Below are 72,089 nucleotides of genomic sequence, written 5' to 3'. Positions count from 1 at the left end.
TTTTGAGAACCAAGGTATCAATCCAGTAGGAGGCTCCTCACAAGTCCCACACGGCTTGATACGTCTCCGTCGTATCAATAATTTTTGATTGTTCCATGCCAATATTCTACAACTTTCGTATACTTTTGGCAACTTTTTATATCATTTTTGGGACTAACATATTGATCCAGTGCCCAGTGCCAGTTCCTATTTGTTGCATGTTTTATGTTTCGCAGAAACCCCATATCAAACGAGTCCAAACGGGGTAAAAATGGAAGGAGATTTTTATTGGAATATTTATGATTTTTGGGTAGAAGAATCAACGCGAGACGGTGCCCGAGGGTGTCATGAGGCAGGGGGCGCGCCCCAGGGGGGCAGGTGCGCTCATGACCCTCGTGACCACCCCGTAAGGTGGTTGGTTCCCTTCTTTCGCCATAGGAAAGCTAATATCCAGATAGCAATCGTGTCCAAAGGGCAACCCAATCGGAGTCACGGATCTCCGGGAATATAAAAAATGGTGAAAGGGTAGAATCTGAAACGCCGAAACAGAGAGAGATAGAGAGACAGATCCAATCTTTGGGGGGCTCTCACCCTTCCCACGCCAGGGAGACCATGGAGCAGAGGGGAAACTCTTCTCCCATCTAGGGAGAAGGTCAAGGAAGAAGAAGAAGAAGAAGGGGGGCTCTCTCCCCCTTGCTTCCGGTGGCGCCGGAGCGCTGTTGGGGGCCGTCATCATCACCGCGATCTACACCAACAACTTCACCGCCCTCATCACAAACTCTCCCCCCTCGTTACAGCAGTGTAACCTCTCTTTTACCCGCTGTAATCTCTACTTAAACATGGTGCTACCAAAGATGTATGGCTATCCTTTGATGTTTGAGTAGATCCATTTTGTCCTATGGGTTAATTGATGATTGTGATTGGTTTGAGTTGCATGTTTTATTATTGGTGTTGTCCTATTGTGCCCTCCATGTCGCGCAAGCGTGAGTGATTCCCGCTGTAGGGTATTGCAATATGTTCGTGATTCGCTTATAGTGGGTTGCTTGAGTGACAGAAGCATAAACCCGAGTAAGGGGGTTGTGGCGTATGGGACAAAAGGGACTTGATGCTTTAATGCTATGGTTGGGTTTTACCTTGATGATCTTTAGTAGTTGCGGATTCTTGCTAGAGTTCCAATCATAAGTGCATATGATCCAAGAAGAGAAAGTATGTTAGCTTATGCCTCTCCCTGAAATAAAATTCCAATAGTGATTACCGGTCTAGTTATTGATTGCCTAGGGACAAATAACTTTCTCGTGACAAAAAGCTCTCTACTAAAACTAAATTAGTTGTGTCTTCATCTAAACAGCCCCTACTTTATATTTAAGTGCTCTTTATGATCTTGCAAACCTATCCAACAACACCTACAAAGTACTTCTAGATTCATACGTGTTCTAGGTAAAGCGAACGTCAAGCGTTCGTAGAGTTGTATTGATGGTCGATAGAACTTGAGGGAATATTTGTTCTACCTTTAGCTCCTCGTTGGGTTCGACACTCTTACTTATCGAAAGAGGCTGCAATTGATCCACTATACTTGTGGGTTATCAAGACCTTTTTCTGGCGCCGTTGCCGGGGAGTCATAGCGTGGGGTGAATATTCTCGTGTGTGCTTGTTTGCTTTATCACTAAGTAGATTTTATTTGCTGTTCTAAGTTGTTCTTTATCTTTAGTTATGGATATGGAACAAGAAATACCAAAACAATTAGGTGTATTTGCTACTCATGGAGATGGGGAACCTCCTAACACCCTCGATGCTCGTTATGTGAAAGAAATTGTGTACTACTTTGATAATTTTGAGAAAACCCCATTCAATTATGTTATGGGAGACACGTTGGATCAACATGAATACTTTAGGGATTATCGCTTGACACAAAAAGGGAAACTATTATGGGATCAAATTTATATGTTGTATTGGTATGCTCGGGATCTATGCTTGAGACATGATTATACTTGTTGCTCTAGGATGAAGTCTCCACACCTTCCCTTTTCATGCAAATTTAATGGTAATGAAACCTTAGCTTCTTATGCTAATGGTATATATGATTACTATGATGTGGAACAAATAGAAGAATTTGTTGCTTTTATGGGTGCTTATGAAATTCAATCTATGTTTAAAGAGTTTGGAGATTTTGATGATTCAGTTTATAGACTTGAAAATTTAGCTATCCTCAAATATTGCTATGAGAATTATAAATTCAATTGCGATATTGATGCATTTATTGAGAAAGTCTCCGATTTCCAAGAAGAGACTAATATTTTGCAGGAGTCTATGGAACAAGAAATTGATGAAACTGTGAGCTCATTGGAATAAAAAGATGATGAAGAGAGCGGAGAACAAAAGGAGGAAGAGCGGATTAGCTACCCGTGCCCACCTTCCAATGAGAGTAACTCTTCAACTCATACATTGTTTAATTCCCCTTCGTGCTTACCGAAGGATGATTGCTATGATGATTGCTATGATCCCTTTAATTCGTTTGAAATATCCCTTTTTGATGATGCTTGCTATGCTTGTGGCCAAGATACCAATATGAATTATGCTTATGGAGATGAACTTGCTATAGTTCCTTATGTTAAACATGAAATTGTTGCTATTGCACCCACGCATGATAGTCCTATTATCCCTTTGAATTCTCCCAACTACACTTTATCGGAGAAGTTTGTGCTTATTAAGGATTATATTGATGGGATGCGTTTTACTACTACACATGATGATATTGATAGATATAATATGCATGTGCTTGCTGCTGCTATTTGCAATTTTTATGAGGGAGGAACTATATCTCCACCCCTCTATGTTTCCAATATGATAAAATTGCAAGAAAATGTTTATACTATGCATTGGCCTTTACTTGGTGTGCATGAATTGTTCTTTTATGACATGCCGATGCATAGGAAGGGAGTTAGACTTTTTTGTTTCATGATATATGTTACTTTGTGCTCACTACTAAATTACAAATCATTGTTAATTAAAATTGGCTTTAATATACCTTGGGATCCGGGTGGATCCATTACTTGATCACTTTATGCCTAGCTTAATGTCTTTAAAGAAAGCGTTGCCAGGGAGACAACCCGGATGTTTTAGAGAGTCATTTATTTATTTTGAGTGCTTTTATATAGTCTAAAAAAGAGAGGGGAACCCAAAACTTTTCAAAAAGGAAAGTGAAAGTGAGAAAGACGAGCATTGTTAAAGTGGGAGCTAGCCTTGAACTTTGTTCATGCTCATGAAAACTTTGTGAATCTTGATTACAGAAACTTTTCATCAAAAATAATTATCCCCTTGTACAATTCCATTGTATTATAAAAACAATGTGCCAAGGTTTGACTTTAGGATGTTTACAATGCTTGTTGGTTTGTACGGTGCAGGACAGAAACTTTGGCTGTAGTCCACAATTTTACATTTTTTTACAGGAACGACAAATGGTTCTGATTTTTTTGCACTGTCTTTCTATACAAATTTTTTATTTTTCGTAATGTTGGTAGAATTTTTGGGGAAGCAGAAGTATGGTGAATGTTCATATTTCTACAGATTGTTCTGTTTTTGGCAGATTCTGTTTTTGATGCATAGTTTACTTGTTTTGATGAAACTATCAATTTCTATCAGTGGATTAAGCCATGGAAAAGCTATATTACAGTAGACACAATGCAAAAACAAATTATGAATTGGTTTGCAACAGTATTAGAGTAGTGATTTGCTTTATTATACTAATGTATCTTACTGAATTTTCAGTTGAAGTTTTGTGCGGATGAAGTGTTCGATCGAGAAGGTCTCGATATGAGGAAAAGGAGGAGATGCAAGAGCTCAAGCTTGGGGATACCCAAGGCACCCCAAGTAAATATTTGATGAGACTCAAGATTCTAAGCTTGGGGATGCCCCGGAAGGCATCCCCTCTTTCTTCAACAAGTATCGGTATGTTTTCAGATTCGTTTCATTCATGCGATATGGGCATGTCTTGGAGCGTCTTTTGCATTTAGTTTTCATTTTATTTTATGCACCATGCTGGTATGATATAGTCCTTTGTTGATTCATGGAATGATCATTGCACTTCACTTAAATATTTTGAGTATGGCTTTATAGAATGCTTCATGTACTTCACTTATATCTTTTGAAGTTTGGATTGCCTGTTTCTCTTCACATAGAAAACCGCCATTTGTAGAATGCTCTTTTGCTTCACTTATATTTGTTAGAGTGTGGGCATATATTTTTTAGAAAGAACTAAACTCTCTTGCTTCACATATATCTTTTTAGAGAGATGACAGGAATTGGTCATTCACATGGTTAGTCATAAAATCCTACATAAACTTGTAGATCGATGAATATGATATGTTTGATTCCTTGCAATAGTTTTGCCATATAAAGATGGTGATATTAGAGTCATGCTAGTGGGTAGCTGTGGATTGTAGAAATACTTGTGTTGAAGTTTGTGATTCCCTTAGCATGCACGTATGGTGAACCGTTATGTGATGAAGTCGGAGCATGATTTATTTATTGATTATCTTCCATATGAGTGGCGGTCGGGGACGAGCGATGGTATTTTTCCTAACAATCTATCCCCCTAGGAGCATGCGCATAGTACTTTGTTTTGAAGGCTAATATTTTTTTGCAATAAGTATGTAAGTTCTTTATGACTAATGTTGAGTCCATGGATTATACGCACTCTCACCCTTCCATCATTGCTAGCCTCTTCGGTACCGTGCATTGCCCTTTCTCACCTCGAGAGTTGGTGCAAACTTCGCCGGTGCATCCAAACTCCGTGATATGATACGCTCTATCACACATAAGCCTCCTTATATCTTCTTCAAAACAGCCACCATACCTACCTATCATGGCATTTCCATAGCCATTCTGAGATATATTGCCATGCAACTTCCATCATCATCATATACATGACTTGAGCATTCATTGTCATATTGCTTTGCATGATCGTAAGATAGCTAGCATGATGTTTTCATGGCTTGTCCATTTTTTGATGTCATTGCTACGCTAGATCATTGCACATCCCAGTACACTGCCGGATGCATTCATATAGAGTCATATCTTTGTTCTAGTATCGAGTTGTAATATTGAGTTGTAAGTATATAAAAGTGTGATCATCATCATTATTAGAGCATTGCCCTAGTGAGGAAAGGATGATGGAGACTATGATTCCCCCACAAGTCGGGATGATACTCCGGACTTAAAAAAGAGAGGCAAAAGAAGCCTAAATAAAAAAAGGGGAGGCCAAAGAAGCCTATTCAAAAAGAAGAGAAAATAAAAAAATGAGAGAAAAAGAGAGAAGGGGCAATGTTACTATCCTTTTACCACACTTGTGCTTCAGAGTAGCACTATGTTCTTCATATAGAGAGTCTCTTGAGTTATCACTTTCATATACTAGTGGGAATTTTCATTATAGAACTTGGCTTGTATATTCCGATGACGGGCTTCCTCAAATGCCCGAGGTCTTCATAACAAGCAAGTTGGATGGACACCCACTTAGTTTCAGTTTGAGCTTTCATAGACTTATAGCTCTTAGTGCATCCGTTGCATGGCAATCCCTACTCCTCGCATTGACATCAATTGATGGGCATCTCCATAGCCCATTAATTAGCCATGTCGATGTGAGACTTTCTCCTTTTTGCCTTCTCCACATAAACCTCCACCATCATACTGTATTCCACCTATATCCATTGTTCACGCTCATGTATTGCGTGAAAGTTGAAAAGGTTTGAGAATGTCAAAAGTATGAAACAATTGCTTGGCATGTCATCGGGGTTGTGTATGATTTCAATATTTTGTGTTATGAAGATGGAGCATAGCCAGACTATATGATTTTGTAGGGATAACTTTCTTTGGCCATGTTGTTTTGAAAAGACATGATTTCTTTATTAGTACGCTCGAAGTATTATTGTTCTCATGTCAAATGATAGACTATTGCTTTGAATCACTTGTGCCTTAATATTCATGCCATGATTAGACATATGATCAAGATTATGCTAGGTAGCATTCCACATCAAAAATTATCTTTTTTATCATTTATCTACTCGAGGACGTGCAGGAATTAAGCTTGGGGATGCAGATACGTCTCCGTCATATCTATAATTTTTGATTGTTCCATGCCAATATTCTACAACTTTCATATACTTTTCGCAACTTTTTATTTTATTTTTGGGACTAACATATTGATCCAGTGCCCATTGCCAGTTCTTGTTTGTTGCATGTTTTATGTTTCGCAGAAACTCCATATCAACCGGAGTCCAAACGGGATAAAAACGGGTGTAGATTTTTTTTGGAGTATTTATGATTTTTGGGAAGAAGAATCAACACGAGACGGTGCCCGAGGGTGTCATGAGGCAGGGGGGCGCGCCCCTGCCCTCGTGACCACCCCATAAGGCGGTTGGTGCCCTTCTTTCGCCGCAAGAAAGCTAATATCCGGATAGAAATCGTGTCCAAAGGGCAACCCAGTCGGAGTTACGGATCTCCGGGAATATAAAAAACCATGAAAGGGTAGAATCTGAAACGCAGAAACAGAGAGAGACAGAGAGACAGATCCAATCTCGGAGGGGCTCTCGCCCCTCCCACGCCATGGAGACCATGGACCAGAGGGGAAACCCTTCTCCCATCTAGGTAGAAGGTCAAGGAAGAAGAAGAATAAGGGGGGCTCTCCCCCCTTGCTTCCGGTGGCACCGGAGCGCTGCCGGGGGCCATCATCATCACCGCGATCTACACCAACAACTTCAACACCCTCATCACCAACGCTTCCCCCCTCTATATAGCAGTGTAACCTCTCTTTTACCTGTTGTAATCTCTAATTAAACATGGTGCTCAATGCTATATATTATTTACCAATGATGTATGGCTATCCTATGATGTTTGAGTAGATCTGTTTTGTCCTACAGATTAATTGATGATCGTGACTGGGTTGAGTTGCATGTTTTATCATTTGTGCTATCCTATTGTGCCCTCCGTGTCACGCAAGCGTGAGGGATTCCCACTGTAGGGTGTTGCAATATGTTCATGATTCGCTTATAGTGGGTTGCTTGTGTGACAGGAGCATAAACCCGAGTAAGGGGGTTGTGGCGTATGGGATAAAGGGGACTTGAGGCTTTAATGCTATGGTTGGTTTTACGTTAATGATCTTTAGTAGTTGCGTAAGGTTGCTATAGTTCCAATCATAAGTGCATATGATCCCAGAAGATAAAGTATGTTAGATTATGCCTCTCCCTCAAATAAAATTCCAATAGTGATTACCGGTCTAGTTATCGATTGCCTAGGGACAAATAACTTTCTCGTGACAAAAAGCTCTCTACTAAAACTAAATTAGTTGTGTCTTCATCAAAACAGCCCCTAATTTATATTTATGTGCTCTTTATTATCTTGCAAACCTATCCAACAACACCTACAAAGTACTTCTAGTTTCATACTTGTTCTAGGTAAAGCGAACGTCAAGCGTGCATATAGTTGTATCGGTGGTCAATAGAACTTGAGGGAATATTTGTTATACCTTTAGCTCCTCGTTGGGTTCGACACTCTTACTTATCGAAAGAGGCTACAATTGATCCCCTATACTTGTGGGTTATCACACCTACACAAACAAACAAGAACCTCGCAACCAACGTGATAAAGGGATTGTCAATCTCTTGACGGAAACTCGCAAAAGTGAGATCTGATAGAGATAATATGATAAGATAAATATTTTTGGTATTTTTATGATATAGGATTGGAAGATAAAAGATGCAAATAAAAGTAGATGGAAAACTTATATGATAAAAGATAGACCCGGGTGCCATAGGTTTCACTAGTGGCTTTTCTCAAGATAGCATAAGTATTATGGTGGGTGAACAAATTACTGTTGAGCAATTGATAGAAAAGTGCATAGTTATAAGAATATCTAGGCATGACCATGTATATAGGCATCACGTCCGCAATCAAAATGATTCTGCATCTACAACTATTAATCCGCACATCGCCCGACTCTTGCCTACATCTAGAGTATTAAGTTCATACGAATAGAGTGACGCATTAAGCAAGATGACATGATATAGAGGGATAAACTCATGCAATATGATATAAACCCCATCTTTTTATCCTCGATGGCAACAATACAATATGTGCCTTGCTGCCCCTGCTATCACTGGGAAAGGACACCGCAAGATTGAACCCAAAGCTAAGCACTTCTCCCATGGAAATAAAGATCAATCTAGTAGGCCAAACCAAACTGATAATTCGAAGAGACTTGCAAAGATAACCAATCATACATAAAAGAATTTAGAGAAGATTCAAATATTTCACATAGATAAACTTGATCATAAACCCACAATTCATCGGATCTCGACAAACACTCTGCAAAAGGAGTTATATTGAATAGATCTCCAAGAAGAGGAAGCAGAACTTTGTATTGAGATTCAAAGAGAGAGAAGAAGCCATCTAGCTAATAACTATGGACCCGAAGGTTTGTGGTAAACTACTCACAACTCATCGGAGAGGCCTTGGTGGTGATGGAGAGGCCCTCCATGGTCAATTCCCCCTCGGGCGGAGCACCGGCGAAGGCTCCAAGATGGGATCTTGCGAATACAAAAGATTGCGGTGGTGGAAATAGTTTTTCATGGTGCTCCTGGATGTTTTCGGGGTACGTAGATATATATAGGCGAAGGAAGTCAGTCAGGGGAGCCATGAGGGGCCCACAAGGCAGGGGGCACGCCCACCCTTACTGGGCGTGCCGACCACCCTCGTGGCATCCTCGGCTGCTTCTTGATGTCCACTCCAAGTCTCCTGGATTGCGTTTGTTCCAAAAAGATCGCTCCCAAAGGTTTCATTCCATTTGGACTCCGTTTGATATTCCTTTCCTTCAATATACTAAAATAGGCAAGAAAAGAGCAATTCGGGCTGGGCCTCCGGTTAGTAGGTTAGTCCCAAAAAATGATATAAAAGTGTAGAGTAAAGCCCATAAACATCCATAATAGGTAATATAAAAGCATGGAACAATCAAAAATTATAGATACGTTGTAGACGTATCAAGGTCCTCCTCCTGGGAGTTGAGCTTTGCCTGGTGCTGGCGCCGGGCGGCCTCGTCCTCGGCACCCTGGGCCCGTGCCACCTCTTGTGCATTCTCAATGTCGGTCTGCTTCAAGATGAGATCTTGGTTATGATCGGCCAGCTGATCCAGGGCGGCCTTTAGCTCTTTATGGGCCTGGCAGAACCAGGCTTTCGCGTCAGTGACGCGTTCCTAGAGGTCTGCCTCAGCCTTGTTCGCCACCGCTTCCTTAGACTTCGCTTTGTCCAGACGGGCATGGTGGAGTGCCTAAAACTTGTTGAAGCTGACACTCATGGCTTGGAGGAGCCGCTCCTCTTGGGTACCGCCGCCACCAGTGCTCGGCTCATCAACAAACTCAAGCCCGGCGGCGGCGAACACCTCGTCATCGAACACTTCCCCCTCGGTGGGTGCTCCGATGCTCGCTGTCCCTAGAGGGTGGACGAACAGGTTGTCGCCCACCTTGAAGTACCTGCCCGAGCTAGAGGCAGCAGAGGAGGAGGGTTGATCGTCGACCATCCCCTCCTCGGTAGCAGCCTTACCGGCCTCCTCGGCAGCGCCTTTGCCGGCCTCCTCGGCAGCACCCTTGACGGCCTCCTTGGCGGAGGCCTCGCAGGTCCCTTCGACGGGCCCCTCGGCAGCATCCTCAGCGGCGGTCTCGGCGGCCTCCTCGGTGGCGATCTTGGTGGCCTCAACCTCGGCGTCCTTGGCGACCTCCTCGATGATGGTGTCAGTTTTCTCCTAATCCGCCAGGGGAGCGCGTAGATGCCAAGGAGGAGGGTAAGGCAGAGCCGAACCAAAAAAAGGGGGGAGAGAATGTCACATCCCTAGTTCTGGAATGACCTAGGCATGTGTGCATCATGTTTAAATTTCTTTTTAATTTGAATTGAGGATTCGTGAAACCCTCAGAAATCATTTCTGGAAATGACCTAGATAAAAATTGCTCCAAAAGGGTCCAAGAAAATGTTCATGTTGCTCTCTGAAAATATTGGTCAGAGTTAAAATTCAAACCAATATTTTTAGGAGCTCATAGATATCTATTTTGGGCATTTGGAATTAATGCAGTAATTATTTGCTTTGGAAATATATTGTTATACATATAAAATATTGTCCAAAAATTATGCTAGTTGATGAGGAGCTCTGGAATAATACCACTAGCTCTTACAAAAATTGGCATAATAAAATAAATTAGTTTGGTATGTTTATTAAATAAAACAAATGTCAGAGAAATAGAAAAGGAAACAAAGGGAAAACATACATGTGCTCACCTGCAGCCCATCTGGTGCCTCAGCTGGCCCAGCACTGTGCGGCCCAGCTGGGCCAGCCCACCAGCACCGGCGTCCTCCTGGTGCCAGTCGGCCAGGAGTGTGGCTGGCGCGCGCGCACGCCCATGCCGCCACGCCACCTGCCTGCCTAGCCCGCCATCATCGCCTGGATGCCCCGCGCGATGCCACGCGCCGTCCCGCACCTCTCGCACTCTCTCTCATTCTCCCTACTTCCCTGGATCCCTCTCTCTCGACCCGGCCGAGCGCCACCATCGCCGCCGCTCGCCGTTGCCGCGCCCACCGCCACGGCTTCGCCTCACCGACAAGCTCAGAAGCTCTACCACGTCGCCGGCTACCTCTCCGCCAAGCCACGCGCCTCGGGAGGCCCTGGAGCACCTCCATCACCGTCGCCTTCATCTGCGGCTGCCGGAGATCGTCTTCGCTGCCCCGCCGTCTCTAGTGCGTCCCCGACCTCGCTGACGATGCTGTCAAGATCGCTGTGAGCTTTTGCTCCATTCCCCTCTCTCCGTTTAGCCGTTTGCGCGTCGTAGCTCCATCCCCCTCCATGGCCGTAGTTCCTCTCCGCCGTCCATCTCACCGTCATCACCCTGGCCACCGCAACCTACAACCGCGCACGTCACCATGCTCCTGCTGACGCTAGGAGGTCGTATAGCCTCTCCGCTCGCTTCCCCGTGCACCGCATCCCTCACCCACACTTTCCCATGCTCTAGCCGCCGCCTAGAGCTCGTTTCCGGCGAGCTCCGGCACCCTCGCGCCCTCCGATGGCTAAACACCAGCGGGTTTGTCCGCTTTGACCTCACCGGCCCGTCAGGTAGGCCCCATTATTAGGTGATTAGCTTAGTGCTAATCACCACCTAACCTAACCCCCTGACACTGACCAGTGGGCCATAGCTCCACTAATCTTGTAATTAGGATAAGTTAAACCCCCTGTTTAACCTGTGACACTGACATGTGGACCCCACATGTCAGGTTTGACCTGATTAGCGCCATTGACCTACTGACGTAGGCATGACGCAGTTATTCTTTTCTGGATTTAAAATAAATAAGTAAATTCCAGAAAATGATATACACATCAAAAATTCATAGAAATTCAACCCTAACTCAGATTGAAATGATTTATATATGAAAAATTATTAGAAAATTTCAATCTATCCATCTGTACTAGTCTATACCTACTGTATAAGTGAAAATATTGGGTTCAAATAGACTTCAACCAAATGAGTACTATTTGCATTAGCTCAAACATCACATCTTCATGCCATGATCATTCATCATACTATTGCATATGTTTGTGTATTGATTGTCAACACTCTTCCCTCTTGATAGGTCCTGCTCCAGAGAGTGCTCGAGAGTACCTGTCTGAGGAGCAGTGCCCCCTGCTAATCTACCAAGCAAGCAAACCCCCTTGTTCATTCTGATACAATCCTACTCTCTCACTGATGACCCGCAAGTATACGGGATAGTTGTAGCCTCTTTCGATAAGTAAGAGTGTCGAACCCAATGAGGAGCTAAAGGTAGAACAAATACTCTCTCAAGTCCTATCTGCCACTAATACGACTCTGCGCACGCTTGACGTTCGCTTTACCTAGAACAAGTATGAAACTAGAAGGACTTTGCAATGTTGTTGGATAGGTTTGCAAGATAATAAAGAACACGTAAATAAAAGCTAGGGGCTGTTTAGATAAAGAAGCAATAAAGTAAATATAGTGAGTGTGGAAAAGTGGTGGTAGGAGTTGTGAAATTGTCCCTAAGCAATTGACTATGTTACTAGACCGGTAATCACTATTGCAATTCTATTTGAGGGAGAGGCATAAGCTAACATACTTTCTCTACTTGGATCATATGCACTTATGATTGGAACTCTAGCAAGCATCCGCAACTACTAAAGATTCATTAAGGTAAAACCCAACCATAGCATTAAATTGTCAAGTCCCCTTTATCCCATACGCAAACAACCTACTTACTCGGGTATGTGCTTCTGTCACTCACGCCACCCACCATAAGCAAATCATAAACATATTGCGAACCCTACAGCGGGAATCCCACACGCTTGCACGACACGGAGGTCACAATAGGACAGAACCAATAATAAAACATGAAACTCAAACCAATCATTGCAATTCATCAATCACCGATAGGACAACGAAAATCTACTCAGATATCATAGGATGGCAACACATCATTGGATAAAAATATGAAGCATAAAGCACCATGTTCAAATAGAGGGTACAACAGGTTGCGGGAGAGTGGACCGCTGAATATAGATGGGGGAAGGTGATGGAGATGTTGGTGAAGATGATGGAGGTGTTGGTGAAGATCGCGGTGATGATGATGGCCCCCGGAGGCATTCCTGCGCCACCAGAAGCTAGCGGGAGAGAGCCCCCCTTCTTCTTCTTCTTCCTTGACCTCCTCCCTAGATGGGAGAAGGGTTTCCCCTCTGGTTCTTGGCTCCCATGGTGTAGGAGGGGCGAGAGCCCCTCCGAGATTGGATCTGTCTGTCTGTCTCTCTCTGTTTCTGCGTTCTCAGATTCTGCCCCTTCACCGTTTCTTTTATATCCGGAGATCCGTCACTCCGATTGGGGTGAATGTTTCGCCCAGATTTTTCTCGTAAAATTAGCTTTCTTGCGGCAAAAGAAGAGCGTCAACCGCCTTACGGGTGGCCCAGGAGAGTGCCAGGCGTGCCCAGGGGGGGTGGGCGCGCCCCCCTATCTCCTGGCAACCTCGGACACCGTTTCGCGTTGATTCTTCCTCCGAAAAATCCAAATATTCCAAAACAATTCTCCGTCTGTTTTTATCCCGTTTGGATTCCGTTTGATATTGGGTTTCTGTGAAACATAAAACATGAAACAGACAGGAACTGGCACTGGGCAATGGATCAATATGTTAGTCCCAAGAATAGTATAAAAAGTTGCCAAAAGTATATGAAAGTTGAATAATATTGGCATGGAACAATCAAAAATTATAGATACGACGGAGACGTATCACTCGCTCCTGCTCTTTGCTATTGCATTAGGACAACAACGATTCAATTGCTACTTTGTGTTGCGGTAGTTGAACCCATTCCTCTGCATGTCCTGTCATTGCCACAGTAAATAGTTGAAACCCACTAGCATGTGTAGGAGTTGATTGAAGCCATTGTTGTGTGTTCCTACCATGCCATGCATGCTATTGCTTAGAGTGTGTCAGGTCTGATTCATTGGGAATGAATTGGAGTGCAGTGCTTTATGTTCTGATGCTGAGAGTTAAGTGTGTGAACACGATTTGGTAAAGGTAGCGGTGAGAGGCCATGTAGGAGTACATTGTGGGCTGTCTCACTGCAACCGTCTTTAAGCACTAAGTTCTGTGTATGTTGTCCAATGACTAGTTACTACCACACATTGGGCTCCGGGCGCTCCAAGCCCTCTCAACTTATTAACCAACCTGATCTCTGTCCAGGAGTCGCAACTAGTTTCTAGTGTTTGTAGGTAGTGTTATTTTTCTACCAAGTGGCACCTGGCAGGGTGGGCTTGGGACAGACTAGGCACACGTTAATTGGTGTACCGAGTGGCACCTAGATGGTGGGCTCGGGAACCCTGCACACATCGTTTGGGACCGTGATGGAATCCTCGGCCGGACTCCGTTGCGGATAAGACCCGAATAGGCGATCAACCTGGACTAGAGTCTTGTATGGTTAGTCACGTCGTGGCCGACACCCTCGCCAAGCTTCCGCTTGAAGGTTGCCGAGATACATGACATGTACATGGCGGTAAGTCGCGAGAGCATGTGTGAATAAGTACACCCCTGCAGGGTTAACATGATCTATTCGAATAGTCGGGTCCGTGGTTATGGACTTCTTGGATACTTACGTGGTACATAGACAACTTGAAGTGGATACTCTAAAATGCTCAAGACAAGTGTGAGTGCTATGGATGGCCTTCTCGTAGGAAGACGAGGATGAATCCATAGTGGTGTATTGTGTGGTGATTAGTGGACTCGTGTGCGCTGCCTCACCTCAAAGAAGTTGCTCGTAGTCATTGAACAGGATAGCCACTGAGTCAAAGCTGGCTTGTTGCAACTAAACCCCACATTACATTCTTGATACAAATGCATGTATGATAGGATCTGATGTAAGTCTTGCTGAGTACCTTTGTACTCACGTTTTTTTTTGTTTTTGCAGCAGAGACTTCGGTCTTACTAGTTTACATGGACTTCGACAAGTAGCTTATAGCTCAGCTACGATCTTGATCGGATTTTGTAGATAGTCAGGCTCCCCAGCCTTTTTCATTTGTATATGTCTGTACTCAGACATGTAATGCTTCCTCTTGTTGCTATGCTCTGAATGTTGTGTCATGTGCCCCTTGCTTGTAATAAATGCTATGATGGCTCTTCTGAGCCTTATTCTATATGAGTTGTTGAGTTATGTTATGATGCCATGTTGTACAACACATATTTGCTTGTTATGCGTATGTGTAATGTGTATTGCTATGTGTGGGATCCGACAACCTAGTTGTTTATTCTTGGTAGCCTCTCTTACCGGGAAATGTCTCCTAGTTCTTCCACTGATCCATGGTAGCTTGCTGCTGCTCCAGAACACTTAGGCTGTCCGGCATGTGTCCTTCGTTCCTGTGTCTGTCTCTTCGGGAAAATCTCACGCGGTGTCTACCGGAGTCCTGTTAGTCTGCTACGGCCCGGATTCTCCGAAGTCCTGTTACCCCAGCTGCTACAGCCCGGATTCACTTGTTGATGACCGACACGTTCGTTGCTGGGTCATGTATGCCCGTTCCTGTAAGTTTGTCCCACTTTGAGTTTATGACTAGTCATGTCAGCATGGGTTCTCTGTCATATGGATGCTAGTGACACAAACATATACATGAGCCAAAAGGCGCAAACGGTCCGGGCCAGGTAAGGTGGCACTCGTGGGAATACCGTGCGTCAGGCCGCTGTGTTACATGCTAGATCGGTGTGACTTAGGATCGGGGTCCCGACAGCTTTGGTATCAGAGCCTGACTGCCTGTAGGATTACCAAGCCAAACTGGTCGAAGTCGAGTCTAGAAATTCTTTTGTTATGTAAGGGAATTGATTGTGGGAAGGAACGTAAGGCTCTTTTTACTCCTTATATACCTCATGGCCTTCTGATATGAGTCATCCTATCTCTCCTACGGGGTTAAGGAACTAGGCTTTCTATTCCGTTTATCAGGATCACGTGTTACTATTCCATAATCCCATATGATTGGTTGATCAGAGTCCTGACCCATTTTTCAAGTACTGCTAGTGTAGTCTGTTTAGTATTACCTCAGAACCTGGAGTGGTGATGTTGAGATGTTGTTGTACTACCCCCTTTTAGCAGGATGTCTCATTCTGAGCATTTTACTGTCATGATGCTGCGAAAATTTCCCTAGGAGTTCGAGAGATACTAATTTCCTTGTCCTACGTTCTATAGTCTATAGTTGATGTTGATTTCGTCCTTCGTTTCGTTTCTCAGGATGTCATCAGTTAACTGAAGTTCTGTTGCTCGTAGCCAAAACCACGGAGATGGTAGGGATGAGGATTGATGACCCACAAGTGTAGGGGATCGCAACAGCTTTCGAGGGTGAAGTACAACCCAAATTTATTGATTCAACACAAGGGGAGCCAAAGAATATTCTTCAGTATTAGCAGTTGAGTTGTCAATTCAACCACACCTGGATAACTTAGTATGTGCAGCAAAGTATTTAGTAGAAAAGTAGTATGATAATAATGGTAACAGTAGCAAAAGTAAAGATAAATGTTTTTGGGTTTTTTGTAGTAGTTGTAACAGTAGCAACGGAAAAGTAAATAAGCGGAGAACAATATATGAAAAGCTTGTAGGCAACGGATCAGTGGTGGATAATTATGCCGGATGCGATTCCTCATGTAATAGCTATAACATAGGGTGACACAGAACTAGCTCCAATTCATCAATGTAATGTAGGCATGTATTCCGCAAATAGTGATACGTGCCTATGGAAAAGAACTTGCATGACATGTTTTTTCCTACCCTCCCGTGGCAGCGGGGTCCTAGTGGAAACTAAGGGATATTGAGGCCTCCTTTTAATAGAGAATCGGACAAAAGCATTTACACATAGTGAATACATGAACTCCTCAAACTACGGTCATCATCGAGAAGTATCCCGATTAATGTCACTTCGGGGTTGTCAGATCATAACACATAATAGGTGACTATAGACTTGCAAGATAGGATCAAGAACACACATATATTCATGAAAACATAATAGGTTCAAATCTGAAATCATGGCACTCGGTCCCTAGTGACAAGCATTAAGCATAGCAAAGTCATAGCAACATCAATCTCAGAACATAGTGGATACTAGGGATCAAACCCTAACAAAACTAACTTGATTACATGGTAAATCTCATCCAACCCATCACCGTCCAGCAAGCCTATGATGGAATTACGCACTCACGGCGGTGAGCATCATGAAATTGGTGATGGAGGATGGTTGATGATGATGACGGCAACGAATCCCCCTCTCCGGAGCCCCGAACGGACTCCAGATCAGCCCTCCCGAGAGAGATTAGGGCTTGGCGGCGGCTCCGTGTCATAAAACGCGATGAAACTTTCTCTCTGATTTTTTTCTCCCTGAGATGGAAGATATAGAGTTGGAGTTGAGGTCGGTGGAAGTCCAGGGGGCCCACGAGATAGGGGGGCGCGCCCTACAGGGGGGGTGCGCCCCCCTGTCTCGTGGACAGGCTGTGGTCCCCCTCGTGTATTTCTTTCGCCCAGAAATTCTTATTAATTCCAAAAAGTTCCTCCGTGGATTTGCAGGTCGTTCCGAGAACTTTTCTTTTCTACACATAAAACAACATCATGGCAGTTTTGTTGAAAACAGCGTCAGTCCGGGTTAGTTTCATTCAAATCATGCAAGTTAGAGTCCAAAACAAGGGCAAAAGTGTTTGGAAAAGTAGATACGTTGGAGACGTATCAACTCCCCCAAGCTTAAACCTTTGCTTGTCCTCAAGCAATTTAGTTGATAAACTAAAAGTGAAAAAGAAAAACTTTTACAAACTCTATTTGCTCTTGTTGTTGTAAACATGAAAAGCCTGCATTTAAGTTTTAGCAAATATTATGAACTAACCATACTCACAATAACACTTGGGTCTCACAATTACTCATATCAATAGCATAATCAGCTAGCGAGGCATAATAATAAAACTCGGATGACAACACTTTCTCAAAACAATCATAACATGATATAACAAAATGGTAGTATCTCGCTAGCCCTTTCTGAGACCGCAAAACATAAATGCAGAGCACCTTTAAGGATCAAGGACTGACTAAACATTGTAATTCATGGTAAAAGAGATCCAGTCAAGTCATACTCAATATAAATCAATAATAATGAACGCAAATGACAGTGTGCTCTCCAGCGGGTGCTTTTTAATAAGAAGGTGATGACTCAACATAAAAATAAATAGATAGGCCCTTCACAGAGGGAAGCAGGGATTTATAGAGGTGCCAGAGCTCGATTTTTTTTAAATAGAGATTGAATAACATTTTGAGCGGCATACTTTTGTTGTTAACGCAACAACTATGAGATGGTTGTATATTCCATACTAAATGCATTATAGGAAGTTCCCACGCAGAATTGTAAAAGTTTATACTCCCCCAACCACCAACAAGCATCAATCCATGGCTTGCTCGAAACGACGAGTGCCTCCAACTAACAACAGCCCTGGGGGAGTTTTGTTTAATTATTTTGATTTGCTTTGATCTTTTTGGATCATGGGACTGGGCATCCCAGTTACCGACCCTTTCTCATGAATGAGGAGCGGAGTCCACTCCTCTGAGAATTACCCACCTAGCATGGAAGATATAGGCAGCCCTAGTGGAAACATGAGCGGCTAGAGCATACAAAACAGAATTTCATTTGAAGGCTTAGAGTTTGGCACATACAAATTTACTTGGAACAGCAGGTAAATACCGCATATAGGAAGGTATAGTGGACTCATATGGAACAACTTTGGGGTTTTAAGGAATTTGGATGCACAAGGAGTATTCCTGCTTAGTACAGGTGAAGGCTAGCAAAAGACTGGGAAGCGACCAACTGAGAGAGCGACAACATTCATAAACATGCATTAAAACTAATTCACACCGAGTACAAACATGAGTAGGATATAATCCACCATGAACATAAATATCGTGAAGGCTATGTTGATTTTGTTTCAACTACATGTGTGAACATGTGCCAAGTCGAGTCACTCAATTCATTCAAAGGAGGATACCATCCCATCATACCACATCATAATCATTCTAATAGCATGTTGGCACGCAAGGTAAACCATTATAACTCAAATCTAATCAAGCATGGCAGAAACAACTATAATCTCTAAATGTTATTGCAAATATGTTTACTTCATAATAAGCTGACTCAGGAACAATGAACTCATCATATTTACAAAAACAAGAGAGGTCAAGTTCATACCAGCTTTTCTCATATCAATAAGTCCATCATATATCGTCATTATTGCCTTTCACTTAAACAACCGAACGATGTGTATAATCATAAGAGTGTACGTGCATTGGACTAAGCTGGAATCTGCAAGCATTCAACTCAAAAGAGAAGACAAATAATATGGGCTCTAAGTTAAATAAACAATCATGCATATGAGAGCCACTAAGCATTTTCAATAATGTCTTCTTGACCCCCAAAGGAAAGAATAGAAAATAAAACTATTTACACGGGAAAGCTCCCAACAAGTAAAAGAAGAACGAGAAATCTTTTTGGGTTTTTTCATTTTAATTCTACTACAAGCATGGAAATTAAGCTAACTAATTTTTTGGTTTTTTCTCAAGGTTTATCAAACACACAAGAAGAAAACTAGAAAAAGGAATTTAAACTAGCATCGATAATACAATGAAAGAGTATGAGCACCGACGACTAGTGTGTGAACATGAATGTAAAGTCGGTGAGAAATACGTACTCCCCCAATATTAGGCTTTTGGCCTAAGTTGGTCTAATACCAAGAACCGCCGCTACTCTCCCCGGTGTAATGAGAGGTGTAATCAGGATACCACTGGCTAGTCATCTCCGGATCCCACTGGGCAGATGATGCACGATAAGGGTCCAGTTCAGGTTCCGGCTCAGGTTCAGGTTCTGGAGTAAAGGCTTGGGCTCGATGATTGTTCACCGCTTCCGGTGTGACAGGAAAATTTTCTGCAAGCAAATCAAACAACAGAGGCAGGCAAAATAATAATCTCAATATGTTTCTTATTGAATCTAAGTTTATACAAGAGCATCCTATCTTTGTTGTCAACAATAAACTTGTGTGCTACCATGCTCTTGTAATCTAAAATGTGAGGAGGCAATATTGTCTCCTTTTCCTCATGGTGCCTAATGGGTATCTGAAAATTCCTAGCAAGACGTGCAGCATAGATACCTCCAAATATGGGGCCTTTTGTACGATTTAGGGCTAGCCGTTTAACAACGATGAAACCCATACTAAAAGTATTGTCTCCAAGCAGAGCATGTTGAAGAATGATAATATCGGGAACGCTCAAGTTTCCACTATTTCCACGACCAATCAAGCATCTACTAGCAAATATGGCAAAGTAGCATAAAATAGGAAAGTGTATGCTAAAGACTTTTGCCTTGGAACCCATCTTTGGCTCCTCTGCAGCGATAGTATTAACAAAGCCATCCACATCGTTACGATGGGGTTCCTCTAATTCTCCCACATAAGGTATCCTACATACCGCGCAAAAATGACGCAAAGACATTTCTTTGAACTCATCATATAAATGAAATGATACTGCAGGCGGTGACTTCTTAGGATAAAAATAAAATTTTTGCACGAAAGTATTGGTGAGTAAGAGATACTGATCGATTCGGTCGTTGATGAAACTGGTGAGGCCTACAGTCTCAATTAAAGCATAAAAGTCTTCATGAATTCCAGCCTCTTTCAAGAAATCCTCGCATGGCCATTCACACGACCGTACTTCCGCTAAGCACGGAAGATTATACTTGGCTTTTTCCTTCTCTTTGGCTTGTTTTTCCTGGGAGCTTTGGCTAGAAGCGCCCCTCAAAAGTTTCCTTAACATTTTCTGGAAATTTCTGAAATTTTAGTAACTTCAAAATAAAAGTTCATAGAACTAAATAAGAATGGTAGCAACTACTCCTACAAGTGCCTAGAGCCTACATCATGCAATAGAATTACTTGGAACCTCATAAATTTAACATGCAAGCTCAAGAATAGGGTCACCAAGGAAGCAAGGATTTGCAATGAATAAAGCACTAGAACAAAAACTAATTGGACCAATGGAGGAGTCACATACCAAGCAACAATCTCCCAAAGCAGTTTTGTGAATGGAGCTTTGAGGAAGGAGATCAAAAATCACAGCAAAATGAGCTAGAACTCGTGCTTGAGTTGGATGGGGATTTTTTTGGGTAGAAGATGAAGTGTGTGGATGCTGGCATAAGTGGAGGGGAGCCACGAGGGGCCCACGAGACAGGGGCGCGCCCTATAGGGGGGGGCGCCCTCCACTCCCGTGGGCCCCTGGTGGCTCCCCTCCACTTACGCCAGCACCAGGGGCGCGCCCTCCACTCTCGTGGCCTGGTGCTTGCCCCTCTTGCGGTGTTTTCAGTGCCTAAAATCCTCAAATATTCCAGAAAAAATCATACTAAATTTGCAAGGCATTTGGAGCACTTTTATTTTCAGACTATTTTTTAATGCACGGATAATTCAGAAAACAGACGGATAATACTATTGTTGCTTTATTTATTATAAATAACAAAAAGTAAAAAAGACGGTACAGAAGGTTGTGCCTTCTAGTTTCATCCATCTCATGATCATCAAAATGAACCCACTAACAAGGTTGATCAAGTCTTGTTAACAAACTCATTCCGAATAGCACGGAACCGGAGAGATTTCGAATAACACTAAGTTACCTCAACGGGGATATGAGAATCCCCAACAATAAGAATATCATACTTTTTCTTGACAGTAGGGAGAGGAAATTCAAAACCTCCAATAATAATTGATGGAATTTTCTCAATAGTATTTATGCTATGAACTTGGATTTGCTTCCTCGAAAAATGTACCGTATGCTCATTTCCATTAACATGAAATGTGACATTGCCTTTGTTGCAATCAATAATAGCTACTGTAGTGTTTAAAAAGGGTCTACCAAGAATAATAGACATACTATCATCCTCGGGAATATCAAGAATGACGAAGTCTGTTAAGATAGTAACATTCGCAACAACAACAGGCACATCCTCACAAATGCCTACATGTATAGCAGTTGATTTGTCAGCCATTTGCAAAGATATCTCGGTAGGTGTCAACTTACTTAATTCAAGTCTACAGTACAAGGAAAGAGGCATAACACTAACACCGGCTCCTAAATCACATAAAGCAGTTTTAACATAATTTCTTTTAATAGAGCAAGGTATAGTGGGTACTCCGGGATCACCAAGTTTCTTAGGTATTCCACCCTTAAAGGTATAGTTGGCAAGCATGGTGGAATTCTCAGTTTCAGGTATTTTCCTCTTATTAGTGATGATATCTTTCATAAATTTAGCATAAGGGTTTGTTTTAAGCATATCAGTTAAGCGCATGCGTAAGAAAATAGGTCTAATCATTTCAGCAAAATGCTCAAAGTCCTCATCATCCTTTGTCTTGGATGGTTTAGGAGGAAAGGGCATGGGTTTCTGAACCCATGGTTCTCTTTCTGTACCATGCTTTGTAGCAACAAAATCTCTCTTATCATAACGTTGGTTTCTTGATTGTGGGTTATCAAGACCAACTGCAGGTTCAATTTCTATATCATTGTTATTACTAGGTTGAGCATCTACATGAACATCATTATTAGCATTATCATCAGGTTCATGTTCATCCCGGATTGTGTTTTAGCATCAGAGATAGAAGTATTATTAGGATTCTCAGGTATTTCTATATTAGGTTCACTAGAAGTTTGCAAAGTCCTGTCATTCTTATTTTTATTCTTCCTAGAAGAACTAGGAGCATCTAGATTATTATTAGGGTGGCCTTCAGGATACAAACGTTCCTGAGTCATTCTACCAGTTCTAGTAGCCACTCTAACAACAAATTCACTTTTTTAATTAATTCAGCAAGCAATTCATTCTGAGCCTTAAGTACTTGTTCAGCTTGAATAGCAATCATGGAAGCATGTTTACTAGTGAGTTTAAGTTCACTTTTAACTCTAGCTACATAATCATTCAAGCGTACTATTGTATAAGAATTATTCTTCAATTGTCTACCATCATAATCATTGAAATTTGCTTGTCTATTCATGAAATCATCAAATTCATCTAAGCAAGGGCTATGGAATTTAGTAGATGGGATTTCATCTTTATCATATCTATAGAGAGAATTTACCTTTACTACCTATGTCGGGTTATCAAGACAATGTGTTTCTTCAACAGGCGGTATATTAAGACCATGTATTTCTTTAATAGGAGGTAAATTCTTAACGTCTTCAGCTTTAATACCTTTTTCTTTCATTGATTTCTTTGCCTCTTACATATCTTCAGGACTGAGAAATAGAACACCTCTCTTCTTTGGAGTGGGTTTAGGAATAAGCTCAGGAGTTGGCTCAATTGGTTCAGGAATTGTCTCAGGGAGAGTCCAATTATTTTCATTAGTCAACATATTATTCAGTAATTTTTTAGCTTCGTCGACTATTCTTTCCCTGAAAACGCAACCAGCACAACTATCCAAGTAGTCCTTGGAAGCATCGGTTAGTCCATTATAAAAGATATCAAGTATTTCATTTTTCTTAAGAGGATGATCAGGCAAAGCATTAAGTAACCGGAGAAGCCTCCCCCAAGCTTGTGGGAGACTCTCTTCTTTGATTTGCACAAAATTATATATTTCCCGCAAGGCACCTTGTTTCTTATGAGCAGGGAAATATTTAGCAAAGAAGTAATAAATCATACCCTGGGGACTACACACACAACCAGGAGCAAGAGAATTATACCAAGTTTCTTATGAGAACGGAAATATCTTAAGGATATAAAAATAGCGAGACTTCTCATCATGAGTAAACAGGGTAGCTATATCATTCAACTTGGTAAGATGTGCCACAACAGTTTCAGATTCAATGCCATAAAAAGGATCAGATTCAACTAAAGTAATAATTTCAGGATCAACAGAGAATTCATAATCCTTATCAGTAACAGAGATAGGTGAAGTAGCAAAAGCAGGGTCAGGTTTCATTCTAGCATGAAGACATTGCTGCTTCCATTTAGCTAATAGTTTCTTAACATCATATCTATCTTTGCAGGCAAAAATAGCTTCAGCAGCTTCTTTATTCTAACATAACCCTAAGGAACAACAGGCAATACATAATCATTGGGAGAATTTTCATCATCACTATCATCAATAATAGCATCTTCAATATTTTCATTCCCCCTAACTCTAGCAAGTTGTTCATCAAGAAATTCACCTAATGGCACAGTAGTATCACGCACAGAAATAGTTTCATCATAAGTGTCATGCAAAGCAGAAGTGGCATCATCGACAACATGCGACATATCAGAATTCATAGAAGTAGCAGGTTTAGGAGTCGCAAACTTATTCATACAGAAGGAGAATCTAGTGCAGAGCTAGATGGCAGTTCCTTACCTCCCCTCGTAGTTGAGGGATAGATCTTGGTTTTAGCGTCTTTCAACTTCTCCATAGTGATCAACAGATATAAATCCCAAGTAACTCAGAGAATAGAGCTATGCTCCCCGACAACGGCACCAGAAATTAGTCTTGATGACCCACAAGTGTAGGGGATCGCAACAGCTTTCGAGGGTGAAGTACAACCCAAATTTATTGATTCGATACAAGGGGAGCCAAAGAATATTCTTGAGTATTAGCAGTTGAGTTGTCAATTCAACCACACCTGGATAACTTAGTATCTGCAGCAAAGTATTTAGTAGCAAAGTAGTATGATAATAATGGTAACAGTAGCAAAAGTAAAGATAAATGTTTTTGGTTTTTTTTGTAATAGTTGTCACAGTAGCAACGGAGAAGTAAATAAGAGGAGAACAATATATGAAAAGCTCGTATGCAATGGATCAGTGATGGATAATTATGCCGGATGCGATTCTTCATGTAATAGCTATAACATAGGGTGACACAGAACTAGCTCCAATTCATCAGTGTAATGTAGGCACGTATTCCGTAAATAGGCATACGTGCTTATGGAAAAGAACTTGCATGACATCTTTTGTCCTACCCTCCCGTGGCAGAGGGTCCTAGTGGAAACTAAGGGATATTAAGGCGTCCTTTTAATAGAGAACTGGACCAAAGCATTAACACATAGTGATTACATGAACTCCTCAAACTACGGTCATCACTGAGAAGTATCCCGATTATTGTCACTCGGGGTTGTCGGATCATAACACATAATAGGTGACTATAGACTTGCAAGATAGGAGCAAGAACACACATATATTCATGAAAACATAATAGGTTCAGATCTGAAATCATGGCACTCGGGCCCTAGTGACAAGCATTAAGCATAGCAAAGTCATAGCAACATCAATCTCAGAACATAGTGGATACTAGGGATCAAACCCTAACAAAACTAATTTGATTGCATGGTAAATCTCATCCAACCCATCACCGTCTAGCAAGCCTACGATGGAATTACTCACTCACGGTGGTGAGCATCATGAAATTGGTGATGGAGGATGGTTGATGATGACGACGGCGACAAATCCCCCTCTCTGGAGCCCCAAACGGACTCCAGATCAGCCCTCCCGAGAGAGATTAGGGCTTGGCGGCGGCTCCGTGTCATAAAACGCAATGAAAATTTCTCTTTGATTTTTTTCTCCCCGAGATGGAAGATATAGAGTTGGAGTTGAGGTTGGTGGAGGTCCAGGGGGCCCATGAGATTCGGGGCACGCCCTACAGGGGGGCGCCCCCTGTCTCGTGGACAGGCCGTGGGCCCCCTCGTGTATTTCTTTCGCCCAGAAATTCTTATTAATTCCAAAAAGTGCCTCCGTGGATTTGCAGGTCATTCCGAGAACTTTTCTTTTCTACACATAAAACAACATCATGGCAGTTCTGCTGAAAACAACGTCAGTCCGGGTTAGTTTCATTCAAATCATGCAAGTTAGAGTCCAAAACAAGGGCAAAAGTGTTTGGAAAAGTAGATACGTTGGAGACGTATCAAGGATCCTCCCGACCAACCTTCATTGGCAGAGCTAATGTTAGAGATGGAGAGGAACAAGCGTGAGTCTAACCGCTTGTTGGCACGTATCGAGGAGAACACCGCACATCCGCTAAAAGAGTCTGCGACCATTCATGACTTCATTCGCTTACACCCACCCACCTTTCATCATTCTATTGAGCCACTCGATGCAGATGACTGGCTCTGTAGCATCACTCATAAGCTACGTTCCGTGAACGTAGCTGAAGATGACAAGGTCACCTATGCTACATACCACCTGGAAGGTCCTGCTAGTCTTTGGTGGCAGAACTATGAGGCTATGCTTCCAGCTGGCCAGATTCCTACCTGGAGAGATTTCACTGAGGCTTTTCGCGAGCATCACATTCCTCTTCCATCATCAATCACAAGAGAGAAGACTTTTGTAGTTTCACCTAGAGTAAGATGGCTGTTGATGCTCACATTAGAGATATTGAGAACCTCGCCTGCTATGCTGCAGAAGAGGTGTCCACGGACGTTAAGAAGCAGGCTAGGTTTCGGAAGGGTCTCAACCCCAAGTTGCATCGTGATCTCCACCTGCATCATTGTGATACCTTCCAAGCTCTTGTGAGCAAGGCCATTAACGCAGAGATAGCTCAACTCACTTACGAGGAGTCTTCTAAGCACACTCATGATTTGGGATCTTCCTCCGGCTCTAGCTCTTAGAAGTGCCGGATTTGGGTTCTGAACTCCACTCTTCCTTCCGGATATTCACCAAGACAATCTTACGTGGTGCCTCACCAGCTCAGTCGTATGCTCCACCCAGGCCTATTGGAAGATCGCTTGTCGGTGCGGGTCCACATCCAACTCCAGGGACTTGCTTCACATGTGGGAAGCCAGGACACTATGCACGTGACTGCTCTCAGACTAGTTGTGCTCCGCCCCAGCCCGAGAAGTCTGTTGGCTGTCTTAAGCCATCAAGCAAGACGGTCAGTGCCAAGCCAGCTCGCACTGAATGTGGGCGTGTGCATCACGTCTCAGCTAAAGTCACTCATGATGATCCAGATGTCGTTCTTGGTACACTCCTTGCCAATTGTCATCCAACATCAGTTTTGTTCGATACTAGAACATCTCACTCCTTTATTTATGAAGGCTATGCTCGTTTGCACAACATGTCATTTTGTGATATACCAACTCCGCTTGAAATCCAAACCCCAGGGTCCAGATGGAAAATTACCAGAATAAGCTATGGTAATGAAATCCTTGTTGACATACTTGTATTCCTTGCATCACTTGTAGCCCTCAAGTCCTCAGATATTAACATCATCTTGGGTATGGGCTGGACGAAAGCTCATTATGCCAAGATTGATTGTTACACTAGGTCTGTTCAGCTCACACATCCATCTCGAAAGATAGTCACTGTCTCCACTAGAGTTGCAAAGCGCCAACTCTATTCTCTTAATGGAAACCCTCTTTCTAGACTTTGAAGATATCCTGGTAGTCCGTGACTTTCCGGATGTCTTTCCAGAGGAACTGCTAGGTGTTCCACCTGACAGGGATGTAGAGTTCGTCATAGATCTTATCCCAGGAACCACTCCAATATCCAGGAGACCTTACAAGATGGCACCCTTAGAACTAGCCGAGCTTAAGAAACAACTTGATGAGTCCTTGCACAAGGGTTTCATCCATCCTAGTTCTTCTCCTTGGGCTTGCCCCGTCCTCTTTGTTAAGAAAAAAGATGGTACAGACTGGATGGTTGTAGATTATCGTCCCGTTAATTTGGTCACGATAAAGAACAAATATCCGCTCCCCAAGATCAATGACCTGTATGATCAGCTCCCTGGATCCTCAGTCCTCTCTAAGATGGATTTGAGGTTAGGCTACCGTCAAATCAAGATCAGAAACAGGGACATGCCCAAGACAGCCTTCGCCACTTGTTATGGCCAGTACGAGTACACCATCGTGTCCTTCGGTCTAACCAACGCCCCAGCCACATTCTCCCGCTTGATGAACTCGATCTTCATGCAGTACTTAGATAAGTTCGTCGTGGTTTACCTCGATGATATTCTTATTTACTCGAAGAACGACAAAGAGCATGCTGAACATCTTAGACATGTGTTAGAAAAACTCAGAGAGCACCGCCTTTATGCCAAGTTATCCAAGTGTGAATTTTGGTTGCCAGAAGTGACCTACCTAGGCCATGTGATCTCTGTTAAGGGCATTCCTATCAACCCCGAGAGAGTTAAGGCCATTCTTGATTGGACACCACCTGAAATAGTTAAACAAGTTAGGAGTTTCCTTGGCCTAGCCAGCTATTGTTGCCGCTTTGTTGAAAACTTCTCTAAAGTGGCCAAACCCCTCACAGAACTTCTCAAGAAAGATAAAAAGTTTGAGTGGTCCCCATAGTGTGAGTATAGTTTTCAGGAACTGAAAAGACGCCTGACTTCTGCTCCCATACTTGTGGCACCGGATTTCACAAAGGACTTTGTTATCTACTGCGATGCCTCACGACAGGGACTAGGTTGCATCCTTATGTTGGATCATCATGTGATTGCCTATGCATCTCGACAATTGCATCCACATGAGGAGAATTATCCTACACATGATTTAGAGCTTGCAGTTGTAGTCTATGAACTCAAGACCTGGCGACATTACCTCCTTGGTAAGCGTTGCGAGATCTACACCGATCACCAGAGTCTCAAGTATATCTTCACCCAACCAGATTTGAACCTTAGGCAAAGACGTTGGTTGAAAGTGATCTCAGATTATGATCTAGGGATTACTTACACCCCAGGCAAAGCAAATGTCATGGCTGATGTGCTAAGTCAAAAATCCTATTGCAACAATCTCATGTTGCAGAAGGGCCAACCACTTCTCCATGAGGAATTCTGTAAGCTTAACCTTCACATTGCTCCTCATGGATTCCTTTCTACCTTGTTGGCGAAACCTGATCTTGAGGATCGGATTGTCGCTGCTCAAAAGCAGGACATAGGAATTTCCCGGATCAAGAGAAACATTAAGAAGGGAGTTGGTGGATGTTTTTCTATGGATGATCGAGGTGTTGTTTTTTTTGAGAATCGCTTGGTGGTTCCCAAGAATCAACATCTGCGAAAATTGATTCTTAAGGAGGCGCGTGAATCTCCTCTCACGGTTCATCCTGGTTGTACTAAGATGTATCAGGACCTACGCCAGAGGTTCTGGTGGACTAGGATGAAGAGAGAAGTTGCTCATTTCATTGCTAACTGTGACGTTTGTCATAGCATCAGAGACCTGCTGGCACCCTTCAGCCTTTAGCTATTCCTGAGTGGAAATGGGATAAAGTTGGTATGGACTTCATCACCGGCTTTCCCAGGACCAAGAGAGGGAATAATGCTATCTTCGTAGTCATTTATCGTCTTTCCAAAGTGGCGCACTTCCTACATATTCGAGAGAGTATCACTGCTAGTCAGCTCGCTGACTTATATATTTCTCGAATAGTGTCACTTCATGGTGTTCAACTAGAGATCAATTTAGACCGTGGAAGTCTTTTCACTTCTCATTTCTGGGAGAGTTTCCAAACTCCCATGGGAACCCATCTTTCCTTTAGTACCGCTTTCCACCCTCAGTCAGGTGGTCAGGTGGAAAGGGTCAACCAAATCCTCGAAGACATGCTTAGAGCTTGCGTTATCTCGTTCGGTATGGATTGGGAGAAATGTCTTCCTTTCGCCGAGTTTGCTTATAACAATAGCTATCAATCCATTCTCAAGAAAGCTCCTTTCAAAATTCTGTATGGACGAAGATGTCGAACACCTTTGAACTGGGTAGAAACCGGTGAAAGATAATTATTTGCACCGGACATGATCCAGGAGGCAGAAGAGGAAGTTCGCATCATTCGTGAGAACTTGAAAACAGCCCAGTCTCGTCAGAAGAGTCAGCATGATCGTCGTCATAAGGATGTCACTTATGAAGTTGGCGACAAAGCTTACCTTCGGGTTACTCCTTTGAATGGTACCCATCGTTTTGGTATCAAGGTAAAGTTGGATCCTTGTTACATTGGTCCTTTTCGCATTCGCGCTAAACGAGGAGAGGTTGCCTTCCAGTTGGAACTACCCCCACATCTTTCTAGAGTGCATGCTGTTTTCCACGTCTCTCAACTCACGCATTGCTTCTCGGATCCCATTCATGAAGTGGACCACGAAATGCTTGATCTCCAGGATAACCACACAAACCGAGAGTACCCAGTTCGCATTCTCGATCGAGCAGAGCGTGTCACCCGACGTCAGAACATCAAGTTTCTTAAGGTTCAGTGGTCTCATCATTCTGAGAGAGAAGCTACTTGGGAGCGAGAAGATCGTCTTCGACTGGAGTACCCCACTTTCTTTCCGTCGACCCCTGAATCTTGGGACGAGATTCTTTCAAGTGGGGGCGAGTTGTCACATCCCTAGTTCTGGTATGACCTAGGCTAGCTAGTAATGTGTGCATCATGTTTAAATTTCTTTTAAACTTGAATTGAGGATTTGTGAAACCCTCAGAAATAATTTCTGGAAATGACCCAGATAAAAATTGCTCCAAAAGGGTCCAAAAAAATGTTCATGTTGCTCTCTGAAAATATTGGTCAAAGTTAAAATTCAAACCAATGTGTTTAGGAGCTCATAGATATTTATTTTGGGCATTTGGAATTAATATAGTAATTATTTGCTTTGGATATATATTGTTATATATATATAATATTGTCCAAAAATTATGCTAGTTGATGACGAGCTCTAGAATAATACCACTAGCTCCTACAAAAATTGGCATAAGAATATAAACTACTTTCTTATTGTTATTAAATAAAACAAATGTCAGAAAAATAGAAAGGAAACAAAAATGGGAAAACTTACATGTGCTCACCTACAGCCCATCTGGCGCCTCAGCTGGCCTAGCACTATGCGGCCTAGCTGGGCCAACCCACCAGCGTCATCGTCCTCCTGGCGCCAGTCGCCCTCTCATCGCCTGGATGCCCCGTGCAACGCCACGCCCCGCCCCGCACCTCTCTCACTCTCTCTCGTTCTCCTTCCTCCCCTGGATCCCTCTCTCTTGACCTGCCCGAGCGCCATCGTCGCCGCTCCCCATTGCTGCACCCACCGGCACTGCCTCGCCTCTCCGCCAAGCTCAGAAGCTGCGCCACGCCGTTGGCTACCTCTCCGCCAAGCCACGCGCCTCGGGAGGCCCTGGAGTGCCTCCATCGCCATTGTCTTCATCTCCAGCCGCAGGAGATCATCTTCGCTGCCCCGCCGTCTGTAGTGGGTCCCCGAGCTCGCTGACTACGCCGTTTAGCCATTTGCATGCTATAGCTCCATCCCCCTCCACGGTCGTTTCCTTGCTGCCGTCCATGTTGCCGCCGTTGCCCTGGCCGCCGCAGGCCGCAATCGCGCACATCACCATGCTCCTTGTGATGCCAGGAGGCCGTAGAGCCTCTCCGTTCGCTTCCCCGTGCAGCACAGCCCTCACCCTCACTTGGCCGTGCTCCGGGCGCCGCCTGGAGCTCGTTTCCGGCGAGCTCCAGCACCCTTTGCCGCGTTCAGCCTCGCCGACGGCTAAATGCCGGCGGGTTTGACCGCTTTGACCTCACCGGCCCATCAGGTAGGCCCCGTTGTCCGGTGATTAGCTTAGTGCTAATCACCACCTAACCTAACCCCTGACACTGAACAGTGGGCCCCAGCGCCACTAATCTTGTAATTTGGATAAGTTAAACCCCCCATGTTTAACCTGTGACACTGATGTGTGGACCCCACACGGCAAATTTGACCTGGTCAGCGCCGTTGACCTGCGGACATAGGCATGACATAGTGCTGACGCTGTTATTCTTTTCTGGAATTAAAATAATTCAGGAAATTCCAGAAAATCATATAAACTTCAAAAATTCATAGAAATTCAACTGTAGCTCAGATTGAAATAATTTATATACGAAAAATTATCAGAAAAATTCAATCTATCCATCTATACTAGTGAAAATATATAAATGGCATTTATAAGAGCTTATACCTACTGTATAAGTGAAAATAAATAAATGGCATTTATAGGAGCTTATGTTGGAGTTGCATTTGAACCTTTGGCTCAAATGGACTTCAACCAAATGAGTACTAGTTGCATTAGCTCAAACAACATCACATCTTCATGCCATGATGATGCATCATACTATTGCATATGTTTGTGTATTGATTGTCGACACTATTCCCTCTCAATAGGTATTGCTCCGGAGAGTGCTCGAAAGTACCTGTCTTAGGAGCAGTGCCCCCCTGCTGATCTACCGGGCAAGCAAACCCCCTTGTTCATTCTGATACAATGCTACTCTCTCGCTCATGCTCTCTGTTATTGCATTAGGACAACAACGATTCAATTGCTACTTTGTGCTGCGGTAGTTGAACCCATTCCTCTGCATGGCATGTCATTGCCACAGTAAATAGTTGAAACCCACTAGAATGTGTAGGAGTTGATTGAAGCCATTGTTGTGTGTTCCTACCAAGCCATGCCTGCTATTGCTTTGAGTGTGTCAGGTCTGATTCATTGGGAATGAATTGGAGTGCGGTGCTTCATGTTCTGATGCTGAGAGTTAAGTGTGTGAACACGATTTGGTAAAGGTAGTGGTGAGAGGTCATCTAGGAGTACATGGTGGGTTGTCTCATTAGAACCGTCTTTAAGGACTGAGTTCTGTGTATGTTTTCCAATGACTAGTTACTACCACACATTGGGCTCCGAGCGCTCCAAGCCCTCTCGACTTATTAACCAACCTGATCTCTGTCCAGGAGTCGCAACTAGTTTCTAGTGTTTGTACGTAGTGTTATTTTTCTACCAAGTGGCACCTGGCAGGGTGGGCTTGGGACAGACTACGCACACGTGGCCTATGGTACTAAGCGGCACCCAGATGGTGGGCTTGGGAACCCTGCATGCATCGTTTGTGTCCGTGATGGAAATCTAGGCCGGACTCCCTAGCGGATAGAACCCAAATAGGCGATAAGCCTAGACTAGAGTCTTGTGTGGTTAGTCAGGTCATGGCCGACACCCTCGCCAGGCTTCCGCTTGATGGTTGTCGAGATGCATGACGTGTACATGGAAGTAAGTGGCGAGAGCGTGTTGAAGAAGTACACCCCTGCATGGTTAACATGATCTATTCGAATAGCCGGGTCCGCGGTTATGGACTTCTTGGATGCTTACGTAGTACATAGACAACTTGAAGTGGTTAATCTAAAATGCTCAAGACAGGTGAGAGTGCTATGGATGGCCTTCTCGTAGGGAGATGGGGATGAATCCATAGTGGTGTATTGTGTGGTGATTAGTGGACTCGTGTGTGCTGCCTCACCTCAAAGAAGTTTCTCGTAGTCGTAGAACAAGATAACCACTGAGTCAAAGCTGGCTTGCTGCAACAGAACCCCACATTACCTTCTTGATACAAGTGCATGTATGATATGATCTTATGTAAGTCTTGCTGAGTACCTTTGTACTCATGTTGCTTTTTTTATGGTTTTGCAGCAGAGACTTCGGTCTTACTAGTTTACGTGGACTTCGACAAGTAGCTTGTACCTCAGCTACGATCTTGATCGGATGTTTTAGATAGTCAGGCTCCCCAGCCTTTTTCATTTGCAGATGTCTATACTCAGACATGTAATGCTTCCGATTGTTGTTTGTATGCTCTGAATGTTGGACCATGTGACCCTTGCTTGTAATAAATTCTATGATGGCTCTTCTTAGCCTTATTTTATATGAGTTGTTGAGTTATGTTGTGATGCCATGTTGTACAACACATACTTGCATGTTATGCGTATGTGTAATGTGTATTTCTATGTGTGGGATCCGACAACCTAGTTGTTTATTCTTGGTAGCCTCTCTTGCTGGTAAATGTCTCCTAGCTGGTACAGCCCAGATTCTCCGGAGTCCTGTTAGCCTAGCTGGTACAGCCCAGATTCACTCGTTGATGACCGACACATTCGTTGTTAGGTCATGTATGCCTGTTCCTGTAAGTTTGTGCCACTTTGAGTTTACGACTAGTCATGTCAGCCCGGGTTGTCTGTCATATGGATGCTAGCGACACAATCATATACGTGAGCCAAAAGGCACAAACGGTCCCGGGCCAGGTAAGGTGGCACCCATGGGAATACCTTGCATGAGGCCGCAAAGTGATATGATGTGTTACATGCTAGATCGGTGTGACTTAAGATCGGGGTCCCGACAGAGAAGAAAAAGCAGGGACAAAAGGCAAATAAACTCACCCGTGTCATGCTGGGAATAAGTGGACCCCTCCCCACCGACATCCGGTGCCGGGACGGGGCCTCCAGCGCCCAAGTTCGCCTCATCCTCCTCCTCCGTGCACATGGGCTCGGTGCTCGGCGCCCTTGCCGGGGACGCTCCCCGGGGCGGCGTGGTTGATGGGGGCGGCGTGTTGGGGTGTCCCTTAGTGGCTCCTCCTGCTACCGTCCTTCTCCTGCAACCACGACAAGGTCAGTATCGAAGAATCGCCCCCTGGCACACGTTGACGAGGAGTGGGTGCTGAATGCACGCTGGGGACTGAGACAGGGGCTGCGCCGCGGGCCGCTGTCCAGGCTGCTCACCACCACCAGCGGCGCATTTGAGGTGCCCACCAGGGGCTGGCTGCCCGCTGAGGCCTTGGTCCTCTTGGCCACCCGCTGGGCTAGCGTCTCCACGTCCCTGCGAAGATAAAAACAAATCAAGGAAGGCTGCACGATTGGAAAGGGCGGAAACGACAGGGGGCAAGGTGCTTACTCGTCCTCCACCTCCTCTTCTGTTGCCTTCCTCTTCCTTCTTGGGCTAAGGTACGAGAATTCAAAGGCAACCTCCGTGCCGGCGTCTGCGATAGGAGGGGAAGGCGATGGAGTCTGGTAGCGCTTCGATGAGGAAGAGGTGGTTGTATTCTTATTCACCATTGCGGCCTTCTTCTTCGTTGCCGCGGCCCACGTCACGTGTGTGGCTTCCCCTTTAACCCCTTGCCGTGGCTCGACCCTGCCAGACCGGACCGGCTCGCGAGAGCTGGCCCGATGCAGGACGCGTCCTTTCCTCATAGCAAAGGGGTTGACGGCCTCGGCCTCCTCCTCGGACGATTCCTCGACCACCATCTTCGACAAGGGGTCCTCGATGATGACGCCGCCCGCCTCCCCTGTAGACTTCGCCCACTGGGCGAGCTCCTTCTCCTCTACGGCTACGACGGCCTTGTTCTCCATGCCGTCGGCATTGGCGACTGCCCTAGCAAGCTCCATCTCCGCCACCCTAGCGGTGATGTAGTTCAGCTCTTCCTGGGTGGTGTCCTGGATGAGCAGTGGCTCGTCATGATCGAGAACTTCGACCAAGTTGTCAAAGAACTCCTACACCTCGTGTGCCATGGGCTCGACCCAGGGTGGGTCAAGGTCGTGCGCGTTGAAGACTGGCATCATGTCGAGGATGTCGGACTGGCGGGAGTTATTGCTCAGCGGGACCACTCCCACCGGTAGCCCGAATAAGGGCCCCTTGATGGCCTTGTCGGACTTCGCGGCCTTGCCGGTCCTCTCCACCCTGCCATCGGCAAACACATCGAGTTGGAAGAGCCTCTGGGAATAATAGGCGTGCCCCAACACCGTGAGGTTGTGCTTCAGGTCGGGGCGGAGCCTCATGATGTTGGTCGTGTTCCTGAAATCCTAGGCCGGCCTCCCTTTGTTGTGCAGTGAAGCAATTCAGCGACAAATGAAGTCCGCCCCAATCATCTCGAGGGTGAGCCCGACCTCGGTGAGGCGACAAATCCTCGTGTTGGCAATCGAAAACTTCTCGTCGTCGGTGTCGAGGTTGCTCCAGTCCGCGCCACGGGTCGGCGGCTCCCGACGAACACCCTGGTAGAACTCCAGTAGGTTCTCCTCCACAATCCAGCACCACCGGCCACGCCACTCCTCCCACCTCACCTTCAGGGCACCCTCTGAGTATGCACCTTTCCCCTGGGCCCTCGGGATCCAGGCAACACTCTCAAAAAGGGCGCCCCCAGGTTGGATGCGGGGGGTGACGTAGTGGCTGAAGAGGGCCGTGTTGGGAAGCACTCCGACAAAGCGCTCACAGAGGTGGGCAAAGAACACCAGGCACGCCATGGCATTCGGTGTGAGATCCAACAAATGGAAGCCAAAGGTACGCATGACATCGTTGAAGAAATTAGAGAAAGGGGCCAAATCCCGTAGAAGAAGAAGTCAACGAAAAATGGGTACCGTTTTGGGCCGGCCTTGCCGCAATCGGCGGGGATGACGTGCGTGGGAGGGTGCCCCATTGTCTCCGTCCCCCACAGAGGCCTGAAGAAGTCCTTGAGGTTGAAGACGTCGACTGACGATGGGGAGAATTAGGCGAACTGCGCCCGCTGCGCCACAGCCTCGCTCTCCGACACCTCCTTCTCCTTTGCATCTTTGGCCGCTCCCTTGCCCTTGCTAGGTTTAGGCGCCATGGAAGTGTAAAGGAGGCGAGAGGTCAGGGACAATGGAGGGCACAACGATGGTGAGCGAAGGTGAGGGATTGAGGAGGAAGAAGGATGGGACGGCGGTTCCAAGATTGGGGAAAGCACAGAAGGTAAATGAGCTGCGCGCCCGTGGTTATTTCTTTTTATGGGGAAGGTGTGGGCCGCCTCTTTAGCATTTACTGCGATGTGATGCATGCGTGCAGTGGCCGCTCCACGCATGACCCCCACGTCACACATGACCCCCACGTCATGCATTCACCGCGGGTCATGGGGAAACGTAGCGGACGAAAAAGATTTCCACGGTAAAAAACCGCCCGCCTGCCCGCGCACCGTTTTGGCCCTAGCCCAACAACGCGATGCGCTTATGTGTGGCCCAGACCCGGGGGCCCCTTTTGGTGTACTAAAGTAGGGGCTCTCCTTTGTACCCCTTACTTGTGCACGGGCGGTCAGAGCCGCGCCCACGGCCATACCTAGCAGGGCAGAGAAGGGGAGTCAAAGACACAGGATGGACAAAGCAACGCCAAGACCAGGAACACAAAGGACAAGAGGGAGAGGTGGACTCCCCCGGCAAGACCCTTGCCGGGGCAGCCTCCACAGCTCTTGCAGGAGCCTTGCCGGGGCAACTTGCCCAACACCAGCAGGGCGCACCACCCTTGTGCCCAAGGTTTCCAAACACCATCAACCACGATTGGAACTAGGGCTCACGAGGCACCTCTATGATGGCATAAAGATCTTTGTGAAGACAAGGATCATAAGACGACGATCCTCGGCAAGATCCATGGCGAGGAAATCCACAGGACCTCCGGCAAGATCCTTGCCGGGGACGACCACAGTGCCGCAGCAAGACCCTTGCCGGGGCCCCCGACAAGGCCCTTGCAGGGGCCCCCGACAAGGCCCTTGCCAAGGACACCCACGGGGCCACAGCTAGGCCCACGCCCGCTAAGGTTCCACCGCCGTTCCCATGCAGCTGCTAGCCCATCAGCTAGGCATGCACCTGCATGTCAGCAAGAGGCCTCTAGGCCAGCTCAGCGAATACCTACATGGTGGCATGCAGATCTTCGTGAAGACCCTACCACCGCGCCACCTCAGCAGCCTGCCAGCCTACATGGCACCACACGCCCCGCTGGCCTAGACGCGTGTCGGAGCAAGGTGGAGCGGCGATGGACGGGACGGGCCTGGTTTCCGTCCCTGATAAAGCGAGGGTCCACCTTAGGTTCACATTAAATACGTCTTGTCTCTTAAAAACTAGGGATAAGCTCAGGCCACTTTACACTGTTGCCACCTCCTATGTCCCACTATGGTGATCCCCTTGACTATAAAAGGAGGCCTGAGGCTTACTGGAAAGGGATTCAGACCCCTTGACAAGTTACGCATCGTATGTAGCTTAAGAACTCCAAGAACACTCAAATAGACACTAAAGTAGGACTAGGGTATTACGCACGTCGTGGCCCGAACCTGGGTAAATGATCTGTGTGCTTACTGACTATTGATCCAGCTCTTCTCATAACCCCACGCCCGCCGAACCGTAGTAGGGATTCTTGTCCCATAGGTGTCGTTTCCCAACACATTTGCTACTCATATTGATATCCCTAAGGAGAAGTGGTTTAAATATCATCCACCTATAAAAGAAGAAATTAAAGTACCGGTCATATCTAAAGATGAAACTATTATTTACAATGTTGATCCACTTGTGCCTACTTCTTATATTGGAAAACCACCTTTTCCTGTTAGGATAAAGGAACATGCTAAGGTCTCAACTATGGTTCGCAAAAGTCATATTAGAGCACCTAAACCTGCTAAACAAATTAAAGTATAACCTCATGTTGCTATGGTTAAAGATCTCCTAGTAGAAAATATTGATGGGTATGTTATTTACTTGTATGATAAAGCTGCTAGAATTGCCAAACCCGATGAAAAGATAAACATAAACCTGTCGTTGGCATGTATGTTGTCTCAGTTAAAATAGGAGAACATTTTTACCATGGTTTATATCATTTAGGTGCTAGTGTGAGTGCTATTACTTTTACATTATACCAAGAAATTATGAATGACATAGCACCCGCTGAAATAGAAGACATAGATGTTACTACTAAACTTGCTATTAAAGACACCATCACACCACTTGGGATTGTTAGAGATGTTGAAGTATTGTGTGGGAAAATAAAATACCCTTCTGATTTTCTAGTTCTTTGTTCCCCACAAGATGACTTTGTCCCATTATCTTTGGTAGACCTTTCTTTAACACTGTCAAGCTACTATAGATTGCCATAAACAAACTATGAGTGTTCTCTTTGGTGATAAGTCTCATGAATTTAATTTCTCCAAGTATAATAGACAACCTCATAAGAAATAATTACCTAGTAAGGATGAAATAATTTGTCTTGCTTCTATTGCCGTACCCCCTACAGATCCACTAGAACAGTATTTGCTAGACCATGAAAATGATATGCATATGCATGATAGAATGAAATAGATAAGATCTTCTTTGAAATACAACCTCTACTTAAACACAATTATCCTATTGAAACTCTAGGAGGTCCTCCTCCACCTAAAGGTGTTCCTATGTTTGAATTGAAATAGTTCCCTATCATTTTGACATATGCTTATCTCGATGAGAAAAGGATATATCCTGTTATTATTAGTGCTAACTTTTCACAACATGAATAATTATGGAAAATTATGAAGAAGCATCGTGTTGCTATTGGATATACTCTAGATGATCTTAAGGGCATTAGTCCCACTCTCTGTCAGCACAAAATTAATATGGATCCTGATGCTAAACCCGTTATTGATCATCAACGATGATTGGATCCCGAAATGAAAGAAGTGGTAAGAACTGAAATACTAAAGCTTCTAGAAGCAGTTATAATCTACCCTATAGCTGATAGTACATGGGTCAGTACCGTTCATTGTGTCCCTAAGAAAGGGGGCACTACTGTTGTTCCCAATGATAAAAATGAACTTATTCCACAAAGAATTGTTACTGGCTATAGAATGGTAATTGATTTTAGAAAATTAAATAAGGCTACTAGGAAAGATCATCACCCTTTGCCTTTTATTGATCAAATGTTGGAAAGATTGTCTAAGCACGCAAACTTTTGCTTCCTTGATGGATATTCTATTTTTTCTCAAATACTTGTCTCACAACCTGATCAAGGGAAAACCACTTTTACTTGCCCTTTTGGAACTTATGCTTATACGCTACTGCTGGATGTTGCAAACGCGACACTACGATCAAAAACCCTTCGAAGAAACTGTGTGCGATGCAACAATCGCAAACGATGGTGTAAAAACCATCAAAAAAGGTGCAAAACATTTGCGATGATGGATACATCAAACACGGCTCAGATTTTAGTTGCGTGTGCGATGCAGGGCATACAGTTCAGTTCAATAACTATTTTTGATGAGGCGGAACAAAAGAAACGGGTAGCCAGATCAAGGTATGTGCAATATACAGCATACGGTTCACTCGGATGAACTGTTTGTGATTGGGCAACACAAAAGAAACATTATGCAAGATCAAGGTGTTTGAGCCAAGAGAATAGAAACGGTTCAATTTAACAAGATCTGTGTGATATGCGCCAAATAGGTCTGTAATCAGAAATGTGTGCAAAGACCGATAATAATAAAGATGACTGCTGCTAATAAGCCGTGTGTGTTGTGGTCAAGCACTTGGTGGTATACAATTGTCAACGATTGATGAAATCATCACCGACGGGTTCCCTAGTATGGTCCGTGTGCGATGTCATTGCACATAGAACAACACCATATGCACTTATAACTTATAAGGACTTGATTCCATAAACAGATTGAACATCCAATTACATATGTATCTAGTACACACATGACCTTTGCACACACCAAATTATATTCCAAAATGCCTAGAAAACTCAAATAATGTATAAAAAAGGAAAAATGAACCGTGAATAATTTCATACTTTTAGGATGACGCTACTATAGTTGCATGTTGCCTCTGGAAAATAAATCAACGCGGGAAGAGACAGTGTATGTCGTCTCGCACACATAGGTGACATGGTCCCTCTCGGAACCATGAGCCTTTTTGAGAGAAGCTCTGGTTTGTAAGAAGTTTGTACCAAAACTTGTCCCAATTTGGACTATTTTTTACCACAACATATTGGTGCTATGTCATAACACCATGCCAAGTTTCATGATTTTGAGGCGAGTTTTGGATTTACAGGAATTTTAAAACCAGGTTTCTCAATTTTTACTTTCGAGTCGGCACTACCCTGGATAGGCTTTTTCCTCATGGGTCCCAAATGACAAATCCAAATCTGTCACTACCATGCAACTTTTCTTATTAAGAATTACAACCCATTTGGTGTACTAACTGAAAATAAGTTTGTGGGTGCTGGTCGGCGCTACGAACTTGCGGTTCTGTAATGAACAAATATCTCAACGATCCCGCGAGAGTGAGGTTCTTTACCTATGTTGTGAATGCTTATAATATTTATGTCTTAGTTAAAGAAATGGAAAGCCATTGGCCCAGTATGGAAAAAAATATGGGTCAAAGCCGAGTTGAAAAGGGCAACAATATCTAACTCCAGCTTACAAACATTACAAAAGCACGAGGATTAATTACTCATTAGGTTTAGACAAAATCCAGATTGAACAGACAATGATATCTAACTCAACTAAAGTTTTCGGCAGTCACAATCAAATGGATCGGTCCGATCCATAAAATCAAGATCACGGGCTGGAAATTCTACGGGTCCATGATGACAATCTGTTGTAAATAGAAATCGAGCACGATCAGAAGCCCTTAGGTCCACGTGAAACTTCTTTTTATGCTGTTCAACACTTGCATTTGTAAGAAATTTCTTCTCAAAAAACTTAATCCTCAGGGACAATAGTGCCCTCGCATTCAACATGAAGAATGTGAAAAATCTTGTGTTTGCATTGTTGGATGCATATCCTTCCAGCGTTACTGTCTTCAAACGAATGTTGTGAGACCTAAGAAAATCCCAGTGCTTCTTGAACCATCGATTGGTTATACTTTTTTCTCCCTGTGTTAGTGCCTAAATAGACATGAAGATTGAAAACACTTAATGTATAAAAAACATTATGTTGAAAGAGTGATAGCTGAACGATTAATTACAGTACATTATATATGGGCTTTCAATGTGCGTGAAATCATCACCTTTATATATAAATTCTCCAGACATGGAAAGCATTGCAGCAATCCAATAATCGTGTTCAGATCAAAACACCACATACTGATATGTAAGGTCTTGACAGAATCCACCACCACTGATAGGATGGACAAGCTCTTCATTGAGCATAGAACATAATATTAGTACCCAAAATGTACTCCAAGATGATACTTATGCGCACAAATGAAAAAAGCAGATTACAAAAGTTTATGTGAATAATATATGGTACATCAATAGGTGTGGAGCCAAACACCATTTTGAACCATCTAAAAGGATCATTAATTGCACCCAATGTCTCCATTTAGGTAAAGAGACTACAGTTATTTGCGAAAGGTACTATAATAGAATCAAGGAGCAAACTTTGAAGTGAATGGGCATCTTCGATGATGAGATCATGTCCAAAAAAAAGAAATTCCCATCCTTACAAGGTGGGCGACTTTATTTTGAGACAACGGATACAAATTTTATTCCAAAAACAAGAAGCAAGCGCTTCATGGCAAGGCCGCTGGAGTGGATGATGTTGTGCAATGCACCCTCCGACAGATCAACCACCACAAGCACAAGTTTTTTTAGCAGTTGGAGTTGAAGCATTTGTACCAGATTGTTTGCTAGATGGCACCGGGCGAAGGAGGCTGAAAACCACGAGATGGACAGCTGTGGTGAGGGCACAGATACATCGGTTCATGGTATGTCATATACATAGTCATGGTATCACTCAAGACGTTAGAGTTTATCGAATTGACGGGATGTCAGCTAGGCGGCCACCATGCAGAATATGTCTAGCAGGTAGCATGTCTCGATGCAGATGCGTTGAACGAAACCCTGGTGGGAGGAGATGATGGCTCAGGGGAGTTCAGAATCATCATCAATAGATAGCTGATGACATTCGAGATTAAGAGGCGTGGCGCGCCACAGAGTTCACCACCGAGTTGCGAGGACTTGTGTGCGGCAGCCATCATTGGTGGGGAGAAGGGATATGATCTCCCCAAGGATGTCGTCTGGGACATCGCTGATGCGGTCTGCCGGAGATTCTACTGGTTCCTCAGGTCCAGGGGGCGTGGCCGCTTCTGGCCGCACAGTCGGGTGCAAGACCTACATACGATGGTGGCGTTGGACGGAGCCTCATCTATGTACATACCAATCTGAAAGAAAAGAATGGAAGAAACATATATGTAGGACATTCAAAATCAATTCTCAAGATCTGGAAGAAAAAAGGCACAAATATATATGTAGCACATTCGAAATCAATTCTCAAGATTTGTCCACGAATTATTAGCACGCAAGCTAACCCTTGTCGTACTATTAGCAAAAATCATTTGTACAGAACAAATAATTAATCACTAAATCTATACGGATAACATTCAAACAATCAATACACTACATGCATCTAACTTACCTTAATTACTCTGATTTCATGGACTGAGAGAATATAGCCATAGGATTTGTATTCCCAAAAAATTATAGAGGCGGAGGGAGTAACCAGAGAAAACACATGATATGTTTGCTGCACAAATGGGTATATAGATGACTAACCGGTTTTTCGTCGGATTCGCAATCATTGCCAGAGTTGCTGTTGACCTCCGGCTCTAGCTGGGGGGGGGGCACGACGGCGCCGACGAAGTCAAAGTCTTGCTGCTGCCCGCGTGAGACCTCATTGATGGCGACGACAACCTCTATGCCCGACATCATGCGTTGCGCAGGTGCTTCACCAGCCCCGACGTCGCCACTCCCTGCAACGGTGTGCTTCGGCGGCATCCTCATACACTCCAGAGTCTGGACATTGGTGACCACTATGGACCGGGGATGGGGCCGCCTATTATGGCCGGCGGCTTGAGTGCGCAATTAATATGGATCAGCGGGAGCGAGGCAGGCCACAGTCAAAAGTTGTCTCGCCTCCCAATGATCATGCTTGGCGGATTTCTGCCATTCCTACCATCATTTCACACGAATACTCGCACGCCTCAAATCAATATGATCACCTGCACGCAGGCCTCCCGATATGCCTGCATGGTGGACTACTAGCTTGCGTCACGTCAACTCACGCCTGGTCGCACAACACACGGGGCATGTGGCAGCACATATATTTTTTGGTTTATTGATGATTCATCCTTCTGCTTTTCTGCTTAATTGAAGCATGGCACATGGTCCGAATAAATAATCCGTATGAAATATTGGTTAATTTTTTAAATAATCTCCCGTTTGAGATTATATCAAAGTGGGTCTCATTGACAAAAAAAATACAATATCACATTCTACTGGTGTCCATATATGAAACCACGATAACTTTCATGAATTTCAACTAAGTTTTGGATTTACTGAATTTTAAAAATATATATTCTCAATATTTTGAAATCTCTTGCATAGGCAAACATGCATCCAGGGACACAAATGATTTTGCAACCCATTTTGCTGCACATGTAGCTCAAATTTGATTTTTGCACATTAAATCCCTACAAAATCAATCAATGTATAAAAACGATCGAATGATGTCTGTTTTTTTTAAAAATTTTAACACGACACTGCGTGTTTGGTCACATGTTGACTGTGGAAAAAAGTTTGACATGCCTCAGAGTGGTTGTGGTGGTGCGGGATGTGCGTGTCCGTGTGTGGGAGGTGGCGGGAGGGGTCTGGCAGTACATTACGAGTTGTGAACCTCCGTGTGGGATTATTGATCATTTAGTGAGTCGTATGTGCCGCATAAAAGTCGTGAATTGGTTATTTAAAGCATTACACGGCCCTTTCATACATAATGTTCAGGCCACATGCATGCATTGGTGGTTCTCTCGGACACTCTCCCTCGTGCGGTTATCAAAGACATGCCCATTCTTTAGCCCGCAAAGGTTTTCAGTTTCCACCGACAATGAGAGGCATTTTACCAACAGGTGGATTCATCTTGGCATGTGTGTGGTGTGGATCATGGTGGGATTCCATATGAAAGTTCGAGCACGTGCGTACACACTCCTGATACGTCTCCAACGTATCTATAATTTTTTATTGTTCCATGCTATTATGTTATCTGTTTTGGATGTTTTATATGCATTAATATGCTATTTTATATTATTTTGGGACTAACCAATTAACCTAGAGCCCAGTGCCAGTTTCTGTTTTTACCTGTTTTAGAGTTTCACAGAAAAGGAATACCAAACGGAGTCCAAACGGAATGAAACTTTCACGATGACCTTTCTTGGACCAGAAGCAAACCACGAGACTTGCAGATGAAGTTGGAGACGCAATAAGGCAGACACGAGGGTGGAGGGTGTGCCCCTGCCTGTGGGCCCCTGGTGGGTCTCCTGGCCTAGTTCCTTTGCCTATATATCCTCTTATACCCTGAAAACATCCAGGGGAGCCACGAAACCACTTTTCCACCGCTGCAACCTTCTGTACCCATGAGATCCCATCTAGGGACCTTTTCTGGCATCCTGTCGGAGGGGGATTCGATCACGGAGGGCTTCTACATCAACGCCATTGCCTCTCTGATGAAGCGTGAGTAGTTTATCTCAGACCAACGGGTCCTTAGCTAGTAGCTAGATGGCTTCTTCTCTCTCTCTTTAATTCACAATACCATGTTCTCCTCGATGTTCTTGGAGATCTATCAGATGTAATATTCTTTTGCGGTGTCTTTATCGAGATCCGTTGAATTGTGGGTTTATGATCAAATTATCTATGAATATTATTTAAGTCTTCTCTGAATTTTTATATGTATGATTTGATCTCTTTGCAAGTCTCTTCGAATTATCGTTTTAGTTTGGCCTACTAGATTGGTTTTCTCCTGCAATGGGAGAAGTGCTTAGCTTTGGGTTCAATCTTGCGGTGTCCTTTCCCAGTGACAGTATGGGCAGCAAGGCACGTATTGAATTGTTGCCATTGAGGATATAAAGATGGGGTTTTCATCATATTGGTTTAGTTAATTCCTCTACATCATGTCATCTTACTTAATGCGTTACTCCCTTCTCTATGAACTTAATACTCTAGATGCATGCTAGATAGCGGTTGATATGTGGAGTAGCACTACTAGGGAAAAGCCTAGCAGCAGCGCGGGTTTTAGGCCTATCAGTAGCGTGGGGCGATGCGCTACTGATAAGGCGCTACAGCTAACGTGTAGCAGTAGCGCCTGCCATCCCACGCTACTTCTATACATGGATAGCTGTTGCACGCTTCAATGAAGAGCGATACTGATATTATCTGTAGCGCTTTTTACAGGGCAGCGCTACTGGTAAGGCGGCGCTACTGCTAACTTTTGCCCATCGCTACTACTAGTTTTATTAGTTTTTTTCCTGCATATTTGTTTTGTATTTGAATAGGCTTTATACAATAATCTTTAGCATATCATACACATACAAATGTAATCATAGCATATACATACAACTAGTCTCATCAAATCATGTCATCATCATAATCATCATCCAACACAAAGTGGTCTCTCGTCATCATCTCGAAAATAGCGATACAAGTCTCGATTACTTACAAATACATCGTCATCCATCTAAATAATGATATAGGCGATAAGAGCTATCACTTTGAGTGAGAGTGGAACTATGCAGTACATGAGTTCGTATCCCTCTCTCGCATTAGCGTGAACCTAAACTAACTACTGCATGTCGCTCGGAAACCGGAAACCGGTACACCTGGGCCTGACACTCCGACCACTCGTCGTATATATACTCCTGGCGTAGCACTTCTTCGCTATCGATGATCTATGCACCTGAATCGTCACATGAGTCGATGATATGCAACATATATAGTTGAGCAATAAAAAGAGACAGGTTTGGCAAAAATAGAAACAACATATCATAAGCATAAATAACAAAGTTCATCATACCCAAAATGCCCTAACGAGAGTGACCTTCGCTAGTCGAGGAGGAGGAGGGTTTCATTACATCACAAATAAAGTTTCGCCGCGCATAACTCAATATTTTGTCATACAAAAAGTATGGACTAAACAGACACATTGTCATATATCGACTCACTCCAACATGTCATGCCATCCATCGATGGCAGGGAGATAGTCCCCGAGCTTAGTGAAAGGTTTCATGTTGAGACGGTGAGAGGCTACCCATGTTCGGACGTCTTCCCGCGACATTTGTCCTTCTTCATAGAACATCCCTGTTTTTCTGACGACCTCCTTCATGATGATTTGGGCAAGTTCGTGCTGGAAGTGATAGAACTCAGCTTGACGTCGATGATCCTTGATATCTCCTACGTTCTTTGCCCATTGCAGAATATGGGCATCGCCGGATCTAGGTGACATGCGAAGGTTCTAGTGATCCCGTCTGTACTCCAGCATGTGGTGTAGGACATAGAATCCATCATTAAGAGAATCACTCAGTTGCTGGATGCAGCAGAAGTCGGTCTTATGGCTGAAGGCGACCCTGCCGCCCCTTTTCTTCTTGTCCCTGACCTCTCCACCCGGTGATTGGTAGTAAAACATAGCACTATTGAGAACATCCTTGATGTGGGTGTAATACGTTTTGTGAATGTTCTTCGACGAGTCCAAGTAAAGAGCGTGGGGGTATCGAGGGTAGAGGATGATAAGGACGACGCGCCCACCGCTGCGCAAAATAAGTACACCTCAAATTAATTAGCCTCCACCATGCAAATGAATGATTGAAATCGAAGGAAGGATATTCGTGCGAATGTCTTAAACGGGATGATAAGGCACGAGAATCGCCTCCTTGTCCTTATTGGCAAGCATGAAACTGATGATGTATTCCCTCGTGTATTCACGGTGCTTTGTGCGGACTCCCAAGAAGGCCCTGTGCATGTAGTACGGGTCAGCGAGACAGATATAAGGTATCTGCCCAAGCCCGATGATGTAGTTCATGTGCAAAGCATAAAGGTGGTCAAACGTAAAATCCAGCTTCTTCACGTGAAACATGTCGAATATGTAATCGAACCGAAGGAAGAACTTATCCGCGGGAAGGAGTCGACGTACGACAATTGCCGCGGAACTTTAACCACGTAGAGTGGGTATCCTGGATCTTTCGAGGCGATGAGGCCTTTCTCTATCAGCAGCACATCGTCATGAAATTTCCTTAGGTCGCCGTATCTGGCCCCTAGCGCTCCTGCAGGTAGGACTGGGTGACCTGGGATATGCCATTTATCCGCATCGGGGATATCTATACGGTCCTGAAGTCGAGGCTGCTGAGGCGGATGGATCATAGAATCAGCTTTTTTGCATTTCCTCGCTCTCTTTCTAAACTTCTTTACTACCGGAAGGTCGTCCATAATATGTTCAGCCTTCGGAGACAGCAATTCAGGCACCAACTCATTACGCTCAAACCCTGAGTAGGCGCTAGTATAGACATACTTTTGAGTGCCATCTTCATCCTCATCCTCATCCATGGCGATGTCATCAGCGACTAATGGAGCCTCTTCCTTACCACATGCGCTATCACCCAACCCGACACCCGACACTAATTGGGTAGGTGGGATGTTGATGTTCATACCTTGCTGCTGCGTGCTAGTGGGTGTGCTCTCGTCCGCCTATAGATGAAGTAGACTCTTTGGCCACAAGAGGACCCACCCATTGCGAAAATCACCAAGCCGCCGTGGGGTCTCGTCGTCATCCCCCACTAGTATCAGAGGAGATAAATTCTCGAGGCCCGGTTTGACACTGGCCACAGAAACCTTGAAGATGTTCGGGGGCATCGGCCGGCTGTAGAACAATGGTTCCTTCGGCTCCATTATCGTCGCCTTACCCATGTCCACTTTCTGGTCGCTGATGGTGTACAATATGATGCACAGGGTTTCGTCGGCCTGCAAAGAAAAGTATGCAACGTGAGACATCCGAAAGGCAACGAAAACGGGAGATTATACATTTATTGAAGGGGGTCAGTGTGACAGATACCGTGAGGGCGTCAAGCTTAGCCAAAGAAGAAGCACCGTCGAGCACGTCCGGTGCCGGAGCCGGTGCAGGAGCTGGTGCGGGAGCCAGTGCGGGAGTAGGTGCTGGTGCAACGTTCCCAAGAAGTCAGCAAGGGGAAAGTCCGCTGCATTTTTTTCAGGATTCTGCCTAGTCCAATTGAAAATGGCGGGAACCAAGGAAGTAGACATATCTACAACCACCTGTTTTGCGGCACCTACCGCTGTTGCGACTGTCTGAGATGATTCCTTCTCAACCGCAATCTCAACCTTCTTGTCGATGTTTTCTTCAGTTAACCTCCGTATTTCCTTTCTCTCCTTCGTGGTCTCACGGTAGTACTTCTTCTACGTGGCGCCGTCTCTGACACCGTGCACGCGTCCATACGACGGTCGAGTCTCCACCAGCAGTCGTTTCAATATGTTCAACACCCGGTTGAATGGAGTGTCCCACTTGGGTCTCGCCAATGCCGCAGACTGCGAGTCGCTTTCGGCCGCAATCCTATGCTGCTCTCTCTGCAAAAGGCACAAGGATCGTTTACAAATATGACTACCATGTGTAGTCGAATTGATCAGAAACTAAAGTTACCAGCAGTCTAATGAACTCCATCGCGACCGCATTTGTCTCGTAAACCTTCTTCACTAGGTCCCAACGGTGCTGGGCCCTGAGGACATCACGCTCCTGCGGGACGGTGATCTCCGCCAAGGGGTCTGGGATGCCCAGACTCGCGGCTTCCGCGTCCTCCTTGGCCCATTTGGACCTCTTCCCGCCGTAACCACGGCTTCCGAGGTGGTGGCTCCCAATGTTCCTCTCTTGAAGCCCCTTCATGTACTTAGACTTTTTTGGGCAGCTTCGGCCTCGCATGTCTCCTTGAATATTTGAAACTACTCTTCTGTAATTGTCAGATTATCCTTTAAAATCTCGGAGTAGGGTTCCTTCTTATCGATGATCCTTGCTTTCACCCTTGTTTTGCAGGCGGCCAACGCGTCGCTAAACTTGGTCATGTTGTGTTTGTTTATCTTCTTCATTGCCGGGTCCTTATCTGGATCTTTATAATCCTTTTCATTCCGGCCCGGGAACAAGAATATCTGGTGAAACTTCTTTAGGAGGGAGGGCCTCATATTATCTATCTTCTATAGTTTCTCATCGTTGATGGTGGTGGTTGTCCGTACAATGCAGCCTATTTGATTGTCGTAGCACCTGCGCGCTTCCTTGGGTGCCTTTGGCTCAAAAATGCTGTTGTCCACCACCGTGACCACCAGTCTAGTAGTCCTGTGTTTGTTAGGAAGCCGTTGCCTCTTTGCTTTCGGTTCAACACCGGCTCCGCTCCCCGAGGTAGCGCCAGTCTCAGTCTCAGCGCCGGTCTCGATGTCGGTCTGAGTCTCAGCGCCGGTCTTAGTCTCAGCACCGGTCTGCGTGTCAGTCTCAGTCCCCGATGCCACCGATGGACCGAGCAACAACATCGGTTGATTGTCGGCAAGGCTCAAAAATACGTCTACCGCCTGGTAGACGTCGTCGCAATCACCAGAACCCCGTCCTTCATCGTTTCTAGCCATGTTTCCTATAATTAAATCTAGTCAATTAATTCTAGACCTAATAAAATCAATAATGACATAAAAAAGTCCTATTGTTTTGCAGGAACATTGACTCCTTCCCAATGCGGCAAATCTCGGGCACTCGATATGTCCTAGATTGTAGCACAAGTCATACCGAAATTCACGAAAAATTTCGGCATGACCTTTGCTAAAAAGTGGACAAATCGAGAACCTGAAATTTGCCAGAACAGAAATGAATCAACATTCCGAAAAAACATAGGCCACTCAGCTTCATTCCCTGGAAACGGTGTTCAAATATCCCTCTTCCACACCACAACGCATGTCCAAATATACACGAGCAACCACATGTCCAAATTTCACAAGCTAATTCAAAAACAAAGTGTAGAAGAAAATTCATTTAACTACTAACAGAACAAAATTCAGTTAACTTTAGTGCTCTATAATGATGAAAGGAAAAAAATCAGTGAACTACTAATTTCATTTATTTAGGTTATTCATTTAACTTCACCTAATTAACTTACTGTACCACTACTACTAGCAACACTACTAACCTAATTAACCTAGCAAAACTCAACTGCCCTAACTAAAAAACATCTAATTAACATCTACTAGTACCAGTACTGCCCTAACCTAATTAACATCTACTAGTATCACTATATACTACAAGCAGCATCTACCCTAATTAAACCCTACTGCCCTAACTAACTTTTGCTGTAAACCAAATTTTTTGCTCTAAACTAATTTTTGCTCTAACATCTACTACTTAACATCCTTTGCTCTAAACTAAATTGTTTTCTATAAACTAACTTTTGCTCTAAAATGCAGAGAGAGAGGAGTGGGGGGAGGGGTGGGGGCACTTACAGAGAGGGGAGAGACGGTGGCGGGGAGGTACTCGGCGACGGAGGCAGGGGCGGAGAGGGCGGGCTCAGGCACGGGCAACAGCAGTCCTGGGCGGGCTCGGGCGGCAGTGAGGTGGAGGGCGGCGACGGTGAGGTCGAGGGCGGCGGCGGTGAGGCTGGGGGCATCCTCGGGCGGCGACAGTGAGGATGACGGCGTCCTCGGGGGGAGACGGTCAGGTTGCGAGCGTCCATGCCGGCAGGAGACGGCGGTAAAGTGGGGTGATGGCAAATTGGGGAGACGGGGGCGAGGGCGATGGATTGGGGGAAGAAGTGGTTGCCGGGGGGGACGCTGTTAAAGTGAAACGTAATGGTAGCGCGTTCCTGGAAACGCGCTATAGCTAAGTTAGCTACAGCGCATTTCTCGAAAAGCGCTACTCCTATTCCATTCTCCTTTTTCCCTTTTCTCATTTATTTTTCTTTACATTTTATTTTTTTCCTTTCTCCTTTTTCTATTTCTTTCATTTTCATTTACTTTTCTACTTGTTTTTCATTTTATTTTATTTTCGTTAGCAGTAGCGCCTTACACACAAACGCGCTGCTACAACAAAATTAGCGGCAGCACTGTTTCTAAAAGAGCGCTACTAATATGTGTAGCTGATCGTCTTAGCGGTGGGAATTTTTGTAGTAGCGCTTTTACATAGGCACGCGCTACTACTATATATGTTTCTGCAGCGCGGTTTTTTTGCCCGCGCTACTGCTGTCTAGCAGCAGCGCCCTTTTTTAACATGCGCTACTGCTAAAGTTCTGTGTATAGGCTTTTCCCTAGTAGTGTAATAGTAGTAGATGCAGAATTGTTTCGGTCTATTTGACATGGATGTGATGCCTATGTTCATGATCATTGCCTTAGATATCGTCATAGTTATGCGCTCTTCTATCAATTGCTCGGCAGTAATTTGTTCACCCACCGTAATATTTGATATCTTGAGAGAAGCCACTAGTGAAACCTATGGCCCGGGGTCTCTTTTACATCATATAAGTTCTCTTTTACATCATACTAGTTTCCGATCTACTATTTTGCAATCTTTTACTTTACGATATATAAACCAAAAGTACCAAAGATATTTACTTTACCGTTTATCTATCTCTATCAGATATCACTTTTGCAAGTAACCGTGAAGGGATTGACAACCCCTTTATCGCATTGGGTGCAAGTTCTTGATTGTTTGTGCATGTATTAGGTGACTTGTGCGTTGTTTCCTAATGGATTGATACCTTGGTTCTCAAACTGAGGGAAATACTTACTCTACTTTGCTGCATCACCCTTTCCTCTTCAAGGGAAAAACCAACGCAAGCTCAAGAGGTAGCAGAAAGAATTTCTGGCGCTGTTGCCAGGGAAATCAATGTCAAGTCAAGCCATACCAAGTACCCATCATAAACTCTCCTCTCTTGCATTACATTATTCGCCATTCGCCTCTCATTTTCCTCTTCCCCACCTCTAAAACGATTTTTGAAAAGATATGCCTTTTCTTCGCCTCTCTTCCGTTCGTCTTCTTTCTAGTTGCTCGTTTGCTGGATTGGTTTGTTGCCATCATGTCTGAAATTGGGGAGGTAGTAGTAACGATGGGGGGAACTTTGATGCTTTTGCTAATACTAATCCTCATGAAGAACCTACTATTTTGCACACTAAAAAGTTCCGCATTAGTAGTGGCAATATTATTGGAAAAGGGGTTATTCAAGATTTCTTTAGTTGCGCTGGTGCCTTACCCACTATGGGTGGTTCTATTCTCCACAAAACTAGTAGTCTTGCGGATGATATATCTTTGCTCGTAGTTGATCTTGAAAGGCAATTTATCCACAGGCATCCTTCCATAGAAAGGATTTTTCTAGAGTTTTCTAATATTGAACATTCTTCTGTTAAGCGTGCAGCTACCATCTTTCTAGCACATGAGTTCAAATTTATAATAAAAGAGGCTAATGAAATTTTTGCGCATTATAAGTTTCTCATTATGCTATGGAAGTTGGAGCATGATTTATCCTTGATTGTCTATCTTTGTGTGAAGGTCGGGGCCACGCGATGGTTAACTCCTACCAACCTCCCCCCAGGAGCATGCGTAGTATTACTTTGCTTCAAGGGCTAATAAACTTTTGCAATAAATATATGAGTTCTTTATGACTAATGCGAGTCCATGGATTATACGCACTCTTACCTTTCCGCAATTTGCTAGCCTCTACGGTACCGTGCACTGCCCTTTCTCACCTCGAGACGTGGTGCAAACTTCGCCGGTGCATCCAAACTCCGTGATATGATACACTCTATCACACATAAGCCTTATTATATCTTCCTCAAAACAGCCACCATACCTACCTATTATGGCTTTTCCATGGCCATTCCGAGATATATTGCCATGCAACTTCCATTGCTTCCGTTTGACTTGGGCATTCATTTTCATATTGCTTTGCATGATCATATAGCTGACATAGCATTTGTGGATCAGCCACCGTTCATCATTTTCATACATATTATGCTAGATCATTGCCAGAGGCATTCATATAGAGTCATATTTTGTAGTATTGAGTTATAGGTAAATAGATGTGTGATGATCATCATTATTCATTATTAGAGCATTGCCCCAGTGATGAAAGGACGATGGAGACCATGATTCCCCCACAAGTCGGGATTAGACTCCGGACTAAAAGGAAAGGGGGAAAAGAAAAAAAAGGAATGAATGAAAAAGAAAAGGAAAGGGGCATGCAAATACCACACTTGTGATTCAAAGTAGCACCATGTTTTTCATATAGTCTCCTATGTTGTCACTTTTATATACTAGTGGGAATTTTTCATAGTAGAGTTTCATGCACACCCACTTAGTTTCATATTCACCTTCCATACACTTATAGCTCTTAGTGCATCCGTCGCATGGCAATGCCTACTACTTGCATTGATATCAATTGATGGACATCTCCATAGCCCGTTAGTTAGCCACGTCGATGTGGGTGTTTCATTTTTTTGTCCTCTCTATATTTACCCCTATCATCATAGTCTATTCCACCGATAGTGCTATATCCATGGTTTGCACTCATGTATTGCGTGAGCGTTGAAAATGCTAAAGCGCGTTAAACAGTATGAATGAATTGCTTGGCTAACACTGAGGTAGTACATGATTTATACTTTGTGTTAAGAAGAAAGAGCATGACAAGACTATATGATTTTGTAGGGATAACGTTCTTTAACATTTGATATTCTGAAAGAAATGATTGTTTGTTGGGATATCTGAGTATTGATGTCTTTATGTCAAATTATAGACTATTGCTTTGAATCACTTATGTCTTAATATTCATACCACGACTAGACATATGATCAAGTTTATGTTAGGTAGCATTCCACATCAAAAATTATCTTTTTATCATTTACCTATTCAAGGATGAGCAGGAATTAAGTTCGGGATGCTGATACATCTCCATCGTATCTATAATTATTGATTGTTTCATGCCAATATTATTCAACTTTTACATACTTTTGGCATTTTTATATGATTTATTTGGACTAACTTACTTATCCAGTGCCCGTTCATGTGTGTTGCATGTTTTTGTATCGTAGAAAATCCATATCAAACGCATTCCAAACGTGATGCAACTCCATGGAGAATTATTTTGGAATATTTGTGATTTTTGGGAGTTGGAATCACCACAAACGGAGACCCACATGGACCACAACTCACCAGGGCACGCCACCAGGCCCAGGCACGCCCTTGTGTATCGTGCCATCCTCGAACATTGGTTGGAGCTCTACTTCGGGCGCAAGGAAGCTTATATCCAGAAAAAAATCATGTAAGACATCAGGGCATATGAGAAATGGTTTTCGGCCAGATATGGGAAGTGTGAAACAGAAGAGAACAGAGAGGGAGATCCAATCTCGGAGGGGCTCTCACCCCTCCATAGCCATGGAGGCCATGGACTAGAGAGGGAACCCTCCTCCCATCTATGGGGGAGGCCAAGGAAGAAGAAGAAGGAGGGGGGCTATCTCCCCCTCTCTCGTCGTGCTGCCGGAGTGCCGCCGGGGCTAGGATCATGACGGCGATCTTCACCAACAAGCTTGATACCGTCAACACCAACTTTCTCCCCCTCTATGTAGCGGTGTAACATTCCTTCTCCCTGTTGTCTACTTAAACATGGTGCTCAACTCCATATATTATTTCCCAATGATCTAAGGTTATCCTATGATGTTTGAGTAGATCCATTTTGTCCTATGGGTTTATCGTGATCTTGGTTGGTATGATTGTATATTTTATTTATGGTGGTGTCCTACGGTGTCCTCCATCTCACGCAAACGTCAGGGCGTCCCGCTGTACGGTGTTGCAATATGTTCATGGTTCGCTTGTGGTGGGTTGCGAGAGCGAAAGAATCTTAAACCCGAGTACACTACAAAAAAAGACACATCCGTGACATTTTGGGCCGAACGAAAAAAATTATGTCATACATATGACACTTCTATGACGATAATTGTGACAAAACCCGGTATCATCATAGATGTGGTTGGCTCCTACTTCCATGACAAAAAATCATGACAGAAAATGGGTTTTTCGTCCTGGGCGGGCCGGAGATGCAGCTGCATGATATTTTTTGGGCCGTCCATGGAGGAAAAAACCGTGGTAGAAGCGAGGGCGAGGAAAATTTCGGGGAGTTCCCGGTTACGGCGGGTGGTCGGGGGCCGAGCGGTGCGCGTTTCTCTCGTACACGTACGCGCATGTGTGCGAGGCGTTGGCTCTAACTGAACCCGAGCGAGATGTTGGGCTCTAACTGAACCCGAGCGATTGCACTGCAGGCTACGCCTTACTCAACCCAAGCGATCGATTCCTTCGCTACTGCTGCTAACTGAAGCCGATCGATGTTGCCTCTATGGATGAACAGTGAGCGTTGCGGGGGAGGGGGGGTGGATGAACAGTGAGCGGTGGGAGTGGATGAACAGGACCCGTGGCGTTGCCTCTGGATGAACAGGACCCCGATCGATCGAGCCGGTTGGGGCTGGATGAATAGGACCCCGTGGAGGGCTGGATGAACAAGACGACCCCGTGGAGGGGTGGATGAATAGTAGACGGTGGAGGGGTGCCCGTGGAGGGGTGGTTGAATAGTAGCTGGTGGAGTAGCGCGCGGTGGAGGCTCGATGAATAGGAGCCCGTGGATGAACAATCGCAGGTGGAGGCTGGAGGAGGTCGAGGTGGATGAATAGTAGCCCGTGGAGGCTGGAGGAGGTCGGTGATGGAGATGAATAGTATCCCGTGGAGTCCCGTTTTGCGGTACGCCACACCCCTCCCGATGAACACGACCCCCGTTTCGACCGTAGCGCTCCAACACAAGTCCGTTTCATCCGTTTTGTGGTACGCCACACCCCTCCCGATCAACAGGACCCCCGTTTCGACCGTAGGAGGTCCGTTTCCTACGTTTTGCGGTATGCCACACCCCTTCCGATGAACAGGATCCCGTTTCGAACTTGGTCGGTCCAACACAAGGCCGTTTCCTCCGTTCTGCGGTATGCCAGGCCTCGTTTCCATCGCCTGTTCCGTCCAAGCCCTCCCGATGAACACGATGACGCATTCCGTTCTGACCCAACCGGTTGGCTCCCACGCGTTCCGTTGCCTCCCGATGAACACGACGCATTCCGTTGCCTCCCCATAAACACGACGCATTCCGTTGCCCCCCAAGAACACGACGACGACGCTGTTTCTCCATTCCGACCCAGCCATGTACATGACCCCTGGCTGTACGTATATATGCACGAGTAGGCGTTCAAGACCCCGCCCGTATGTACACATACGTGGCCGTATTTTCTTTCTTGCACACAGGCCGATGTACGTACGTGTACATGCTACGTGCGCGCCTCTACTACGACACGTGCGTGCCTCTAGATCGACCAGTATATATGTATGTACACGTTCGCGACCAGAATGACAATGCTACGTACGCTTCGACTAGGTGGGTCCCGACTGTCAGGCACTTCCTTGCGTGCGAAGATGTAGCCGATGGGTCCCAGCAGTCAGGGGGGCGAATCATTTTTTTCGGACGCACTTCATTACATGCAAAGATGTAGCTGGTGGGTCCCAGCAGTCAGGGGCGAATCGTTTTTTTTGGACGCACTTCCTTGCGTGCGAAGATGTAGCTGGTGGGTCCCAGCAGTCAGGGGGCGAATCGTTTTTTTTCGGACGCACTTCCTTGCGTAGGAAGATGTAGCTGGTGGGTCCCAGCAGTCAGGGGGGAAACGTTTTTTTCGCGAAATACGGTGGCCCTTCTGGTGGATCCCTGCTGTCAGGTGGAGGTATCATTATTTTCCGCGTAATAAGGAGGCACTTCCTTGCTGCGGCCGTGGACCCAGCTTCAGCCTCTCCACGTACAGTCCACGTCCAATGGAAGTCATTCCTTGACCACGTTGACCATGCCGCGCCGAGAGCACCAGGGTGGTGGACGACAGCGAGGCCTAGGAAGGGGACGACGCGGAGCCGAGGAAGACGCGGCAGTGGATGCCCACGCAGAGAGGAGTTCGAGGGTCCACTGGTCCGGCTGCGGTGTGAGGCTGCCGTCGCCGCAGAATAATAGGGTGTGTGGGGACTAGAGGGATGGTCTGGCCAGTGGTGGAGTAGTAGGAGGCAATGAGGCCTCCGCGACATCACAGCCGGCCACGGGAGGCAGGAGTAGGCGGCACGACCGGCGCTGCTCTGGGCGGCTGGAGCAAGAAGACCAAAGGTTGAAGAAGCACGGCGACCGTTGGATGGACATCGTACGGTCAGTCGAGCTAGAATCGTGCATATTGACTAAGTTGACAAAGCCCTCCGTCCCCGTCAACTTAGTAGGCCCACTATACTGGGTCCCAGCTAGCAGGGGGAGTATTCATTTTTTGTGCGTCATAAGGAGGCACTTCCTTGCGTGCGAAGATATAGCTGGTGGGTCCGAGCTGTCAGCGGCGGTAATGTTTTTTTCGCGAAATACAGAGGCCCTTTCGGTGGGTCCCATATGTCAGGTGGAGGAATCATTATTTTGCGTGTAATAAGGAGGCATTTCCTTGCGTGCGGCCGTGAACCCAGCTGTCAGCCTCTCCACGTACAGTCCGCTTCAGATGCATGTCGGCCGTTGACCACGTTGACCACGCCACGCCGAGAGCATCAGGGCGGTGGACGACGGCGAGGCCTACGAAGGGAACGACACGGAGCCAGGGAAGACACGGCAGTTGTTTCCCACGCGGAGGGGAGTACGACTGTATGAGGGTTTACTTGTTCGTCTGCCGTCGCCGGAGAATAACAGCAGGTGTGGGTGAGTAGAGGGATGGCTAGCCTAGAGATGGGAGTACGATGGGGCGGTGAGGCCTGCGCGGCAGCATAGCGGTTGCGGGGAGGAGGGAGCAGGCAGTACCGCCGGCGCTTGATTGAGCGGCTGGAGCAGGAAGAGCAGAGATTGAAGAAGCACGACGGCCGTTCGATGGACATCCAACAGTCACTGCTTGTGCGTCAACCTTTTTTTTTAAGAAAGCCTCAAATATGTGGAAAACAGCATACAACCCATCTGCCATTATTTCAAATAATTTACAGCCCATTTGCTAATTCTTGCCGGTTTTTTGGAGCTCATATTCTTTTTGTTAGCATTACGGCCTATATTGTGGCCACGGTTAAAAAATTATATGAAATTTTGCATATGTCGGTTGGGTCTGAACTGTTTTTAATCCTGAAATTTCGAGTCACATTCAGACTGATTTTAGAAATAAACTAGCGGGGTCTCCCGCGCATTTGCCCGGCTAGAATTAATTTCTATTGCCGTACTATAATCATATTTCGGTTGATAATTAAAAATGTTAAAGAAATAGTTAAAGATTTCTCATCACGTGCCAAGGAAATTTGATTCATTCATTAATGATATTCTTTTCAAAAAATCAATTGCTTTATGGTCTATTGGCCATTATAAAAATTAGATGGCTCGAAGTTATTAGGTGTCAATCTTAAATTTTCTCCCATGTCCATCTAAAATGATTTACAACTTGTTTGATTAAAAGAAATTTCCTAGTGGTTTTTAAGGGTTCGATTGCCTTTTTGGGGGTCAAATTATTGCCTCAAATCGGAAGCTCGTGAGTTCTATGAACTCCTGTGCAGTATGTTCCCCGCATATGAGGTCGAGCAAGCTTTATTGTTTAACTATGATGGTGGACTTGGCTTCCCTCAAAAAAATGATGGTGGACTTGGCTAAACTCGATGGCAGCTCCCAATGTTAATTCGGCCTACGTAGGGTGCAGAAAATAATTTTCTAGTTTTCGGTTTTTGATAATGTTGTAGAAGTTTTGTTTTTGAGTTTTCACCGCTTGTTCTCTCTTAGAAATCAAAAATGTTGTGTAATTTGCATTATTATTTGCAAGATGGACTTCACAATTGGATAGTTGATATTTTTTCTTGAAAATTGGTATGTCATGACTTGCTAATATTTGACATCACGAATATAGATTATAGATAGGTATATTTGTTATACTAATATATGTTTTTTATTTAGTGCGGACATCTTGTAATCACAACCCAATATTCAATCTTATTTCTTTATTTTGAGGTGAGATAGGCCAGTATGGTGGTTCCAGCTTCTCATGTCCATGGATAAATCATGCAATTTTTTTGCTTTACATAAGGTGAATCCCTATTTATTTACTATGAAATTATTTTAATCCAAAGTGTGATTTTCTAAAATGGCTCAAGCTGGTTGATATATTTGGTGATTATGTATCTAAAAATATATAAATTCTATGATCCATAGCACAATTCATAGAAGTCTTAGTCGAACAATTATAATTTAAATCTCAAAATTATTGGTTTGCTCTTGTGCAAAATACACCAGAACAAAATGTAAAAGAAAAAACAAATACCTAATAACAATGAGTGAAATGAGTAATCTCAAATATGTGGATAGATTTGGCACAACATCAAGAATAGCACCATGAACGTGTGAAAGCAATTTACTCCGGTCTCTAGGGGCACAATAGTGTCCTGCAAAACACAGGACTAATGGCCATGCTCGCTACTGCGACACATGGATGCCGGACACTGATCAGTTCAACGTTGTGTAGTTTACTTGTTTCATATGCATACAGATGGTGTAGTCATGCGGCGAATTGGCGCCAGCTGATATTATTACATATGTCTTCTTGGGAAATTGATACACTGAACCAAAGCTTTATTTCATATGCGTACATATGTCTTCTTTACACTCGAAATATAGTAATATATATAAAGGTTTCCTGCAAAAAAAATAACTGTCAATATATATATTTAGAATGTACGAAAACTTACAAATGTGATGCACCACCATAGTGTCTTCTAACATATACTAGGTAAATGTCCGTGCGTTGCAACGGGAGCTTATATAATTTTTCTAATGGTTTAACAGCAATCGTGTGTCAATGCTACTCTTCTTCTTCGCCCACTCTTCATGTCTCCACCTCTGTCAATGACGCGTCCAGCTCTCGATCCCTCGCATCCAAACACACACTTTAATTTTGCTTAGATGACAGTGCCTCATATTTGCTTTCTATATTGGGCATCTAACCAAAGCACGTCCCTGTATTACCAAAAGGATCATATACGTTATATTTGCCACTACAAAAGGGGAAAATAATGTCATGGAAATCGACCAAACCATGGTCACATGACAAATCAAGTTCCAGTAGCTTAAAGTTCAGCTGCTTGATTGCGTCATTTGTTTCCGTTATCCATTTTCTTTAATCATGCAAGAATAATTAATTTGACCTTGTTTTTTAAGCAGAATCTATTAATTTCGGGAGAAAAAAAATTGTACACTATGATGGCATGCTTCAAGGTAGATTTATGACAGATATTACCAAAATCTGGTAATATATGTAGAATTGTTCTGGGGATCGAAAAGTAGTAACATAAAAAGAATAAGAGAATCAGCATAGTAATACACATGTATGGAGTTAACATAAGTATTAGCGGTCTATAACTCCAGTATGGAGGCAGCGGCATAATCAAACATTTGTGAGAAGATTGCACAATATTGTCAAGTTTCTTACCGGTCATATTAATTTGACCTTTCTTCTTGGTTTTACATGTTTATAAACTGAAACAACTTGAACATTTGTTTCAAATGCATGGTACTATGAGTATTCGATAGTCTGCTGGGTGCACAACAAAAAGCCACATTATATCGTCAATGCACTTTGATGGTTACCCAAAAATACAATGGTAGTCTGAAATTGCATCGGCGTTCGCATCACTCGGCAAATCCATGTCGGGATCCATTGTTGTGTCAAACAACAAGCACTACATAACACATTAGAACTCTCTCTTTCACTTCCTAATTTATCTCATCAGCAACGTAGCATACAAAATGTCATTTTATCTCTCAGCCTGATATTTTTCTCACTTCCGCTGCTCTATCTCACAACAGTATAGCAGTAGTAGCTGGACGCACAAAAGAATCTTTCTCTCATCTCTCTCCGCTCTCCCTTCCCGTTTCCAACGCAGCGGCGTTCCTGCCCCGCTACAACATCTAGCTGTCCTGCCCCAGCGGCACCACGTATCCCTGTCGTTCCCCACTCCAACGCCGCCCACTATCCCCATGTTCCCCGCCGCACCCGTTTGGCACCTACGTGTGCGAGCAAAGGAGTCAAGGACTCCAGCAACCACGCCACCATGTGCAGCAGCGCGGTGGCCTACCTCGGCCGCGTCCTTGTACGAGGAGCAGCCGACCCACAACCCCGTCGGGCTCCTACGGAGGGAGGCGAGCTAGGGTACAGAGGGAGCGAGCAGGGCGGCAACCTTCGTTTGGCGCAGCGGATGGCACCACCAAGGCGAAGTGACAACCTCGTATAGGACACATCTTGGAGGCGAGGAGGCTGGACTGTAGCTGCAGGAACGCGGGTGCTCCTGTCTAGTCGCTCGCCTTGTGGTGTCATGGACAGAAGGTGTCCTCGAGGACAACCAACCGGGCGTTTGCTGCCGCCATACCAATAAACCGAGCCACCCAGGGGGCAGGGGCACACTGGAGCAACATGGGGAGAGAGGAAGAATATGGCCACGTCGCCGCTAGATCCACAACAACCACCGATGTCTCCCATCATGAGAGGGATGGAGAGAGAGTCGCTGGTTCGGAGGGGGGAGCGGCGGCGGCGGCTTCATGTGTGGGGTATGGGAGGTGTACTCGGATGGGTATATGTGGCGGCTGTGCTGGGGCGAGGAGGCTGCGTCTGCGACGAAGATGGGAGGGAGGGCGTCAAATCAGATCGGACGAGAGATTGTGTCCCGATAATTTAGGACGCAATGATTGTGCGTAGGAAAAATCGGGCGAGAGGATGGACGAAAGGACGGCGTAAGAGGGGAAACGGAACCTTACGGTTGTTTTAGGTAGTAGAGATAAATAATGGATGCATCTTGATGCTCCAAAAATGTAGAAGACTAAAAGTTACTACGTCTTCTATATGTTAATACGAAAAACAAACCTAAACAATTTCAATTTTGGTGCAGGTACTTCCAAAGTAATTCAATTAAGAAAGACCTCAAGCACTCCATATAATGCATAGCCAACAAGAATGTAAAGAATGATGCAGATGCATGTCGAAACCCTATCTTTTCTAGACCCGCCGTTAGTAATCAATGTGATCTGGATGGGTTCCATACGAAATTGGATGGATGGAGGAACAAATCATGTAAGTTGTGTTTGTGTTTACTTGCCTGTTGAGTTCGGAAATTAGTGGCCTTGGATGAACTCAAACCATGTCCATGATAGCAGAGAACTTAGTTACCAGTCTGCTATAGCAATTATGCTTACAGAAACACTGGAGTGCAGGCTGCAATACATAAAAAAGTATTTAATTCTGAATCAATTCCTTGGTGACTGGCCTTTACCATAGCTACATATATACTACAATACAATGAGTAAACCACAAATGCTACTGTATTGGTGATGAGATGAAGACCTAATAAGTGAAAAATTAAGGGAGGAAAAACCGGAACGATTCAAACAATAGATGGCGTCTGCGAGGTGAATTCAGAGAAAGACCTCGTTTACCTTTTGCCTGGACTGCAGAAGTGGAGCTAGTGCAGCACGTCCTAGGTGGGTCGGCCGACTTGTCGTGCTGCTGTCCGGGTGTGGAGGTGGCTGATGTGTGCCGGTGGCCGATGGCGACGGCCGACGGCTGCTGCGTGCGGATCGGCCGTGGAGCGGCAGCTGCTGCTTGTGGTCGCGTTCATGTCCAGCGGTATTTTATATCTTTTCCTCTTCCAGCGTTGGGCCAGATCAGCCCTCACGTAACTACAGGGGACGACTGGTGCGGGAGAGACAAAGGCGTCCGAGAGAGAAAGAGAGACCATGTCGTGGTGTTTTCCAATAGGAAACCTCCTATTGTCATGCCGTGATGCCGTGAGAAACTTGCCTTTTTCTTCTTGAAAGGAAAGGATAGGGCGTCTTTGTTTCAAAATAAATACTTTCTTTGTTTGCCTAGGACCTGGACGTGGAAAGGATAGGGCGTCTTGTTTAATGAGAAATACTTTTCCTTGTTTGCTTACGATCTGAACGTGCGTGTCATGTCATCTATACACAACTATGTTTGTACGTGACAGATTCAATTTCTACTACATAACAATATTTGTATGTAACGTTTATATCTTTAATCTCAGCCCTAGATATCTAAAAATTAATGGTCAAGATAATCTTATCTGTGTGGATGAATATAATGGCTTGTTTGCCTATTGTCTTAATTATATAATAATAGATGTATATCAATATAAAATCCAAAAAATTGTCCACGCATAAAAATCAATGCAATTTAAAATCTCGAAACGAAAAAAAGATATTTGAAACTAATTGCCGGTTTGATGTGTTTTAAAAATGTACAACCCATTTCTCATTACTGATAGGACATTTTCTCTGCCAGCCGAATGAAGCTCTCCTCGTCTTGAAAGAAGATTTGCAGCCCAACAGGCCTGATAAAGCGACTTACTTGACAAATCACAAAAAAAACTGGGTTTGCCATTTTCAGAAAGAAAAAAAAACTACTGGGCTGATCTGTGGTAAACATAAAAGAATATGCTATCTAGACAGGCCAGAGTGTCCCGCACAGCCCAGTTGACACTCTGCTCCCGTCTCAAAACAAATTATATAAATGCCACTCCAATGATGGCGATTCATAAAAATGCCACTGCAATTTCCAAACTTTGAAAAATGCAACTGCAATTTTTGCAAACTTTGAAAAATGCCACTGCAGTTTGCAAACTTTGAAAAACGTCACTCCAGACTTCGAAAAAATCCACTAGAAATGGCATGAAATGGCATTTTTCAAAGTTTGGAAATTGCAGTGGCATTTCTCAGAAACACCAGATTTGGAATAGCATTTATGAAATTAACCCAAAACAAAAATAACTGGGCGAGCTGCTGTGTCCCTGGTGTCAGCCGCTCATTGTGCAATTCTCTTGTTTATTGACTACGTTGACAATGGCATAAATCAAATAAACTACCACATATAATTCCTCCCAAACTAAAATCCACAAATCACTATACTTATAGGGCATTGCAAGATCTCGTCTAGCAATGAGAGATGAAAGGGCAAAGTTGCTAATATTTGTGATCACTTGGATGGATGGGGTGCCTTCAAATCTTGACAAAATTTGTCAAAAATGGAGGATGAGCTCGAGAGGAGAGGAAGAAAACAGAGAGGAGTGGAAAGGGGAAGAACAGAGAGGTTGGGCTCGACGAAGGGTTTATATAGGATGATCTTTAGTCCCGGTTGGTTATACAAACCGAGACTAGTAAAGGTGCATCGACAGTCCCGGTTCGTGCCATGAACCGGGACTAAAGGTGTTGGTGGGGCCACAGCCTGACACCAGCCTGGCACGAACCGGGACTAGAGGTTCACCACAAACCGGGACTAATGAGACCCACCCGCCTAGCTAGCCGTTGAAACCAGCACTAATGGTCCCATTAGTGCCGGTTCATTTACAAACCGGGACTAATGAGCTGAATATTAGGCCCTTTTTCTACTAGTGGTAGATACTATTATTCGGAGATAGGATAATATACTCAATGTGAAATGATCCTTAAATTTCCTTTCCTCACCTATAACAAAAATTGGTGGGATGTAAAGCAGGGGAGATAAAAACAACATGTGTGGCTTGGGATGATATGGCAATGACACAACATAATAGAGGACTAGGATTCAGAGATTTTGAGATTTTAATAATGTTAATGTTATTTTGGTGAAATAGACATGGATAATACTCTAGGGTCCTTCTTCACCGAGTGCTCGGACTTTGTAAGCAGTTTACTTCCCAAATCATGATACTCTTTCATCAAAACTTCGCAACCATCGATCACATGTGTGGAGGTTAATTTGTGGGGGGCGGGTTGCACTTCAGTTTGGCCTCATTCGATACAATGGAGATGGGAGTACAACAAAGTCTTGAATGATAATTGGATCCCAAGAGATCACAGGCAATGTCCTGTATGTCCTAGATCATTGAACCCTCCTATGTCGGTGTCTTGTGAATGTGTCAAGCAACTGTGACGTGAGATTTGGTAGCCTAGGAACAACATCTTCTCCCAATAGATATTGACACAATCATGCAAATTCTTTTTAGTTATATTAGGCAGTCAGGGCTTGGCATTGTGAGAAGACAAGAATATTTTCAGTGTGCTCCTCTTATAAGCTTAGTATGGAGAAAAATAGAAGAGACATTTGTTAAATGGAGTAGAAGTTTTGGGAACTAAACAAGATGATAGAAATTGGAAATTACTATGGCATGTTAAGGTTCCGCCCAAGTTGCCGATTTTTGCTTGGTGCCTTGCATGTTCAAGCTTGCCAACAAGTGCGGATAGAGCACACTGACATATGGAAACATCAATGGTATGCATGATTTGTAACGTTGCTAATGACTGATGGCGTCACACATTGTTAGATTGCAATATGTCAATAGCAGTATGGTCGATGAGGGAGGATGATCCTATTCTGGCTTTGATTGGAGATGATACGCCCAATGCAAAGTTTTGGCTTTTCAATCTCGTGAACACTTAAACAAGATCTAATTCTCGGGGTCCTGGTTACCTTATGGGCAATTTGGTGGGCGCGGCGTAAGGCAATTCATGAAGAGGAGTTCAACACCCCTCTCTCGATGCACCTATTTCTTGGCAGGTATCTAGAGAATGTCAGGAGTACCAATGCATTGGCAAGCAGACGCGGCTTTTCGAGTACTAGACCATCTGACGTGTGGACGCTTCCACCAGTGGGATTTACAAATCTAAACGTAGATATTCTTGTAGCAAAAGACACAAAAACAAGGTGTTGTTGGGGTGATGTGCATAGGCTATCATGCTATCTTCCAGGAAGTGTCAGTGGTGGTGTTCGAGGGAGTTCCAGATTCAGAAACCCTCAAATCCTATGTGTGCAGAGAAGCTCGAGCGGTAGCAGAAGATTTGGCGATGCACATGATCTCCATCGCCACTAACTATTTGAGAGTCTTAGATGTGCTTAGAGAAGTACGCCATCTTGGTGGTTATTGTATGATTGTGTGGCACCCCGGCTCAGAGAAACCGAAACGCCCTGTATTCCAGCCCAGAGATCAAGATGAAGTCATCTGGAATACGGCACTGCTTGACATAGAACACATCGGCTCTTATTACAAAGGATGAATACATGTGTCTGATGTTACAAAGGATCACATCACTACAACGACACTACGCCTGCGATACTACTCTTGCTCTATGCTAGCAGCAGAACAACTCGTAGCAGCGGAAATCTTCTAGCAGCGGAACAAGGACGAAGGTGGTGAACTCCACTCCGCAGTGACTCTAGCTGGGACACATTCTAGCTCGCACGCACAGTAACCTCAACAAGCAAAGCAATCAATCACAACATCACCTGCAATCTAGCATGACACGCCAAGTCAATACATTGAATATACTTGCAAGCTCACAACAACCAAAAGCATCAAGGTAAGACAACAACATAGCATTAGCAGATTAATTAATTAACGACTATCATGATGCGAAAGCAACTACTAATCATTATATGAAACTACTGCAATGCTGATAAACCAACATCTCAAATCTTAATAACCATCTAACTATTGGCTATCCGGCCAAGTAATATACCATCCCGATCACCTCGTGATCAATACCTCCGCATGATCACCACGTGACCACATCACAAACTAAATGATCATCCTCGAGATCATCTCAATATCATGCTCTGCATCCTGCCAAACTGCTACACCTCATAATATCAACATATAAATCACCTATAAGTCATTTCGTCATGTGAATGTTGATTGAACGGTGTCACCTAGTACGAACTTATGCCCATGACCGAGGACGCGGCTATCGATAGAATAAACACACACTCTGCATAGGTTAGTACATTGTACCCACACCACAGAACCCATGGCCTCGCACTCTGATACGTCTCCAATGTATCTATAATTTTTTATTGTTCCATGCTATTATATTACATGTTTTAGATGTTTATGGGCTTTATTTTACACATTTATATTATTTTTGGGACTAACCTACTAACTGGAGGCCCAGCCCATATTGCTGTTTTTTTTTGCCTATTTCGGTATTTCGAAGAAAAGGAATATCAAACGGAGTCCAAACGGAATGAAACCTTCAGGAGCGTGATTTTTGGAACGAACGTGATCCGGAGAACTTGGAGTGCAAGTCAAGAAGCATACGGGGTGGCCAGGAGATAGGAGGGCGCGCCCACCCCTCTTGGGCGCGCCCCCTTGTTTCCTAGGCCCCTCGAGCGGCCACCGACATACTTCTTCCTCCTATATATACCTACGTACCCCGAAAACATCCAGGGAGCCACCGAAGAAATATTTCCGCCACCGTAACCTTCTGTATCCGCGAGATCCCATCTTGGAGCCTTCGCCGGCGATCCGCCGGAGGGGGAATCGACCATGGAGGGCTTCTACATCAACACCATAGCCCATCCGATGAGTTGTGAGTAGTTTACCACAGACCTTCGGGTCCATTGTTATTAGCTAGATGGCTTCTTCTCTCTTTTTGGATCTCAATACAATGATCTCCCCCTCTCTTGTGGAGATCTATTCGATGTAAACTCTTTTTGCGGTGTGTTTGTCGAGATCCGATGAATTGTGGGTTTATGATCAAGTTTATCTATGAGAAATATATGAATCTTTTCTGAATTCTTTTATGTATGATTTAGTTATCTTTGCAAGTCTCTTCGAATTATCAATTTGGTTTGGCCTACTAGATTGATCTTTCTTGCCATGGGAGAAGTGCTTAGCTTTGGGTTCAACCTTGCGGTATCCTTACCCAGTGACAGAAAGGGTTGCAAGGCACGTATTGTATTGTTGCCATCGAGGATAAAAAGATGGAGTTTATAGCATATTGCTTGAGTTTATCCCACTACATCATGTCATCTTTCTTAATGTGTTACTCTGTTCTTATGAACTTAATACTCTAGATGCATGCTGGATAGCGGTAGATGTGTGGAGTAATAGTAGTAGATGCAGGCAAGAGTCTGTCTACTTGTCACGGATATGATGCCTATATACATGATCATGCCTAGATAATCTCATAATTAGTTGCTTTTCTATCAATTGCTCGACAGTAATTTGTTCACCCACCGTAGTACTTATGCTATCTTGAGAGAAGCCTCTAGTGAAACCTATGGCCCCCGGGTCTATCTTTTATCATATAAGCTTTCAATCTACTTTTATTTGCATCTTTACTTTTTGCATCTATATTATAAAATACCAAAAATATATTTATCTTATTATATTATCTCTATCAGATCTCACTTTCGCAAGTGGCCGTGAAGGGATTGACAACCCCTTTATCGCGTTGGTTGCAAGTTCTTTGTTTGTTTGTGTAGGTTCGTGGGACTTGTGAGGAGCCTCCTACTGGATTGATACCTTGGTTCTCAAAAACTGAGGGAAATACTTACGCTACTGTGCTGCATCACCCTTTCCTCTTCAAGGAAAACCAACACAAGCTCAAGACGTAGTAAGAAGGATTTCTGGCACCGTTGCCTGGGAGGTCTTCGCTCAAGTCAAGACATACCAAGTACCCATCACAAACTCATCTCCCTCGCATTTACATTATTTGCCATTGGCCTCTCGTTTCCCTCTCCCCCACTTCACCCTTGCCGTTTTATTCGCCTTCTCTTTCCCAATCTCCTCTCTTTTCCGATTGCCTTCTTCTTCCTCTCTCTTTCGCTTGTCTTTTTCTGTTTGCTTATGTGTTGGATTACTTGTCGCCATGGCGCAAGATAATACCGAATTGTGTGATTTTTTCAATACCAATAATAATGATTTCCTTTGTACTCCGATTGCTCCTCTTAATGATGTTGAATCTTGTGAAATCAATGCTGCTTTGCTGAATCTTGTTATGAAAGATCAATTCTCCGGCATTCCTAGTGAAGATGCCGCTACCCATCTAAACAACTTTGTTGATTTGTGTGAGATGCAAAAGAAAAAAAGATATGAATAATGATATTGTTAAATTGAAGTTATTTCCGTTTTCACTTAGAGATCGTGCTAAAGTTTGGTTTTCGTCTTTGCCTAAAAATAGTATTGATTCTTGGAACAAGTGCAAAGATGCTTTTATCTCTAAGTATTTTCCTCCCGCTAAGATCATCTCCCTTATGAACGATATTATGAATTTTAAACAACTTGATCATGAGCATGTTGCCCAATCTTGGGAAAGAATGAAATTAATGATTCGCCATTGCCCTACTCATGGTTTGAATTTATGGATGATCATACAAAAAATTTATGCCGGTTTTAACTTTGCTTCTAGAAATCTTTTAGATTCGTCCGTCGAAAGCACGTTTATGGAAATCACTTTAGGAGATGCTACAAAACTTCTTGATAATATTATGGCTAATTATTCTCAATGGCACTACATAGATCTATCTTCGCTTTTATGCCTAGCTAGGGGCGTTAAACGATAGCGCTAGTTGGGAGGCAACCCAATTTTCTTTGTGTTTTTGTTTTTGTTCCTGTTTAGTAAAAAAAATTGCATCTACTTTCTGCTTAGATGTGTTTTCATGTTTTAATTAGTGTTTGTGCCAAGTAGAACCTATAGGATAACCTATGACGATAATTGATTTGATTTTGCTGAAAACAGAAACTTTGCACTCACAAGAAAACATCAGTGCAAGCGGAGTTACGGATCTCCGGGAATATGAGAAATGGTTTTTGGCCAGATATGAGAACTGTGAAACAGAAGAGAACAGAGAGGAAGATCCAATCTCGGAGGGGCTCTCACCCCTCCATAGCCATGGAGGCCATGGACTAGAGGGGGAACCCTCCTCCCATCTATGGGGGAGGCCAAGGAAGAAGAAGAAGGAGGGGGGGCTATCTCCCCCTCTCTCGTCGTGGCACCGGAGTGCCGCCGGGGCTAGGGTCATGATGGCGATCTTCACCAACAATCTTGATACCGTCAACACCAACTCTCTCCCCCTCTATGCAGCGGTGTAACATTCCTTCTCCCTGTTGTCTACTTAAACATGGTGCTCAACTCCATATATTATTTCCCAATGATCTATGGTTATCCTATGATGTTTGAGTAGATCCATTTTGTCCTATGGGTTTATCGTGATCTTGGTTGGTATGATTGTATATTTTATTTATGGTGTTGCCCTACGGTGCCCTCCATCTCACGCAAATGTCAGGGCGCCCCGCTGTACGGTGTTGCAATATGTTCATGGTTCTCTTGTGGTGGGTTGCGAGAGCGACAGAATCTTAAACCCGAGTACACTACAAAAAAAAGACACATCCATGACATTTTGGGCCGAACGAAAAAAATTTATGTCATACATATAACACTTCTATGACGATAATTGTGACAAAACCCGGTATCATCATATATGTGGTTGGCTCCTACGTCTATGACAAAAAATCATGACAGAAAATGGGCTTTTTGTCCTGGGTGGGCCGGAGACGCAGCTGCATGACATTCTTTGGACGGTCCATGAAGGAAAAAACCGTGGTAGAAGCGAGGGCGAGGAAAATTTCGGGGAGTTCCCAGTTACGGTGGGTGGTCGGGGGCCGAGCGATGCACGTTTCTCTCGTACACGTACGCGCGTGTGTGCGAGGCGTTGGCTCTAACTGAACCCGAGCGAGGCATTGTGCTCTAACTGAACCCGAGCGATCACACTACAAGCTACGCGTTACTCAACCCAAGCGATCGATTCCTTCGCTACTGCTGCTAACTGAAGCCGATCGATGTTGCCTCTATGGATGAACAGTGAGCGTTGCGGGGGGGGGGGGGTGGATGAACAGTGAGCGGTGGGAGTGGATGAACCGGACCCGTGGAGTTGCCTCTGGATGAACAGGACCCCGATCGATCGAGCCGGTTGGGGCTGGATGAATAGGACCCCGTGGAGGGCTGGATCAACAAGACGACCCCGTGGAGGGGTGGATGAATAGTAGACGGTGGAGGGGTTCCCATGGAGGGGTGGTTGAACAGTAGCCGGTGGAGTAGCGCGCGATGGAGGCTGGATGAACAGGAGCCCGTGGATGAACAATCGCAGCTGGAGGCTGGAGGAGGTCGACGGTGGACGAACAATAGCCCATGGAGGCTGGAGGAGGTCGACGATGGAGATGAACAGTATCCCGTGGAGTCCCGTTTTGCGGTACGCCACACCCCTCCGGATGAACACGACCCCCGTTTCGACCCTAGTGCTCCAACACAAGTCCGCTTCGTCCGTTTTGTGGTACGCCACACCCCTCCCGATCAAGAAGACCCCCGTTTCGACCGTAGGAGGTCCATTTCCTCCGTTTTGCGGTATGCCACACCCCTTCCGATGAACATGATCCCGTTTCGAACATGGCCGGTCGAACACAAGGCCGTTTCCTCCATTCTGCGGTACGCCAGGCCTCGTTTCCATCGCCTGTTCCGTCCAAGCCCTCCCGATGAACACGACGACGCATTCCGTTCCGACCCAGCCGGTTGGCTCCCACGCGTTCCGTTGCCTCCCGATGAACCCGACGCATTCCGTTGCCTCTCCATCAACACGACGCATTTCGTTGCCTCCCCATGAACACGACGACGACGCTGTTTCTCCGTTCCGACCCAGCCATATACACGAGCCCTGGCCGTACGTATATATGCGCCAGTAGGCGTTAGAGACTCCGCCCGTATGTACACATACGTGGCCGTATTTTCTTTATTGCACACTGGCCGATGTACGTACTTGTACATGCTATGTGTGCGCCACTACTACGACACGTGCGCGCCTCTAGATCGACCAGTATATATGTATGTACACGTTCGCGGCCAGAATGACAATGCTACGTACGCTTCGACCAGGTGGGTCCCGACTGTCAGGCACTTTCTTGCGTGCGACGATGTAGCTGGTGGGTCCCAGCAGTCAGGGGGGCGAATCATTTTTATTCGGACGCACTTCCTTGCATGCGAAGATGTAGCTGGTGGGTCCCAGCAGTCAGGGGAGCGAATCATTTTTTTGGACGCACTTCCTTGCGTGCGAAGATGTAGCTGGTGGGTCCCAGCAGTCAGGGGGGCGAATCATTTTTTTTTGCCCGGACGCACTTTCTTGCATAGGAAGATGTAGCTGGTGGGTCCCAGCAGTCAGGAGGGAAACGTTTCTTCGTGAAATACGGTGGCCCGTCTGGTGGGTCCCCGTTGTCAGGTGGAGGTATCATTATTTTCCGCGTAATAAGGAGGCACTTCCTTGCTGCGGCCGTGGACCCAGCTGTCAGCCTCTCCACGTACAGTCCACGTCCGATGGAAGTCGTTCCTTGACCACGTTGACCATGCCGCGCCGAGAGCACCAGGGC

This window comes from Triticum aestivum, chromosome 1B (genome assembly GCF_018294505.1).
Source record: "Triticum aestivum cultivar Chinese Spring chromosome 1B, IWGSC CS RefSeq v2.1, whole genome shotgun sequence".
Classification (NCBI taxonomy): Eukaryota; Viridiplantae; Streptophyta; class Magnoliopsida; order Poales; family Poaceae; genus Triticum; species Triticum aestivum.
This window is presented reverse-complemented; position numbering follows the sequence as displayed.